The 72089-nt window shown below is 33.2% G+C and overlaps 1 protein-coding gene across 1 annotated transcript; it reads right to left on the bottom strand.

Annotated features, from left to right (window-relative positions):
* Nucleotides 1-1406: 1406 nt before the first annotated feature.
* On the bottom strand, nucleotides 1407-43791 carry LOC129228647 (cytospin-A-like; the record flags this gene model as incomplete). The annotated part of the gene is given in 17 exon segments (XM_054863330.1): nucleotides 1407-2291; nucleotides 5681-5740; nucleotides 5852-5968; nucleotides 16877-16982; nucleotides 17067-17296; nucleotides 19040-19149; nucleotides 20051-20267; nucleotides 23263-23424; nucleotides 24613-24882; nucleotides 27242-27430; nucleotides 28526-28789; nucleotides 31066-31324; nucleotides 34006-34196; nucleotides 37375-37572; nucleotides 39755-40095; nucleotides 43499-43680; nucleotides 43682-43791. Coding segments are annotated over 17 exon segments (3096 nt in total), but the record flags the coding sequence as incomplete, so codon positions are not given.
* Nucleotides 43792-72089: the final 28298 nt, after the last annotated feature.

Here is a 72089-nt window from a genome sequence, read left to right on the forward strand (position 1 = left end):
GGGAATGTCATAAATCTCCCAAAGTTCGAGTAAGTGACCACCAAGGTGCTCAAACCTATAGGCATGAAAGAGGCAACCCCAACAAATTGGATCATTATTGACACCCATTACAGTAATGTGCCGCTTTAAGGTGCAACAACCAGTAAGAAGGCCAATAGCCTCCCTAACACTATTTCTATTCAGATCGAAGAGCTCCTTTGGCCTAATACTAGGGCAACCACTATTTTAAGTTCTTTTGCCTGACCTTGCACATCTGTTTTTCCCCCTATACAATGTATTGAACACAAACCCTTTGCCCACGGAAAATTTTGAAATGATGGGCCTATCCTAAAGTCTGTTGGATTCTTCTTTTGTCTTTACTTAAATTGTATTTACTTAATCTAATGTCTAATTTTTTACCCTTTTACATCTAATTGTGTTTAATATAAAACAAAAATAACAAATTTAAATGCTAGATATACAGTCAACTCTCAATAACTCCAAAGTTCCAAAGGGATCAGCTAAACATTCAAGTTACTGGCAGTTCCTACAGGCTTCTCAAGAGCTTAGGTCCCAATTAAAACTTCAAGACAAAGGAATATTAGAATTAAGAGGCTTCGAGTTACAGCAAGTTGATTGTATATAATTTCTGCAAGCATGGAAATCCAAAAATAATGAAAAAAATTACTACGAGAAAAAGTACTAAAAGAAATCTTTGTTTTCCATAATATTAAGGCAAATCAATTGACCAGTATATTGCAAGTAAAGGACAACTCAGATGACACATAATCAACAGTATTGTCAGCTTTCGCTACTTAAGGTTTGATTTTACTCAGACTAATACATGTATATAAATAAGAGGATACAATAAAATCCAAAAAACTTATCAATCAAAACTCACTCAATTAAAATTACTAAATTTAATATACTTAGGATTTATTTCTACAATGTAACCAGAAGCCTGAACTTGCCCAATAGTACTTAGGAACTTAGAAAATGAAATTTAAGATATTTTTAAAAAAGATTAAGGAAGGTAATCGCACAAATCCTAACAACCTCAAATATCAAAATAAATCTTTCGTTATTGTAAAAACTCATTCTATTTAGCCAGTTAGGATAATATTTAATAATTGGGATAACATATTTGACTGCAGTTACCATTAAGGCTTTGACATTTTGGAAAACCATGTAAAACAATATGTTCTTTTTATTTACAGCTACAAGCTTTCCGTAAGTCAACTTAAAGCATTGTAAAAACTATATCCTTTTAACAAATTTTGAACATTCTTTTATTAATAATTTAAAAAAAAGAAATACACAATAACTGATCAAAATATGTGAACTACAAGGCAAGGAAAATTAATATCACACAAACTTGCCTATTGTATTAAAAATTTGCATAATTGTTTTAAAAAAAAGTCGTGATATAAAAACAATTAAAACAAGAACATGATAATACAATAAAATAATGCTTGGGTAAAAAACTAAATTAACAAGATTTTGCAAGTTTAGTCTACAAAGCCTGTGAATGGGACACAGGAAAATAAAACTCAGAGCAATAATAAAATTTTGCTTGCCTTTTAAAGGAACAATTATCATAAAAGTTATCAAAAATCACTTCATACTTTGATATGTACAAGACAATATAATTTAAAAAACATAACTCTCAAAATCACCATAGAAATTATTTGCATTTTTGTGAATGCCAGAAAAATGACCAATATGATGATTAACCTTTCGACTAATAGACACTGAGATGAACAAAGCTCAATTGTGTAATGTTTAGCTGTTCTGCACCACAATATTTGATGATTTGAAAGAATGTCTCATTCATTTTTACAGTTCAGACAGAAAGCAGCTCTCTAATGATTCGAGTTCAAAAGCAAAATTTTCTTTGAAACATGCCTTTATCACAAGAAAAACGCTGTGAATTTTGTTTAACTTTTCGACACTAAGTCTCAAAAAGTCTCACTTTCACTAAAAGATAAAATTTCATTTTCTCTTTTTCAAACTTTTTCGCTTGAAATATTTGAAAAATCAAATGTCCTTAAAAGCATGTTCAATCATCAATATCCATTTCTTATGATCAAGCAAAATGAAATAATACAATGAATAATGATTCATCAATAGGAAATTTTGTTTGGCTTTTCCTAGCTGTATGTTGACTTTTAGAATGTTTTTTTTTTCTAGTGACTAGATACATTGCATCTTTGTGCAGGCTCCTATGTTTCAAAGTGCTTGTATACGGAAGTCACATATGTCATGATCGACTGCCAGTCGGGCCTTTCCTGGGAAATTAATTCATTGATATTCTAAAGGATGAGAGAAAAAGAATTGATTGCAATGGAGCATTAGGAAACATGAAAAATTGAATGAAAGTAATAATAGATTATAAATAACTTACAAATGTAACTTTACACACAATGTGCAGATGCATTGTATAACAGGGCTCATAGCAAGCGCAAAAAAATGTATAGGAATTTAAAAGGAAAAATATAGGAGTTTGGTAGCTAAATATATAGGAGTTTAAAAGGAAAAATTTAGGAGTTTGGTAAAAAAATATATAGGGCTTTCGAAAAAGGATAGGATCTAGTATGTCTGAAGCACTGCGCAAAAAAAACTGAGTGCCATTATCAATTTCAATTCTATAATGCATGAAGTCATAGCAATGTGAAGAGTAACAGATGTGAAAGCAAATGAATTTTCATACCCACTGCCGCTAATATAAATCATGTTTGTTTAAAACAGTTTCGATTCAATTAAGCAAAATTCTGTGAGCGTGTATTTGTTTCTTTTTTACGTGGAATTTCACATTCAATTTAAGAGAGCTTTATTAAATTTTTAGTCAAACACCATGTCATTAGAAGTATACTACTTACTTAAAATATAAATTCTGATTATTTAAAGAATTTTATCGCAAAATAGTATAAAAAAGCAATTACGAAATTCAGATTTTAACTTATATCTCTTATTGATTGCTAAACTAGGTAATAATTGATTTGGATATTTGTTCTTTAATGTCATAAATCTACCTTTAGTCCTCGGTATTGGTATCTCATTGCTTCAATGTCAACACGAACGATGAGAAAACCGAGAGCACAGAAGTCCCGTCAACTCCATGTCTCTCTCCGTCTCACTAGTTTTGTCGAACTTTTTCTGAGGAAACTGTTACAAAAAGGGTGCAACACTCTGCCCCCCCCCCTCATTTCATTATTTACAGGAAAAAACTAGTTTTACTAAACAAAGCCAAAGAAAAAAAGACTTCGAGAATGCATCACGTTTGCAGGAGAGAGAGAAATGTCTTGTATGCTTGATTCATGTAAGCGGCATGTTTGATTCAAATATTCAGAAATTTTTTAATGTTAAAACTTTTCAATGATATATAATATTAATATGTGCAAGTAGTTTTTCACTCCCATATTCAGGAATTTTTGTGAAATTTGGGCCTAAAATGGAATTAAAAAAAAGAACTATTTATCGGATTTTTTCGAATTACAGCCTATGTCACTCAGAAAGAAAGCACCTTTCATATAGTAAAGGAATTTTCCAAATAGGTGCAGTGGTAAAATATCTAAACGGAAGTTTAGTACATATGCCAACATTAAAGATGTAAGAGCGCACAGAGCAGTGAAGAAAAAAAAAACAAATGGATCAAAGGTTTTTGCATTTTTGGGTAGCATTTATAGGACTATGAGCCCTGTATAACTAATTGATACATTGCATGCACATGTGTTAACGCGTTTTCAGGTTAAATTTACATGGTTAACACGTTTAGGTTAGGACATTGTTAACATGTGTTAACATGTTAAATTACACAGTGATGAATCAAGAGTCAAATGGTTCAGCTACTAAAGATGCTTTGGAGCAAAACAAGAAATGATTGCAAAATGAAGCAGCAAAAGATTAATTTGGGGGCGTAATACAAAAAAAACTAGTATGTTGTGGCCATCACGAAACTTTCTTCTATATTTTTCTTTTTTTTTTTTTTTTTTTTTCTGATCCCTCCCCATGCTTGACGAGGAAGCAATATTCCCAACAAAAACAAAATTACACATGCAAAAACATGACCCAATGTCTGAATTATTGCAAAAGCAAAGCAAAGAGCGAAAATTGAAAGTTATTTTAAAAGCCTTGCTTGAATTAATTACAAATATTTTATTTGTTAACAAACATAAGATGGCAACAGTTAAAAATTTTAAATCATTGAGATAATATTTCCGATCATTTCCATACAATTAAAATCACGAGAAATACGCAGACGACAATCTATTACGATTTATCTTTCTTATTGTTGCATTAATAAAAATATTTTTATTCGCAAAAAAAAAAAAAAAAATCAACACCTCTTGGAGCGATCGGCGTCAAAATTGAACCAAAGCCTGTTTACGTATGGATTCACATATATTCCAAATTTCAACCAGAACGTAGCATTACTTCTTGAGATAGGGCACTCAAAATGGAAAAAAAGAACGGGTGATTGCGCTACCCCCTTTTTAGCTGTTGACACAAAAATAAAATCAGTTCTTATACCCACTAAGGGCTACTTGCCGATAAATTTTTCTTTCATTCCGTTCATTATTTCTTGAGATACAGCAGTCACAATTGACGACAAAAAACGTTCTATAGCTCAACCCCCGTTTGAGTTATTGACACCAAAATTGAATCAGCACCTGTTCCTGTTAATACCAACATATGGACCAAATTTTGTTTGATTCCGCCAGTAACTTCCTGAGGAATAGCAAGCACGCGTAACTCGAAAAACGTCCCATTGCTCCACCCCCCTTGGAGGAATTCGCGCCAAAAACTAATGGGCACAAGTTCACATAGGGGCACATATGTGTACTAAATTTCGTTCGATTTCATGCGGTAGTTTTTGTTGTAGAGCGGCCACAAAAAACTGGTCACACACAGACGTGACACACATACATACACACACACATACATACATACACACACACATACATACACACACACAGACAGACAGACATTTTCCAAAAATGGTCGAAATGGACTCAGCACACCTCAAAACGTTCGAATCCGTCAAAATTCGAAATTCGAAAATTTGCACGAATCCAATACTTTCTTCTATATATTAGATATAGAAGAAAGTAAAAAAGCACAAAACTTTTTGCTTTGTATGAGAAAAATCACTGTTTTGAAGCAGCCATATATACAAATTAACCAAATGTCAATAGGAATGTTTTTCAGATTTATAAGAAAATATAGAAAAATAGGAACACTTCTTTACCAGAATGCTACAAGATCCATTTGCTGACAAATTCTCAGACCCATTGTTAGATATCAACGATGGAAAATTTGCTGTCTATGAAAATACTGAATGCATGAAATTGTCCACTAATTTCTGCACCATTGTTGATTCGAAAAAATGTTCTCATTGAACCCATATTTCAAGATGTATGTACACAACACATGTATCATGCATGGTTGGCAGAAAGAGTCATATTTGGCAGCAAAAAGAGTGGAGGTTGAAGATTTAAACTTTGAGATACGGGAGGCGACTTGGTATCATACAAATCGATCGATACAGCTTGCGATGCTGATGAAGCTGTAAATTATCCAACAGAGTTTTTGAATCCCAGAAATGATTTATGTGGCAGAACAAGGTCTGCTGGGTCAGCTAGTAATTGATATAAATCAACATCAACAAAATACTAATATTTTGAACTACTAAACTACTTACCAAAGTTGTTTGTATTCCAACAGATTCTGCAGCCTGAAATGCTAGAGTAAAATTTCGTCTCTGAAAATTAAGAGTATAAGAATCAGGTATACAAGAGCCTGCTACAAAGGATGTTAAAAATCAGCTTACAAATGATGTTTTGAAGGGGGGAGGGGATCCCAATGTACTTACTTTGTCTTTATTGTCTAACTCATGGTAGGGAATCATGTGAGGCAGATATGAATGCAAGAGTGCACAGAATGCCAAGCCATCATTCCAGCTACTGCTAAAATTGGTGATATCGATTCCCTGCAAAAGACAAACCAGTTACCAATTGGTTTACAAGCCTTAAATGACATTTCATATTTTGTACAAAGGAGACAAAATAGGCAGAAACTTCACTTTTAAATGATTTTTATAACTTGATAATTGTTAGCTTAAGTTACAAAGTTTCATTTCTTGTCTAATATATTAAAAATCTCCTGTCAGGGTGTTAGTGTTTGAACTCTTCTGAAAGGGCTAGACTCATTTTTATGACATTTTTTAGGTGTATTTTGTAGGTATGAGAATAAGTCGTAAAGTATATTTCATACCACTATGTAATCGGGGTGTGACTATGCAGAACTGTTTTTTCAAAACCATTGTAAGAGCCATGCTTAAATTAATTAAACATTTCATTTGTAGACAAACAGAAGATGGCAACAAAAAAATTTTAAATCTCAATACATATATTTCTTCTGTGCATGTGTTTGTCACTACAAGGCTTCTAAACGGCTGGACCGATTTTGACGAATTTTTTCGTGTGTGATTAAGTTGACCGAGAATGGTTTAGAGTCACAATTTAATCAAATAGGAAATGTTTTTGTTAATTAATTTATTTAAACTTTGAACAGTTATATCGCCTTAATGATCAATATTTATTTTAACCTATTGTTGAGCAAGAAATAAAATAAATATTTAAACCTTTTGTCGTGATGCGCGCGATTAATTTTGTCAAATTATTCGAAAACCAAAAAGATAACGATTTTAGGCCGTGGAAGTGGAAGCATCGCTGCCGCGCATAACCTCAGACCAACGACTGCCTTGAATGCCCAAGAACAAAATTTAAAAGAGACTTACCCGGGGGTGGTGTTTGTTGACGATAGAAAACACAAAATTAATTACCACACATTCTTTATTCTACGTTACTTCCAAGCAGACATGAAGACAGGCACTAGGCATGGTGATCACCAGAACATTTCACACATAGTAAAAAACAAATGCGAGGAATCCAGACTTAAGAGTTCAAAAAGAAAAGGGGGAGCTGGGAGGGGTTGCAAAGTTCGTTAACGGTCAAAAAAAAACGTAGAGTTCACGCGGAGGGTGGTGAAGTATTTAATTGTAATGTACGGAGGACGGACAGTTCATTATGGTGGGGTGTAATTCAGGGATGACTTATTGTTGACGATTTCAGTTGAAGGCCAATGTTCGTTGAGACAAAAAAAATGGCGCTGGCTGTAATCTCCATGGTGACAATGTTGAGCTCGTCACACGCTTAAAAAGGAATCAGGATACCTTCAAGGTAATTGCGGATCCATGCCGTCACCTCATGGTATGTAGATCATCGAAAAAGTAGTTACTTAAGGGGACGATTCAGGTGCACTCTGCGTGCCGCCATCGGACGCCATCATTCAGACAGGCGATGGATCACCTACGCTCTCATCATCGGCTGCGACGAAGTAACGGTCTTGATTATTATATTGTAAACATATATGAAAAAATAAAACGTTCACCTCATGTTGAGGTCTTAACAATTTCGCGGCGAGCAACGGCCGTCCCCAGACGCCGTGCACCGATGCATCATTATCGCCATCGTAGAACAAAAACCGGAGCCGCAGAAAATGCGACCGAGCGGACAGAGAGCAGCAAGTAGAGTGAAGTGGGGTGGAAAAATGAATCGGCAAATGAGCGATCAGATCCGGGTACGCGGTGATGCGCGGGAACCAATGAGTGCGTTTGGCGCCCAAACAACGAAGGGAAGGGGACGCTACGCCATTTTAATGGCTGACAAGAAGATGCAAAAAATTGGATCGACGCTTGAAAAATTGACAAAAAGCTAAACGATGGGAAAAGTGAATAAGTCATATTATGATATCGTAAAGTGTGCAAAATTTAACGGGGGAATGCGGGGAAAACGTGGAATGCACAAGAAAATAAAAAAACAACTAAATGGGGGAAGAAAACGATTAAAATGACCGAAAACATGGGAAAAATGTAAATGGGTGAAAAATGTGATATGCATTATCACATACACTGGCAAAGCAAAAGAAAAAAAAGAGAAAAAAAAAGAAAATTTTAAGTCCAGCTCCAATTTACCAAAACTTTACACAACAAATTCATACATCATATATATTCAAATGCATAAAGAGTTGTAACATCCAAAAAAAAAAAAAAACATGGGATACAGTTTTATACTATCGTCAAGGTAGAAAATGGGTAAGTCAAAGAAAATGAACTGTTTGCATTTTCTTTTTGCATGTCATGATTGCACCCTGCTCACAAAACAATCTGCCACACACGACCAACCAAAAGGACAAAAAAGTACACACAGTTGTGATTACGTGAACAACACATAGCATACCAAGAGTTAAAAATATAAACATTCAAAAAAAGTTCACAACTACCCAACACATGTAGAAGGTATGAATACAAAAAATGCAATAACCCTCAAATATGACCATTCTCGATATGCATTAAATTATACAGAAACATATTAATGCACAAAAGACATTAGAATCATTATCTTGACTATCTACGTCAAATGTTACACATTAGGGTAACATGAGTAAAAAATTTCAAGTAGAAATTTTTTTTTTTTTTTTTTGTAAACAGTTCATATTATTAAAGAGTTCAACAGCGTAGTGCACCAAATTACCAGGAGCACACTCAGTACTAAATTTGTATTTGAAAAAAAAAATTTAATATTGAAGACACACTAAGATTGAGACGGACAAATTCATAAGCATGAAGAGTAAGACATAATAAGGAAAACCGGTTGTAGATATTAGGACATAATCGAGAGATTGACATTATCTTGTGGAGGAAAAATTGTTATGCACATGTTGACATACATATGTTGGTACCAACAGCAAAAAATATGACAGCGTCCTGTCATACGTAAAAATTAAAAAAAACACATAAGAATACATTTCCAAAAACAGAAAAAATGAGATCGACTTGCCTTGTATTAACAATAAATTCTCATCACTGTGCCCCTCAATGAAAACAAACATAGGGGAGAAAAAAAAATTTACTTTCATAAAAGACATAGAGAGAGTCACAAGCAAAATGATACGGATTCCGGAATTACAATCACGACCAGCACGACTGCCCGTACATAACAGCAAGTGGCACGCCCTATGACTAAATTACTTACGACTACGGAGAAAGTAACGGGTTTGTTGACTGGCATGCAGAGGTTGGTGGGACACATTGTTATCTGTGTTAACAGACATTAAATTGCTTTTGCGAGGTGGGGCTAAACGTAAACGATTGACATGAATTACAAAAGGTTGCGCAGAGTCATCGCCTAAGAGTTTAATTTTACAATTTACATCCCCTACTTTGCTTACAACAGTATAAGGACCATCAAATCTAGGTTTAAAAGTGTCAGCCGCCTTCATGTATACAATATCATTTTGTTTAAAATTTCGACTGTGAGAAGCAGGCAATTGCCTATTGTTTTGATTGATCTGTTTGAGTTGTAAAGAAGAGTACGCCTCCTCATAGATTAGGCGAAGATCCTGCAGAACATTTTGTATATAATGTGAGGTGTTAAGAAATCAAGGTTGCACGTCATTATCAAAAGTGTCAAAAAACAAGGATAGTTCCCTTCCCAAGTGCAACATGTTAGGGGTGAAACCAGTAGATGAATGAGTTGTCCCATTATATATAGACATGTGAACCATAACAGCAACTTCTAAAGACACATTCTGCTCGAGTAAAGACAGTAAACTAGACTTGATTTGACTATTAATTCTCTCAGAAATCGAATTGGACTGGGGATGAGTACGAGAAGAATGCTGAATTGTAACACCTAAGGCCTTGTTCAGAGAGTGAAATACATCACTGTCAAACTGACGGCCTAAATCTGACAGAAGATACGACATTCTACCATATAGAGAAATGTAATTCAACATGTGCTTAACTATTGTGTTGGCAGTAATATTTTTACAAGGATAAAGGACAACGTGACGAGAAAAATGATCAGTAACCGTCAAAATATATCCATATTGGCGAATTGGACCTACCAGGTCGATTGAACAGAACTCACCAGGTCTCCTCGGAATCCAAATATTTTGCAATGGGGCGGGTTTAATGGAATAGGGCTTCAGTCGAATACAAAAATCACATGATAAAACAAAATTCGACACATCCCGATACATTCCTAACCAAAAATATTTACTAACAACTACCTCATACGTTTTCTTTATTCCGGTGTGAGAAATGTGACAAATTTGCAAAACTTTAGCTTTCAATGTGTCGGGAACAACAATAGTAGGTAAACAAGTTTTGTTGCGAACATGCATTAATAGGTTTGTAGTTGGACAAATGAAAAAATCCTTAAGCTTGTGAGCATGATGCAGATTAGGCTTTTGCAAAAAGGAAACAGCTTCTTTAATGTACGGATCATTAAGTTGCTCACGTAAAAAGGTTTTAATAGATATTTCATTATGTGCATCAGTTTGGGCACACACAAATGAATGAGAGCTTAAATTATGACCTGACTGAGGTTCACGTAGGGAAGTAGGGTGCGGTCTAATATAATTAACCACATTAGTGGATTCAACACAAGGAGTATTAGAGGGTATATCACACTGCATATTGTCAGGGGTGGAAATATCGGTGAAGGGAAGGATCAACTCCTTATCCGCATTGGGTTGAAGAGCTGATTCATGTAAATTGGGGTCAGGGCTCCGAGAACAGAAATCTGCTAAAATATTCTGAGGCCCAGGGATATATGAAAAAGTATAGGAATATTGACCAATTTCTAACAACCAACGAGTAACAACATCGGCTGGCGAGGTTACATTGCTGTAACGCTCTAAGGGCTTACTGTCAGACATGAGAATAAATCTTCTATTAAAGAGGTATGTCTTGAATGCTGTCATTCCCTTATATATAGCATACAACTCGAGTTTAATTGGAGGATAATTACGTTCAGACTTTGACAAAGCTTTACTAAAATAAGACACGGGTTTTAGAATACCATCTCTCTTTTGCATCAATACAGCAGCAATTCCCTGAAGTGAAGCATCTGTATTTAAATAGAAATCATCATTCCAATTTGGAAGAATCACAAAAGGCTGCTTAAAAAAGGTAGACTGGAGATCATCAAAAGCTTTTTGGTGAACATCATTCCATTCAAAAGGTTTATTTTTTGCGGTTAATTGTGTCAAAACATGGGTGCGCTCAGCATACTTGTGAATTAAATGCCTATAAAATCCACATAACCCCAAGAATTTCTTGACCTGTCGCACAGTGCGAGGTGGGGCAAATTTGGTAATTTTGGCAATATTAGAAGTAATAGGTTGAATACAGTTGTGTGATATATGAAATCCCAAATAATCAATTTCGGTCTGGAAAAAAACACATTTAGATGGCGATAAAGTTAGATTATGTTTGGAAAGAACAGAAAAGACAGCCTCGAGCTTAGATACCATCTGGTCAAAGTTTTCGGCACAAACCAAAAAGTCGTCTTGAAATGCATGAATTCCGTGAATTCCTAGCAATTTTAACTCATCAATTAACTGATCCACGGCAGATTGGAAAATGTTGCTACTTACCTTAAGGCCAAAGGGCAAACGGTTATGAGCAAAAGAGCCGAATTCGGTCGAGAAAGTCACAATATCTTGGAGATGATTGGGAAGGAGAATTTGCCAATAGGCCGAATGCAGATCTAAAACGGTATAGTATTTATAGGATGAGACGGCATTGATTAACGTAGAAATTTTGGGAAGTGGGTATGTGGAACTTTCGATGACGGAATTTAATAATCTTAAATCTAATGCCATACGGTACTTAGGTGGTTCATTAGGCCCAGATTTCTTACGTACCATTATCATCGGACTCGCATAGTGGCTCACATTTCTAGAAATAATTCCAGCCTCAATTAATTCATCCAATTCTTCCTGAACCTGTCCTTTTAACGCCTGAGGAATTTCAAAAGGTAAGGCCTTAATTGGATTATTGTTACGCAAAATGACAGAAGGAGTGACAATGTCAGAACATCCTAGAGCTTTGACAGATTTACTAAACACAGAAAAATTTTTCATCAAAATATTTAATAAAGTATCTTGTTGTGAAGTATTTAAGTGATCAAATTTAAAATCTGAAGGACTAAGTTCCTCTTTCCTGATTTTTAATACTTCGTCTGATGCAATAATTTGGTGACAAAATTGGGATTGATTGCTTGAGCATGTAGTTTCATTCAAAGAATCATTCAAAATCTCAAACTGTTCAGTGACATGACCCATTACCATACCTTTATTTAAATGAAGAGGATTATTACCAATATTTCTGATAATAGAGGAGAAATTATGTTTCTCGACTAAGTGTACAACGGGATGAATTTCACAAGTTATGTCATTAATAGTAGGAATAAAATAAATTTCAGATGATTTGACCGGTATGTCAGATAACGAAAAATTAGCAATGGCAGTTTCCCCCGGTTGGATAATTAATTTGTTTTTAAGAGCAACAGAAAAAGCCTTGTCACTATGCAGAGAATTAATTTTGGCCAAATGTTGTGAGATGTCAGTTTGAGGCATTAAAGGAGCTTTAAAATTATCAAAAGTGGCACTGCCGGTCTTAGTGTCAATTAACACATTGAAACGGGTTAAAAAATCATAACCTAATATCCCATAAAAAGAGGAAGGTGCAAAATCAGCAACAAAAAATGGGTGCTTAAAGAAATTTTTACCAATTTTAAATGAAACCTCAGCGCACGCAGAAAATGATAAATTAGAATTTACAGTCCTGATTGTGACTGTGCGTGAGAGAAATCTGCATTTTGTCAAAGATTTTATCTGTTCGAAAACAGCTTTTGAAAATAAGCTGACCGAAGATCCTGAATCCAAAAGCATTGGGAATATCTCATGACCAATTGAAATATTAAGTATAGGTAAGTCGCTAACCTTGTTATCAGAATGAACATTAAAAATGGATTCGGATTGTTTGCATCGAGACTCATCAGGCTTTGAAAATTTCGACAAAAATTCCCCAATAGTATCTTTACCAATGGAGCTATTTAAAAAGGTATGTAAATCTGGATATGTATTATGTTTCTTACATTGAACAGATTCAGTCTCCTGTACACTAATATTTTGAGGGACCAGAGATGAGAAATCATTTACCGAGGCCAAGCCGTCCCTCATGGATGACCCCCTCGCCAGTTTAAATTGTCTCCATTTTGTGTTGGAGTATTAAGTCTTACTTCCGGCGATGAAAATCTGTTTTGCGACAGAAAATGTTGGGGTGGAACAAACTGGTTGGGGAAATTAAAGTTACCTCGTGGCCTAAATGGAATACGAGGGGCAAAAAAATTTTGACTTTGAGGCCTATTTTGACCTTGATTTGAGAAATTGTTAAGGGGTTGACCCCCATTGTAAATCCGGCAATTAATCATTAAGTGGTTTGTTCTGCCACAAAATACACAAAAAGTGTTATTAGAATTTGGAGAGGCTTTTTGCTGGGGTTTGGGCAAAACAGTTTTCTCATTAACGGAAGAGACGCGAATGTACAAAGGACATTCAACAAGTGGGTGTGGACTTTCCCCACAAAGACGACAATTTGACATTAATTTAGTGACACATGTTGTTAAAGATCGTAAATTTTCGGCCAAGGCATCTATTTGCACTTGAGCACTAGTCATAGCATTTGTCAATTTTGGTTGGCCTGTTACATGTAAACAGTGTAACTTATTAGCCTTGTCGACTAAATCGGTAAACTTTGACGTGTCGACATCAAGTAGTTTGTCCTTGATATTCAATGGTAAAGCCGCCAAAAATTGGTAAGATTTTATTTGGGTGAGGGCAGCACTATCCGTAATAAAAGGATATGCTGAGTGAGCCGCACGTTCAACACGATGTGCTAAACTCTGAATACTCTCATGAGTTTCAAATTTGATATTTTGAAATTCTGAAAGGGACACAGAAGAAGGGGTATGCATTTTGAAAAATGCACGCAATTTGTCACAAGCCTGGTTAAAAGTTATAGACTCCAAGCAACTGGGATTGGTCGCAAAAAAATACAAGGCAGAGCCAGAAAGTTTTGACTTCAAAAACATAAGAGTCGTGGGATCATCCCAACCGTTTAAATTCTGCAAGTCCTTAATTTGTGATATAAAAAATTCAACAGTTTCCGGCTCGCCTGAATATAAGGGAATGGGGAAGTTAAAATTCCTACTCGCCACAGCACCTTGAGGTGACTCATTGGCCATATTCACACCTTGGGGTGGGTCGGTTTGAGTACTACCAGTTGACATGGCAACAAATGTGCCGTCTTTTACTTTAGCACAAAAATCAATGAGCATCTAATATAATTTTCACTTAATTCACACGGTGCAATCATGAGAAACAAAAAATTTTAAATGCAAATATTGTTGAAAGCACATGCACACATGAGAATAAATGCAACTAACAAAAAAAAATTTACATCAAATTTTTGAACTAAATTAAAAATATAAAATTCATATATCCCCCCATTAACATCACAGAAACACAAAAAGCCTTATGAAAAAAACAACAAAAGTGCATATGCATTCAACTTCAGAAAAAAAAAGGCATTCAAGACCTGGTCAAAAACGGCGCCATTTTGTCGTGATGCGCGCGATTAATTTTGTCAAATTATACGAAAACCAAAAAGATAACGATTTTAGGCCGTGGAAGTGGAAGCATTGCTGCCGCGCATAACCTCAGACCAACGACTGCCTTGAATGCCCAAGAACAAAAATTTAAAAGAGACTTACCCGGGGGTGGTGTTTGTTGACGATAGAAAACACAAAATTAATTACCACACATTCTTTATTCTACGTTACTTCCAAGCAGACATGAAGACAGGCACTAGGCATGGTGATCACCAGAACATTTCACACATAGTAAAAAACAAATGCGAGGAATCCAGACTTAAGAGTTCAAAAAGAAAAGGGGGAGCTGGGAGGGGTTGCAAAGTTCGTTAACGGTCAAAAAAAAACGTAGAGTTCACGCGGAGGGTGGTGAAGTATTTAATTGTAATGTACGGAGGACGGACAGTTCATTATGGTGGGGTGTAATTCAGGGATGACTTATTGTTGACGATTTCAGTTGAAGGCCAATGTACGTTGAGACAAAAAAAATGGCGCTGGCTGTAATCTCCATGGTGACAATGTTGAGCTCGTCACACGCTTAAAAAGGAATCAGGATACCTTCAAGGTAATTGCGGATCCATGCCGTCACCTCATGGTATGTAGATCATCGAAAAAGTAGTTACTTAAGGGGACGATTCAGGTGCACTCTGCGTGCCGCCATCGGACGCCATCATTCAGACAGGCGATGGATCACCTACGCTCTCATCATCGGCTGCGACGAAGTAACGGTCTTGATTATTATATTGTAAACATATATGAAAAAATAAAACGTTCACCTCATGTTGAGGTCTTAACAATTTCGCGGCAAGCAACGGCCGTCCCCAGACGCCGTGCACCGATGCATCATTATCGCCATCGTAGAACAAAAACCGGAGCCGCAGAAAATGCGACCGAGCGGACAGAGAGCAGCAAGTAGAGTGAAGTGGGGTGGAAAAATGAATCGGCAAATGAGCGATCAGATCCGGGTACGCGGTGATGCGCGGGAACCAATGAGTGCGTTTGGCGCCCAAACAACAAAGGGAAGGGGACGCTACGCCATTTTAATGGCTGACAAGAAGATGCAAAAAATTGGATCGACGCTTGAAAAATTGACAAAAAGCTAAACGATGGGAAAAGTGAATAAGTCATATTATGATATCGTAAAGTGTGCGAAATTTAACGGGGGAATGCGGGGAAAACGTGGAATGCACAAGAGAATAAAAAAACAAATAAATGGGGGAAGAAAACGATTAAAATGACCGAAAACATGGGAAAAATGTAAATGGGTGAAAAATGTGATATGCATTATCACACCATTGCCAAAGGATAATAAGAAAGCCAGCTCTTCTTTTTGTAATGAAAATTTTCTACTGTGATGTGTCAATTGGGAATCGATAAAACGTAAAGAGAGAGAGAGTGTGAAGCCTTCATTTCTCTCTTGAAAGCAAGGATCTTAGGTACTGTGATATATTTTAAAGTGAAATACAGGAAGAAATCGTGTTGCTTTCACTAGGTTCATGTAAAACGTGTCTTTTTCTTCATGTTTTTTATGCCAGTGGAAATTGGAAAACCTACCCCTTTTGTGGAAGGAACTTTTCATGTCACATTTTACAACAAAAATCACATCACCCATTTTTTTGTGGGAAATAAAAGGAATTTCAGGATATTTTTGCAAATTATCTCCATTTTCCAGGACTTACAAGACCTTGAAAAACATTAATGAAATTCAAGTATTTAAAAAGTTTTTCAAGTTGCGTACACACCCTAATTTAAAATCAAAATCAATGATAGAAGCAGAAAGAACAATAAAAATTTCCTACACTTGTTTTGGAGTTATGGCAAACACAATCCACAGTGCAAAAGATGCCAGCTTATGAATGAAAAGACAGAAGAAAAATATCGCATCTTTGCATAACAAATAAGTTCCTTTCAACCCTGAAACACATGTCTGCCGTTTTACTTGCTATTTGTGTTTCTATAATTGATTTTGGTGTTTGATATTTTGTACAAAGTTCTTTTTTTTTTTACTTTTAATTTATGCTTGAGATGAATGTGCAGTTTGATTTTAGTTTCAGAAAACAATTTCATAGACTAAAAGTATTTGATTGACCATGATCATTAAAACATTTCATGGTTTTGACATATAAAATGGTGGAGAGGTTGGTTATCAAATTTTTGCAAAGCATTTTTTTTAAGAATCAAACTAAAACTTGAAATGTCAGGCCTGGCTTGACACTTCACATACACAGTGCATTTTACAGAATACTAAGATAATGCTCCAACATTATGGGTTGCACTATCGTAAATAATTAAATAAGTATTTTCTATATAAAGCTGCAAGTTAAATAACAAACCTTGTAGCCTAAAGTTTTATTCTGGCACCATTTCAAAAGAGCATTGCGTTTAGATCCTCCTCCTTTAACCAGTGATGACAATGGATCTTTTTTCTCATTTATATCTCTAATAAAACAAAAAGGCAATTAAAGACATGAAACTCAAGATGATTTCAACATTTCAAGTCATAGATGATCGAAAAACACTCACCCATAGCTATTCCTTCTAATGGGATCCAACTTTGCAGCAAGAATTGAAACAGGATGAGGAGGTAAAGGTTTCAAACTATCAGTTTCGGTTTTAATAGTTACCGTTGCTTGATCTAAAGGTCCATTGTTCACAGTCGATTGAACCAAATTATCTGAATTCGAATGCTTCACTAAACAATGTCCAACTTTATTATCTTTTTGTACAGATTCAGTAGTACTGCGAAGATTTGGCTAGAAAATAAATTTCAACTAAGAACGTAATTTTACACAGCATTAATTCAATCAAAGATGTTCACTTAAAAAGCATATGATCAAGACATACATATAAAAAATAAGATAATAAGAACAATAAAAAACTTTCATTTGTAGATAATTTCTAAAGTACTCAAACTGCTGACACCAAACAACCAAATTTAACAAGTAGTACTGTATCTCTCAAATATGGTTGAAGTACAACAGTTACTTAAAAAACATTTGACATGTAAGAGCAATTTATTAATGATCTTCTAAAAAAAATTGTACACAAACAACAATTGATTTTTTAAAAAAATTTTGAAAAAAAAAAAAAAATAGAACCGACTTCAAAATTGCTCTAAAAAGTGAAAAATAATTTTATTCTTTAAACACCATCGATAATACTTTTAAAAAAATTTTTTGAAGTTGGCGCAAAAACAAAAAGTGAAATCCAGTGTAATGATGCTTCGTTCATACTTTTTTCAGAAAATCATCCAAAGTTAGGAACGAAACATTTATATCGTTACTCAAATATACTGTTATCAATGCATAATGTATGTGGTAGTGAAGAAACTAGGTATGGTTAAATTTATAGTTGTAGTTGAGTTATGGCTGTGAATGATCTTATCTATCGTTTTTGCGCCAACTTCAAAAATTATGTTTCAAAGTATTATCGATGGTGTTTAAAGAATAAAATTATTTTTCACTTTTTAGAGCAATTTTGAAGTCAGTTCTATTTTTTTTTTCAAAAATTTTTTAGTTCATTCTTTTTAGTGTAAATGTAGATATTTCAGTAAGAGTAAGAAGTTACCTAGTAAGAAGTTCGGCTCTACATCACTGTTTTGCTTCAGAGAAGCCTTCATTCAAAATTATCATTACAATTACTATTAGTGTTACTGTTATGTGGCACAAAACTTTTATAACAATGGGTTTTATATTTAATCATTTAATAGGGAAATTACATGAAATTTACTGTTTTTTGCCCATAACTTCTTTTTTAAAGAACAAATATGGTCAAACAAAGTAATGGGACCTAAGTTGAGCCATCCCCTATCCATTAAAAAAAGAATCATCAAACTCTGTTCATTAGGCGAGATGCTGTGAGTGGACAAACAAAAAAAAAAACATACATACGGTATGAACTGATAACTGCCTCCTTTTTGAAGTCTGTTAAAAATTATGTATATTTTAAATATTTAAATGAAAAAATACAGCACACAAATATGAGTTTTTACATTTTATTTTGAATCTCAGTATGTGTGGCTTGAATTTGATAAATCTCTCTAGTTTTGTAACCCATTTTGTGTTATTGATCGGTTTTTGTCATCAAAAACATTGTGCTTCAAGGTGATCACATCAGCGGAGACTACTTTTGAAAAATAAGGTTCAACACAAAACCTTTTTTAGACTTCAGCTTCTGTGAATTCCCCCCCCCCCCCCAATATTGTCCATAAAAATGCTCGTGGCGACAATCTTCTTTTTTTGTTGAAGATTGTAATCAGAGATGCACACTTCACTTGATACCATTTATGGCATTAGCATATGGTAATCCTAATTAGAAAACCTCACACTGCCACTTGTTTCTAAATGGAGTTACATGACTTTCTAATTGGAATAATGATACACAAATTAGGACATCCAAACACTTTTGCGAGAGAGCAACCATCAAACTTTTGGAAAAATTCTGACAGTTTTGATATTTAAATATTTACTATAACACCACACTGCATTTATATTTACCTTAAAGATGTCATTATTATTTCCAAGAAGAATTGAATTAGCATTGATTCTTGATTCAGAGGCAAGACTGTTGAGACTACTTGATGAAGAACTGCAACTGCTACTCGGTCCTATACACGATGCGAGATAAAAGTTGAGACTTATTACTCAGGGATGAAAGCAGTCAAATAGCAAAAAAAGTGAAAAACTGACAAGTTCAACTAACAAATATGGTGGAATAAAATATAAGTGGAGGAGTTCACAAAAATTAGGTACTACATGCTATGTACCAACGGGCGTTATGATGTCCGGAGACTGCAGTTTTGTCCATGTTATGGACTCATCTGCCTGGAATAATCAACGACCGAGCTGGATGCAGATAGTCTCTCATTGATGCTGAGATTACCAACAAACTGGCAGCCAAAATTAATTTAGCACACCAACAAGAGTTCGCAACTAATGGTGCAATTCAACTCATAAAATGGAAGCCAAGCTTATGTAATAAGCAGTAACTGCCCTTAATCCAGGGATAATGTAGAACTATAGGCAATGTAAGTACGTAGCCTATAGTGCATGCAATTCTGTCTTAGTCCTGGCTTAAGCGTGGTTACTTGGAGCTTATTAGGCCATTCAGTGGCCAATTCTACATTCAGTGGAGTTTTTATAGCTGTTTTATTTAATCATCCAACTATTTAAATGGAACTTCTCATGCTATTTAAAAGCTTTTTTTATTTGGCAGATTATTTTACTTTTTAAAGTCTTAATTTAACTGTTTGGAAGATCTTTTTTCACTTTAATGGGACTTTTATTCTTGTTCAATGGTTTGTTTCGTTCAAATGGTAATTTTAGGGACAAAATAAAGTACAATAGCTCCAAGAAAGAATGTCTACATAACTTTGACCAAATATGGCCGCAATAAATAAAATGAAAAATTACTCCTTAAATCACAAATGCACAAAGCGTAGGTCCTATAGTAAAAAAGCACACATTTTAGCAATTTTACTATGGTACTTATAAGATCAGCAAACTCACCTTGCCCTTTTACATGCTTTGTAGCATTTTCTATTGACTCAATAAGAGAGCGAACTGATTGCTGATTGGCTCCTCCTCTGTCATTTCTTTTGACTGCAGCTAACTGCCTACGGGAGGAACATAAATCTTTTTCTGCTGTGGTAAAAATGCTCACATCACTGCCAGAGATAGTTAAGCTATTCTTAATGAAGTTAGCAGGAGCACTTTCAGTTTTTACCTAGGATGGATTATGCACAAATTAAGTTTACATTATTAATAATCAGGAGCACATTTTTTTGAGTAAGGGGGGGGAGAAGTACAATAAATTACATTAAGATTGTTTTTCAGAGTTAAATTACACAAAATGCATATTGCTGCTGCTAAAAAAATAATGGAAAAAAAAAATGGTGCTTCAAATCCTTCTTTAAGCTGCCATAATTAAAATTTGGCAAAGAATTTTGCTAAATACAGAAGTGATAAAGTGAGCATGATGTCAAACTAGATCATGCAAAATATGGTATATTTCTTGCAAGTCATAAGAATAAGTAATTTTTATCACAAAAAAAAAGAAAAGAAAAAGAAAAAAAGAATTCATTGCAGATTTTAATGAAGAGAAAAAAAAGATAAGCGAAAAGAAAATATGAACAGAGAAAATGGGCAGACAATAAGAGCTTTTTGATCTTTCATTAAAAATTTTGATAAGAAATGTACAACAGTTGTGTTTTATATGCATACTTGGTGTAGCAGGGCGGTAGTAGCAAAAAAGGTAAAAAGCTAAGTAAATAAAGCATTAAAACCATTCTAAAATTAATTTTAGCACAGTTAGAACCTTTTTAGGTAGCAAATACTCTCATATAAAGAATTGCAGTATTTTTATTTGTTTAATAAAAATAACAAGTTTAACATTTTTTTTTAATCATTTTTTTCTTTAATGAGTTAAGACAAATTTTAGCCACACAGACATCCAAATTTACAATATTTATGCATGAAAGTTCATTGAAATATATGAATTGCTATCTTGAACAATCTACAATTTTTCTTCCTTTTTCTCAGAGAGCACAAATGGTTACTGCCAATTTTATCATAGCAGAAATCAGATTTAATAGTCTTTGACAAATATAAATTACAATCATGGTTTAAAAAATTTCATGATGCATACAAATTCAAATATGTACACTAAGAAATGAAAAATTACAACAATTATGGGCATATCTGTCTAAAATTTAATAACTCCTGATAAAGAATGAAATCAAGCTGGAAAAATAAATCCTGATTGAAATAAAAATTAAAATAAATCACTTTAAGGTATAGTGCAGCTCTGGTTAGTTGAGCTATGACCTTGACAATGTTTAGCTCTTTTTTGGGAGAGTTCAAGAAAAAGGAAAAGTGTTATTGGAGTGGATTTGAGATAGTTTGGGTAACAAAAATACGGCGAAAATAACCCAACTCAGCTAAAAATACCCTTTCCTTTTACCCGGAAAAGAGAAACATTGTCCAGGTCATAGCTCAACTAACGAGAGCTTTACTATAGTCCGAGTTGATATAACTCCCAACTTTTGAGACAATTCCAACCCTTACAGGATGTAAAAGGATTGAAATCTCAAATACGGCATGGCAACTTTCAGCGAAGCACGTGTTCTTGGTGCCATGCTGGTGAACTTGGTAATGAAACACATTTTTAAATATATATTGAATAAAATATAAGTCTGAGAGGTAATATTCTACAAAAAGCACATGATACATTCACATAACAAATTGATTTAGTTGCATTGCATAAACAGGGTTCACACTCTATTAGGATGAAAAAAATTCCATGACTATTCCAAGACTTTTTCATGACTTCATTAAAATTTTCATGACCTTGTTACGTGAAGAGAGAGAATAGTACTGTTTATTATCAAATTTGCCAATTTTTGAAAATGAGCATAAACAAATTTGCTTCAAAAGTTGCCTTTTAGTGTCAATAGTGCATTCAATCATCCACATATGACAGTATTTTGGTACTTTGAAGTAAAGTGATTCTTTCTTAAATTCCCGTCTCTAAACCAGATATTTATTAAAAAAAAAAAAAACATTCAGTTGTGAATAAATCTTATGATTCAAATGTACTTGTTTATTTATTTGCACATTTTCAAAGGCATGTAAATTAATAGGTTCAGAAATTCCAGAACATAGTGCCTGATTCCTGACATTAAACATAGCAGTGGGTCACATGAATTAGTTTTGTGGGTTAGGTCGTATGTTGGGCACGACTGTTTTAGAATATTAGAATTCCCCTCTTCCTCTATTCTATCGCCTGACTAAAGATCTTTATTTTCAAAAACCTTCAACAAATTAAGATAAATTCTGATAAATTACTATATTATAATAAGTTTTTACGAGTGATGGAAACAAACTTGGATACAACTGAATTGCATTTTTTTAGTAGGCGTGGCAAAATCAAGAACGTACAAGTTTACATGAAATACACCGCCAGCTCAGTCATTTCAACTGAGGGCTGCAGATTCGTGCTTATTAGCACTCATCAGCCCAGCGCCGGGCTGATGAGTGCTAATAGTAGCTGGAGTGACTGAGCTGGCGGTGTATTTCATGTATGTCTGCCTTAGCCCTGGGTATAGGGCGGTAAATTACTGAAAAAAAGTACAAGTTTGCTACTACAGTGTATAAAATATAAAAAGAGTTGAAAATAATGATAAATTCAAAATGAGTGATGCCCAAGCAGTAAAATCACATTGCAAAAAAAGACTTGCAGCTGCTGTAGAAGCGGATGCAATGAGATTTTGAAATTCAGATTTGTTTTTGGGAGCATTCAATTTTCTAGTTTTAATAGCTTTTATATGCAATACTGTTAAATCACTCAAGATTTCAAATGCTGGTTTAGCCAGTTTGTTGCTTTCTCTTTGCTCAGGACATTTTCCAATGACTTTGAATGAAAATTTCAATTTTCCATGACTTCCCAGGTCTGAAAAAAAATAGCTCTTTTTTTTCCCATGACTTTCCAGGATTTTCACGACTCGTACGAACCCTGATAAAGTATTTTTCCACTATTATTCTATTACAGGAAAGAACTTGATCGTAAAAGACAAATTCGAGAGGAATTCCCCAACATATGAACTTTATTCATAGCTCAAAAAATACATGAAAACTTGGTTGCCCCATTGTTTGAGAGGCTTTGATAAAAAGTGTATACCAAAATGAATTTTATAGATAAGACTACCATGAAATCTACTTACTTTTAAAGCTTCATTTTCAGCTCCTAAACTAGACATTTTTTCAAGCAATTCTTTATTTTCAGCCACAAGTCTTTCGACATCACGTTGAGCTTCTGTTTTAAAATCATTAGCAACTCGAACGGTGGTCAATAAATCAGCTTGAAACTTATTCCACTCATCAATCTATTACGCAGAGCACAAAAAATTATTAATAAGAAATCTTAGCAAGAAAATATCTCAGAAATAAGGTATTTGAGACGTTGACTTAAAAGGAACCTAAATGACAAAAAAAAAAAAAAAACTGCTTTCATACTGAAATACATTTTAAATTCAAGGCCAATAGTGTAGTAAAGGAGTTACGTGCATAGCTTTTGTGATTTAGTTTTGGATTTTTCCTAAATGTAGAGCTTGTGTAAACTCACAACCTGGGCTTTGAAAGGGAGTTAAGTGCTGATGACCTCATCAAGTTTCATCAACTCTCAGGGGACGTTACCAGCTTTAATGATTTTTGAGCACATAAATATTTTAAAATACAATAAATTCATTAAAATACAAGAACTTTAAAGGGACCTCAACATACATGAGACAAAACAAGATCTCCGGGCGATTTTAATTTTTGGAGCCAAAGTATCATAATTTTTATTAAAAAACACATAAATAATGAAAACAGCTTGTTTTGAAAATAAAACATTATCAGTATGGTTTTAACAGTTATTTTTCCTAATAAATTTTTTCTCTCTCTTGTAAAATGTAGTTTTTGTCCCTTAATTCTTTCAATGTCAACTTGTCATCAATAGTTTGTCAGCAATTGTAAGTTTCTTCAAAATAAAAAAACAAAAATATATGGCATGCATGAAAATTTTAAAATAAAAAAATGCCTCCGATGTTCTATGCCGCAGATTCAATAGGGAGTTTGACTTCATGACTAAGAAGTACTTCTTGCAGTTGTATGGTAAACAATCATCTTGGAAAATCATCTGCATTGAAAACTTTTGTTTTATGAAGTTGAGCTCTCATTGGGTAGCAATTTATAATTCAAAACAGGATATTGCATTTCAAGATTAATAAGTTATATCCAGCTTTATTTGCACACTAGCAGTGTCTCCCCATATTGCCTATGGTAAAAAAGTAAAAGGTTATTTGGTTTGCCTGTTTATTTGTAGTTAACTTCTATTATGCATTAAATAAGTAATTTGCTTTTCCAAGATATCTATATGTTTTAGGCAGATTTGAATATTTAGCAATACAACTACCAGTTGATTAGCATTTATTACAACAAGAATTGTATTTTTTTCAAGAAAAATGAAAACAACAAAAACTTACTTAAGAAGAAAAAAAATATATCATGATAGTAAAGAAAATACAACAAACCTCTGCTTTGTGTTTCTTTTTCAGATCTTCAGTTTCTTTCTGGGCCAAATTTAGTTGGGATGTTGTCTCATTAATAACTTTCTGCAATTCCCCTAAACTTGCTTTTAGTTCTCTTTTGTCCTCTAAGTGATGCTGACATTTCAACTTTAGCTGTTGTACGGTATCTTCTAAAGTAGTCCGTTCTCGACTAGCAAGCTCCTTTTCAGAAAGCAGTTGCTGGAGGTGATATTCCAAATCCGAAATTTGCTTGTGAGCATTATTTTTAGCAACCTAAACAAAAGCATGCACAAAATTGAAATAAAATTTGGATATTACATCAACATATGATTCAAGTTTTCCTAACACTTTAGTTTCAGCATTGGTCATTTGACATGGTGGAAACTCTTAGTTTTCAAACCTTAAAAAGTACTGATTTTTAAAAAACCTATTTAAAACATGTTCTTAAGTTTAACCTTCTAGTTTGAATTATGGGGAAAGTATTTTTGAAAATTATATTTTAAGTACAGTTAATAGTTAAAAATCATTTGATATGGCATTTAGCTGAAACAATACTTTTACGAACAAATATTCCAAAACATTAATAAATACAGCAAAAGTACTTTTACTGCTCAAGTAGTATATTTTTATTTGTCGTAGAATAGCAAGAAATAACGAGTTCTCAAGTATATAAAACTGAAAGAAAAAATTGAACATGCAAGAAAATATAACCATTTTTATCATTCACTCACACTAGAGCTGATATTCACAAGTTACAAATTGATTTAATGGGAAGTTTAGATGGATGACTAATTTAAGACAACTAATTTGAGTAAGTTGAAAAGAAATTTAAAATATAAATACAACTGAAACCGAAAGCTTAATCGCTGCAGGCTTCATTCTTTCGTCAAAGTACAAAGCATGAGGGGGGGGGGGGGGGACTAGGAAAGTAAAGAAAAGAAGGACTTAGTATTCTGGCTTAATATGCTTGGTATTGTTTACTGTTTAACAAACAAGAACTATGATAAACCTAAATAAGATGCTAAAAGATTTCTACCTGATAATATGCAATACAATAAAACCAATATGCCAGGTTTCTACATATGAGCAAAGAAATGCACATAAACGTGCTCGTTATATATGTTTGGCAAATAAAAATGTATGAGTAGGATTCCAAACATTTAAACAGGAAAAATATTGAAACTTTGGCTTCTCAAAAAATTGAGTATCAAACTTTTGCAAAATAGTGCTGGTTAACTACTTTGATATAATTATTCTTTTTTATTTTGACGTAAAATTATATTTTCACTCTAAAACTTAAAGGAATTAGGAAGGAATTAATCTTTCTTTGGACTTGGGTAATTCTTAATTTACCCGAATTTCTTGCTTTGCATGCTGCACATCTGAAGGGAGCAGGCCATAAGTTATGCACATTTATTTGAATGAGACAGAACGAAATATTCAAACATCCTTTTGTAAAAATGCAGATTGTGTGAATTTAAAATAGAAGTCTTTTACTGTTGCCGTCATCATGATTTTTACATAAATGGTTTTGTAGAAACATACTAGTGTTTCGCTTAGATCTAAAAAGGGGCAGGGTACTTCCTGATAAAAGGGTACCTTCTAAAAAGAGTTTTGTAGTAAAAAAGGACAAAGTTATGTAGTATAATCTTCCCATACCCATTCAAGTGGACAAGGGGGAAAAGAGAGTTACATTTCAAAGACTAGCAAGAAAATTTGCTTTTGTGATCAAATATTGATTAATTTTAAGGGGCAAGGTGGGAATATTGAGAAATGTAAAAAAGAGAGAAGGACACATCAAAGGTTGCCTAAAAGGAGGCAGGGCGCAGCGGCCTCCTAAAAATGTCTAGGAGAAACACTAGATACAATAAATGAAAATAAGAATTTGAAAGAAATAATAATAATAAATAAATATAAGTTTCAAACTTCAACCTTATTCAGAGTTGCCACTCAATTTTGGAAAAAAAAAAAAAAATTCCCTGTGTTTTCCCTGTATGCAACATTAAAAAGTGTACAATGGTATTTATAAAAGAACATTAATATCCTGATAGTTTCATCACAGGGGGAAAAAAATAAGATGTAAAAATAAGGGGAATTAAAGAAGAATTTCTTAACTGAAATAATAAAATGGTGATTTTAACTTTTAATACAAGAAAAAAAAGCCTTCTCACAACCTTTCATTACTTAGACCGAAAAAGATATAAGTACAGAAGTTAAGCACAACAATAAATATTGATGACTAATTTCATGCTCTCTAAATTAAATTAGTGTAAAATTCAAGATGCATGTCAAATAAAACAATAAATAATCTTTGCTTTCCTGATAGACATTTTAATATTTACCAAAAAAAAAGTAAAATCACAATTTTTTTATTTTATTTTATTTATAACCTTTATTAAGATTATTGTTATTATTATATTTATTTTGGAAGTTAATACATTTGCTCATTGATTTTGCAAAAGATTCCCTGCATTTTCCCTGTTTCTTCAGGTTTCCCTGTGGCGTGGCAACCCTGTTATTTCCAAATTAGTGGAGAGGCTTGATTTTCAGACACCTGCTATTAAACCTGAAATGTTGCTCAGATTGAATCTAAGTGAAAACAAAAAATATCAAAATTGAAAATTTAAAGTACCATATTTTCATCCTGCAATTGAGTCAGCTGGTCTTTTAAACGAGCAACTTCTCTTTGACTAAGAGCTAACTGCTCTTGAAGTCTCACGGCACGCTCTTCAACTTTTTCTTTGTCTTTACGAGTTTCCTGCAGCAGTGCATTTAACTCTGATGTGGCACCCGCTTCTCGTTCCCTTTGGAGCTCAGAAACCTTTTTAAAAAATTCAAGCAAAACTTTAAACTATTTAAAGTAGAAAATATTTTTTTCCTAATTAATACTCTATTTTTACAGAATTTACAATGTTGAAACATGAGAAAAGTGGGAACAAACTCTCATTAAACACAGACAAGAAAAACAGAAACTAGTTAAACCACAAAATAAACTAATTGAAATTGCATTGTGATAATAATGCAAAGCTGCAACTTGACAATAAATGTATTCGCTAATGAGAATATAGAAATTCACATCATATAAACACAGCTTCAATAATTGAAGCTTGGCTCGGGCCAGAAATGTGACAAGTCACAAGGACGTGAATTTTCAATCAAAATTTCTGTTTCTCATAAATAAGATTGAAACAAACATGACGATGGATTATGTCATTTGGAGAAAAACATATCTTGTTTTAGTATTGCAGAATATAGAATGTATAATGCCTTTGAAAAATTCTACTAATATTTATTTATAAGTTGAAATTGCCCTACTGAAAAAGTCACTTCATGTAGCATATCACATTCTTGCCAAAAGCCCTTCAATTTTAATCCCATGAACACCGATTAGATACATTTACATTTATACCTTCTATCAAAGATTTTTTTTTTTTTTTAACGTTAGGTTAGGGTTAAGAAATAGTGTAATCAAGTTTAATTATAAGTTTTAAATAAAAATGAAATAAAACATTGAAATCTTGTTGGTATATACATACTTTTTTTGCTAAAGAGACATGTACTTAAAAAGATAAGACAATTCCCAAAATGAGGAGAACAATAGTATGTGTAATATCTTTAAAAATATATGATAGTAATGTCTTTATAAAATCTATATATGTAAGCCCTATTACTATATTGCTTTGCATTTGTTTGGTAGGATAACTGCTCAGAAAAATATGCAAGTGTAATAGTAAATAGATTTTGTTTAAAAATAGTATTAACGTTGTTCTGAGATTTATTTTTTTCTCAACAGTACAATTTACAATTATAACAGTTTGATTTTTTCTCATTTCTATTTAAGTCAGTTCCTGTTTTTTCTCCAAAAATTTTTTGATTATATTTCAAAGACTGCAAACAGATTTTGCAAAAACTTTACCTTTTGTTGTTCATTTTCCAACTGTAGTTTCAGCTGCGAGATCTCTATCTGATTTGCAGACAACTGTTCTCGACTTTCGTTCAACTGACTTTCCAGAACACGCTTATCTGCATTCATACTCTCGATGGTCGCCTCCAGCAATCTCGCTCTGTCTCGTACCAGCATCAAATCGGATTGAGGTCCTGAATTATTCTTTGCAGCATGAAGAGCAGAAGACAGTTCTTCCTGCTTCATCAAAAGAACATCATGGGCTTCTTGAGCTTTCTAAGAAAAGAAGAAAACAAAAGGGTTTAATATATATACTAGAAGACTCGACAGACGTTGTTCTGTTCAAACTTTGTAAATTGAAAAGTTAAAAATTTCAATAAACTATCAAGTATTTGAACCGTTTTGTTGAAAAAAAATAAGTAAAAAGAAAATGTTTTAAGCTGCTAGTCAGAATGCGCAAATTTATTACAACTTGATTTCTCTAATTCCCACTGAGCAGTTGTTTTATTAACTATTTTTTTCTCCCGTACTCGATCGGTTTGTTCCTTCAGCCATACTCAAAGGATAAAAAGCGTCCTTAGCTATGAAGTGTAAAAAACTAACTACCCATCTAGAACAAACTGGAAATCCCGCTGCAACATCCTCCATATGAAAAAGAGGTATAACTTGGATATACCCTTCAAAAATTACGCGCCAAATCTGGCACTCCCTACGGACTTTTTAGGGTTGCTCTTTCTTACTTTTGTGTTGCCAATTTAGGTGTTTTCAGTTTTTAGGTTTTTGCTGTTGCCAAATTTAGTATTTTCTCGTACTTTGTACCATAAGTGAGAAAAAAAAGTCGCCAAATTTCTGTTTTGGGGGGCATATCAAAGTAGTTCCGAAAAAGAAAAAAAACAATCGAAATTATATCGCAATGATAAAGGCAAAAACAGCTCTCTGAATTAGCAAAAATCACTCATCCCCCCCAACCCGATGTAAAATAAACATTCTTCGACTAAAATGAATAAAAACTCTTTAAAAATGAAAAACAATTCTTTGCAATTTGAAATATTTCGCCAAATAAACAAAAAATACAATACATTACATTAACAGTAGCTTTAAAATGTAAACAAATGATCACGCAACTCTATTTTTTATAGCCAAAGACTCCAAGTCACCACGTTTCTGTAATCTGGTCGATTAGTGAGCGATGCCAACTCTGATCGATTCGCTGTCCGATCTTTTGAACGAAAACTTAAAACTTCATTACAAAATTTGTTCTTTCCACCAAAGATCTTTCACTGCACTGATCTTTTGTGTACAGAACTATCCAGTTGTAATTTATCTGGACGAAAATAAAATTTGTTTCGTCTTTAAATTCCATCATCTTTTCCTTTAATAATGTACTGATTAGTTAGATAATCCTTAAAGTATTCTTCACATTGGTGCCAAAACTCAGATGGATTTTAGCCGAGAAACAAATGTTGCTAGGTCGGTACTTTCTGATCATTTGGTTAGGAAAACCTAAAGCACCGATCCGGTCAAATAGTGTTGAACCATGCGACCGAAATACGACGACAAAACACACGTTTTGCGTGAACCATCCAGTACTTTACTTTAAAATATTATATCACTGGATCTAAAATCGTTGCTTTCAAGAAATGAAGGCTTCACTCTCTCTCTCTACGTTTTACCTATTCTCAATTGTCACAGTAATAAATTTCATTACAAAAAGCAGAGCTGGCTTTCTTATTGTCCTTTGGTAACGGGTCAAATATTTATTTCAGTTCTTGCTCAACAATAAGTTAAAATAAATATTAATCATTTGGGAGCTATAACCATCCAATGTTTAAATTAATTAACAAAAGCGTTTCCGATTCGATCCATTGCGCTTCGAAACCATGCTTGCCAAAACTTAATGCCAGAACTTAATTACACACAAAAAATTTGATCAAAATCGGTCCAGCCATTAAAAAGCCTTATGGTGACGAACGTCCGCACAGAAGATTTTTATATATTAAGATTATATATATATATATATATATAATCAGACAATAAAAGTTTTTTTTTTTTTTTTTTTTTGGTGGATAAGCAACTTAGCATTTAACTGAACTTGTTGCTTTTTTTTTTCTACATTACAGGAGTTACAAACAAAATTCAGAAGCTATTAAAATGGATTTTGTAGCAGTGAACAAAGGTAGCAATAGTTTTTCAAAATATTAGGAGACCTTGGGAAGTCCCCCAAAATTTTAGAGAGGTATTTGAGATTTATTTAGGTTACAAACTGGTTGCAGGATAGTTTATTGTACAAAAAATAACAAGCCAAACTGAAAATACACATTACTGCATTTTGTAATGTATAGAGCCCTCCCTCTTAAAAACACTTTCACAAAAGCTCTGAAACATACTTTATTTGTTTTACTTTTAAGTTATTTAATAACTGTAAACAGGGTTGTAGGGTATAAGTCATACTGGTTTAAATCATGGGGGGAGAGGGTAACTACAATCCATGAATGTGAAAAGTTAAACTAGTAAGAAACAAAACATTAAAAAAATAATAATATCAAAACTACCTTTAATAAATCCATTAAATTGTTCTCTCTTTCAGATGCTGACAGGGCTTGACCTTCCTGATTGTGTTGTTGGAATAGTAGTTGTTTCAGCTGCACTATTTGAGTTCGACATTCTTCTAATTTTTCAGTCTGCGTGCAGAGGGAATCTAAAAGCACAGACTTTTCATCGGACATTCTTTCATTTTCGATTTGTAAATCAGTTAACTGGTCTTGCAAATCTGTCAGCTCCTGTAGAGTAGCTTGTAGTTCTTCATTGGTACTGAAAATACAAAATAGATACTTTATTTTCATTTGATTATTTTCATTTTTATGTATATTTTTGGTTCAGTAATAAAACATCATCATTGAAAACAAAACAAACATTAATACTTAAAATAAAATAAAAAAACCGTAAAACATTATTGGTGAAAACTTTATTTTTCATTTTAGATTTTTTTTTTCCTTAAGTTAAGGAAAAACAAAATCTGGATTTCAGGTCTTCCAGATTTTGCTCTTCCATAATTTGGGTCCCGTAACCCAGATTTTAGAGGGGGCCCGAGAGGCCCATGCCCCCCCAAAGGATGAATTTATTTCAGCGCTGTTCGATTTTAGCCGGGCCAAAAAAAGCAGGCCGGCTTTTTTTGGTTTAAACCACTTAAAAAAGCCGGCTTTTTAAAGAAAAATAATTTTCGGGGTATTTTTATTCCAATTTAATCAAAATAAAAATTATCTTTCTATCCTTAATGCAATTACTACTATATAAAATCAAATTCCATGAAACAAGAATAAAAAGTTAGAAGTTATTAAATAAGGTTGTTCAGTACAAAAAAAAAAAAAAAAAAAAACCTTGCTCTATATTAAGAACTTAGTCTAGATCAATGGAATTTAAAAGATTATAAATAAATTTTAGTTAAATTCAAAAGATCACATGACACTCCTGCTGTCATACCAGTCATTTGGTTCAGACTTGAAATAACAATGCACTTATACCTTTTCTTTTTAGCACCAAAACTGTTTATTGTTTTCTAAAGAAAAGTGAAAAATATTTTTAGAAAAAATAGTTTTTTTTTAATGTAAGAACATATAAGAAAACCAACAAGTCTTTAAAAAAAAATATTTCAGGCAGTATAGTAGCAGGAACTGGTAGTTTAATATTTTGAGTTTAGGAAGTACTTGTTTATGAGAAGAAGGAAGTACTTGAAACAGGTCTATCTGATTTTATCCTGGAAAAAAATCAAACAAGACGGATCTTTTTGGTGTAAACCACTTATTATTTCATTTAGTATTTGTTTTCACATATATTAAAGCGCTAATCTATAGCAGCAGAAATCTAAAAATATGTTTAATGAATGCAGAATTTAGTTCTGTTTTACAAATACACATCAAGACTGATTTAAAAAAAACTATTAATAAGGCATGAAAAGTGGGAACTTATTGCATAGAAGTGTTTTAAGGTTACAAGGAAGCTGTTTTCAGTGATAAAGACATCAGCTTAGGTGGAGAATCATCCAACGAAACAAGCGTAACGGTTTTGTCAGAAATGATTTGCGGATTTTGTGTTAATATTCATTTTATCATTTTACTTTCAACAAACGTATTGATTCATTACTTAAATTGACATTTGTTAGCATTTTAAAATGTATAGAGATCATTACTATGAAGAATATAGTATATGAATTTATGAAAGCCAAAAAAGACCGGCTTTTTTCAAAAAAGGCCAAAAAAGACCGGCTTTTCTGCAGCTCCCCCCCTGAAACTATTTTATTCATTATTTTTTAATTGAATTCCCTGTAGCATTTTTCAATATAAATAATTAAAAACACAAAACACACATGGAGCATTCCACGGTATTTTTGACATTATGTAGAGTCCGTAACGTGACCTTTTTTTTTTGCCATAACTTTTTAATTTACGGTTTGATTTGCAAATTATTTTAAATTGAGCTGGTGTGTTGGTAGGAAAAGATCAAAATAAAATAATATGCTAATCAAACAGTAAATTAAAAAGTCATGGCAAAAAAAGTCACGTTACGGACTCTACATAAATGTCAAAAATACCGTGGAATGCCCCACATAGCCTATTTTAAATAAAAACATTTTTGTTTGCTAAAGAAATAATACTTGAGTCAGAGGCCCAGAGTAGCAGAATAGATTTAACTTGCTGGTTTAAAATTCAAGGGAACGCAATATTGCAAATCGTTCATTAATTCTTCTTTGATGGAATCAATAATTAACATTCTTCAAAAAAAATGTGTAGACGTGCCTAAAAGTTATTTTGATGCAGGAAGTTATCTGCAAAATAATAGATTTATTTGTCAGCACATAAAAAAATGCAAAATGAAAGAAATCATATAGTAGTTTCTTGAGAAAACTATGATACTAATGGAAACAACATGTAAGATCACTATGTTATTTCAACTGTATCATGGCTTCAAGAACAAATCAGCAACTGCTTTGAAATTCACACAGAAATAGTATTGAACTCTTCAATAAAACTTATACAATTAATAGCTATGATTTTCTTAAATAATATTTTATGGTTAAAATATAAAATAATTTATAAAAACTCAAATGAGGTGTGGGTATATGGGATTATTGAATATCCTTGCCTTCGTGTTGTTATCAGTATGACAATGTTCCCAATTAAACCCACTCACTGTATACCATCTCAGTGACATTATATTGGGTTTAGTATTTAATTGGCTTGAAACGTTAAAGATATTTTACGTCCACATTCAAAGTATATAAGTGCATAATATTTATGTACTTAGAAGTAAATCATTAGACTGAAGAAATCCTGAAAAAAAAAAAAACATTTAAAAATAAAGTTATAAAAACTTTGTTGTTAAACACCAAATGTGGCGGGGGGGGGGGGGGCTATTCAATTTCCCGGGCCCCCTCCAAAAGATTTTTCTGTATCCGCCCCTGCCCATATCGATAACGTTTTGTGTTAATAGCCTACCTGTGATGTGTCTCTTCCATCTGCATGATCCTGTCCTGAAGACAAGCAACAGACATTTCACTGAGACTAGAGCTGCTGCCCCTCTCCCACTCTGGCAGGCTTGATCTCTCCACGTGGGAAAGAATTCCGGAGGCTTCTCCCACTTCCGTTTCCAGTGATTTAGCCCCTCCATCCAGCGATGGGGGATTGCCCTGTAGACAAGAACAAAAGATTATTTAATAACATAAAGCAACATGAACATTAAATCAAAGAAATTATTTTAAAAAATCAACCCAAGGAAGCACTTTTAGGGGTCGAAGTGAAAATTTTTAATAAAATAGGGGACACAATTAAGACCAGATTTTAGAACATTTTTAAGACAATAAATATTAAGATTCATCAATTACAAACAGTTAGTTTGAGCAGATGCTTTGTTTTCGTCCTCTTTGTTAACTTTACTCTAACATTGGTGGGGGAGGGGGGGGGAGATACTTTTAAAACTGTTCACCAATGAAAAAGTTCCCTATTTACACTCAAATTGTAAGATATGATTGTATAAAAATCAGAGAGCGCATATACAAACAGTGAAAACTAAAAAGCATTTCGTTCAATTCAGAATCTTCTGTCAAAAGTTATTTGAGGGGGGGGGGAGGGGGAGTATCAGATACATTTCTCCATTTCTTAGCCATTTGCTTGAAAAAAATATTTTTTTGAATTTTTATTGAAATTACTTGTTTTATTTATTTAATTTTTCTTCAATTTATTTTTAAAAGACATTAAATACATTTTTTTCCCTTCTTTTAAACAGGAAAGTGGAATTGCAACTTAAATTATGAGAATGATGGAGAATACTTTCTCTCAAAAATAATAGAGAAGTAATAAGAATCTGATTAACATTGTGAAACTATGTTCCTTTCTAATAACTAAGGAATTATAGAATTTTTGAGGGGAGCATACACACAAAGTTGTCTATATGTATATACTTCTAGATTTTAATTTATTTATTTTTAAAATTTATCTAACAATGAATCATTCAGCATTTTTTCTAATTAAATTTGTTATTACTCAAAGTACTAACTACTGTAGTTACACAAAGCAAGGTATTCTGAAATTTTGCATCATGATTTTCGGAAACTCAAAAACATAACATTTATGCATTTAAAAAATATATATTTTAGTTCACCTTCACACCAGTGTTCATACTATTTTTTTTTCATGGAAACAACATTGAAAAGTACAGTGAAACCTGTATAAGTTGACCACTTGCGGTGCAGTACTTTAGTAGTCAACTAGCAGTACCTGCACAGCGTTGCTCGTGCGTAGAATTTAAAGGAGGTACTTTGAATAAAAAAATACATGCCCTCCCCCCTTTGAAGTGAAATGATAATCTTCAAATAAAATGAGTACACACCTTTCAAAAAAAAACATATTAAAGTCTCCTTGGAATTTAAAACTATTCGCCAAAACACATAAAAAGATCGCCGCCTGCGGTGACCAGCTGGATCGTCTTTCTATGCAAGCAGCCCCAAAGGAGAGGGGGGGGGGTGCACTCTCAATGCTCATTTTGTCGGAAAATGATGGAAAGCATGTTCACTTTTATGTTAATGCTTTATTTTTTCAAATGGGGGGGGGGGGCATTGATCACCCACTGAAGTTTTGTAAATATGGGCCTATCTATCTCTTACTGACCATCTATCTACCTATATTGGCAACTATTTATTTATTGATCTATCTATACGATCTATGCATATCTACCTCTGACGGTAATTAACAATATTTTGTATATAAAACAAAATTTCATGCAAATAAACAGTGCGCTTTATTTAATTAAAATAGCACCCAAAAAAAAATTCTGTTCCCCGTAGTGTGTAAAAGATTAAAAAACACTGCTTTTAATTGAATCAAATTTTTAAATATGTGACATTAAATAACAAAGGTAAAACTTCGGGGGAGCGATAAATAAAAGTTCGAAATGGAAATAAAAAAGAAACAAAAGCGAGTGATGCTGTCTGATCACATGGACATATGTCACTTCTATGACGTAATCTCCATCCTAAATTGAAGATTGACAAAACTTCGGCTATGCTGGAAGTCGTTCCGTGCTCCGCATTAAAAAAATAACTACTGTATATTTTTGAAAACATTTTCTTTTCTGGTGAAGGTGAAATGGCTTTACCATTAAATTGTTAAATTTCAGAAAAGAGACTTTTATACTTTTTGCGAGATGAGTTTAAAAGAAATTTAGTAGAAAACCCAGGAAAAAAATGCGAAATCAAGTTTTCTTCAAAAATTCATAAAAAATACAAAAATAGAGCTCTATCTGCAAAAACTTTTTTTTCATCTGCAGTTACAAATAAATTTCCTACATTTTAGTACAAAACATATTTTTCTGGCGCAATTGATTGGTGGTCTCTTGGGTAAAAAGTACTAAAAACTGCTAAAAATCACATAAAAAACATTGAATAACTTTTTCCTAATTAAAATATCAATGTTAATTATAGCCTATAACCTTCCTCAATAAATGGACTATTCAACACAAAAATAATTTTTCAATTTGACCAGTATATCCAGAGAGATTAGCTCGTTCAAACAAACAAAATCTTCAGCTTTATATTATTAGTATAGATTTTTTTTTACAAATCATTTTTCAGCATTGTTAAGGATTCTCTTTGAAAAGTACCCTCAAGATGTGCCTCATGGCTGACTTGAGCCGACACCTACCGGATCACGAAGCTCGCCCTTTCAGTTCGAGCCACAATGGCTACTCATATTCTGTGTTCCAAGCATTTTATATTATAATATAAATATTCCCGTTTTCATAGCATTTTTTATCGCTGCTCCACTCCTATTAGTCATAGCGTGATGTTGTATAGCCTGTAGCCTTTCTCAATGAATGGACTATTCAACACGAAAAGAATTTTTCAATTCAAACTAGTAGTTCCTGAGATTAGAGCGTTCAAACAAACGAACTCTGCAGCTTTATATTATTAGTATAGATTTAGACAGGTGGTCAACTTGTAGAGGTTGATAAGACTAATTCTGTACCTGCCAAAAGTGGTAAATTGAGACAGGTGGTCAACTTTACAAGTTTTACTGTAGCATTTTTATTGCTCTTATCAAATGTTTACATCGTTTGAGAAAAATGAAGGATCATTTTTTAAAATTCATTCGATAGAAATTACAGAACACTTAAATTTCGAGCAAAAAATCCATGTTTTTATATAATTAATATAATATAAATTATATATAATTAATATATTATGACATAATTTTTTCTCATACAAATACTTGCACCAAAGAAGATTTTAGATGATATACTTACTCACTGCAACAAACACTACATTCAAACCTTTATCAAACAGTAGCAAAAGTACACATAAATGAAGTTACCTGTCCTTTGTCCATAGTAAGAAACGATCCTGATAGTGATCTCTGAATCAGGATTTGCTCCTTTTGATTATCAGAAAGGGTAGTCATTTCCAAAGGAATACCCAGCTGAACAAGTCGCTCTTTCAGAGTCTGATTCTCCAATTGGGCATTTTCAAGTTCTTGCTTTAATTGATCAACAGCATCATCGCTTTTTAAGTTCTGAAAGATATTTAAACTGTTTAGGGAAAAGAAAGAAAGACCTTGCAGTTCCTAATTCAATGTCATTAGAATTTTTTTTTTTTAATGCTTGCGTTACAAGAACTACAATACAATGATTGTTTTAAAAGTCTTTTGCTCCACATTTTCCAAATTTTGCTGCTATCTCATTCAACTTTAATGTACATAAGATTTCAAGAGACATTAGATGGAACTATTAGGTGCTTCTCAGATTTTATTTAAACACAAATATCAATCAAGAAGTTGGAGGTGAGGGGGGGCACAATCCTACAGAAAAGCCGAATCTTTTTGGGAGAACTAAATGTAATTATACAGTAGAATATTAATATTGTAGCAGATTATGAAACTGAAAGAAGATCGACATAATCTCAAATTGGCCACTTCATACTTTCGGTGCTGATTTCTAATAGATTTCAACATATCTCAAAAACAACTAGAAAGTTTTTAAAACCCGATATTCAGGAAAATACAGAAAATTTTCAAAGCTAAATGTTGTTGTTGTCATGTGCCAGCCAGGCTGGCAATATGGGGTTAGCTTAGGGTTAAAGCCGGTTTCAAAAGTTCATTAGTATAAAAGCTAAAATCGAGGGAAAATTTTAAGCAAAATGCTAAACATTCTCATATATTTACATATGACTCAGTGTGTTTCGTCTCCAGTTGAAAATAAAACTCATATTTTATCTGTGACTTCTTTAAAGAATTAAGTACAGCAGCTTTTTTTTTAAATGCAAAATAAAAAAAGAAAACATGATTGGTCTTTAAAACGTTGCAGTCCCTCCTCTTAATAAAGCAGTTACTGGGTGACATAATGCCAGATAAGACAAAGTCTTATTGAACGTAATAGTTGTTTAATCATTTTAGCTAAGATTTAAAAAGATTAAGTTGATTATGGCCATGCATGCTTCCTCTCTCTTGGATCATACATTTTCTTTTTTTTTTAATGAATTTTTTATTTCAGCAAAAAAGCGAAAATGCATTGCTTTGTTTTTTCAATTGAGGTAGTGTTTTTGCATTCTACGAAAAATGCGACCGTAGCGGAAACCCTGGGTTCACTGCTTCACTTTTCCAACTGTACCATAATTTGGTGTGTATTCCGACTTCTACAGTACACACATGCTATAAAGACCCTTTTATAGGGTGGGCAACCATACACAGCATAACAACACATTCACACAAAGAAAGGAAAAGGACAGGAGAGAGAAAGTACATCCACGACCAAGCTGGGTTTTGAACCCGGGACCACCCCATCGCAGTCAGACTGCTCTAACCACTAGACAAGGTGGCTGGCTCATGGCTAAATAATAAAAAGAATAGATAAAATTTAAAGAAAATAAAGCCCGTTTTATGTAGTTTGCTTTAAGGATCTGACACTAATACTAAAAAAATTAAGAAATATTACAGACATAACACAAAAACACATTTTAATACGAGGCGTATCCGGAAAGTAAGTACCGTTTTGAAAAAAAAGCTATAATTTTTTTTTTTAAGATTATTTAATGTTTACATGAAAGATCATACCTTAAATTATTTTTCAACACAGTTTCCACCATTGTTGAGGCACTTGTCGTAGCGGCTCACCAGCTTATTTATACCTGCCTCAAAGAAACTTGCCGCCAATGAAGAGAGCCATAAATTTACAGCGTTTTTTGCGTCGTCATCACAAGCAAAGCGCCTACCTCCAAGTTCTCGTTTCATGTGCAGGAACAAGTGGAAATCAGACGGTGCCAAGTCTGGGCTGTACGGCAGGTGATTAAACTGCTCCCAACCAAACTGTTCAATTAGTCTTTGAGTGTCACGAGCAGTATGGGGCCGAGCATTGCCATGCAGCAACACAATTCCTTCACTGAGCATTCCTCTACGTTTGCATTCAAAAACCGGATCACAGAACGAATTTCACAGTCGGCGGGATCATCGATTTTTTTAAACATTATATACGGCCACAGTAAACGCAAAACACAAGACTAATCAACCGTAGTGGCGCGAGTTTGTAGCCGATGAACAGAGGAAACAAGTACGCATGCACTGAGCGCCGACAGCAGCACTGCAGCGGCATTAGAACGAAACGGCACTTACTTTCCGGATACGCCTCGTATTTCCCCAAACAGTAACATTTATGAAAGTTACTTCTATTGTAAAAACTAAATACCATAAAATTGCAAAATACCTTTAATTTATTAATTTCCATCTTCAGGGTTGCTATTTCTGCCTTTTTACTTTCAGCATTTTTCACCAACTCCGAGATCTGCTGTTGCATTTGCACTTTTTCCTTCTCCATCTGCAGTATCGTGATGCAGTTATTGCTGTTCTTGTTACGGGCGGTTCCCACTTTCACATTCTCCTTTTCCCGTTCTCTCGACACTATGTCCACGCTGTCTTTGCTGACGGCACGTCTCATGTTGGTCTGGTTGTTTTTCTTCAATGTACCTTTTTTCGCTGCAGAGATAGGAGTGACTGTCTGAATGTTACTGATCATTCGAATGGGCGTGTTGTCATTCCTATTGGAACCTGGGGAAGAGGAAACAATTACAGTCAACCCTCCTTTATTGCGGTTAATTCATTACAGGCTAGAGACGTACCGAGTACTCGGTAACTACTCGGTACTCGGCCAAATTCTGATCAGATACTCAGCCAATACCGAGTAGTTGCAAAAAATTGAATATTGTCCAAGGCAGATACTAAAATTTATAGAAAAAAGAGCAAGCATTATATTCTGCAAACATTTACAATTAAAATTTATAAGTCAAATTTTAAATTTTGAGAATAATGAAGTTTGTTAATGCTTCAATGGAATAAATCTTTATTTTAATGTCCCCAAAGTTGATAAAAATTATTTATGTAAAATTATGCAAAAAAAAAAGTATAGAAAATATGGAATTTTTATGTTGAAAATGGATTTTTGTTACAAACAAAAATTAATTATAAAAAATTATGAAAATACCCTTTGCTTAAAAAATAAAAGGAAATAAAACAATGTTAAAAGCACAGTGCAGGAACACTGCAGACATGTGTTTTGGCATTGCAGGGAATTCCTTTTTCAATGCACAACATGGGAGCTCGTGGATTTAAAGGCATCTGACAAAAGTCGGATTTTTTTGTCGAATGTCTTAACATTCTTTAGCTCACATGTTATGCACTGAAAAAGACGTTCCTTGTAACAGGGGGGGGGGGGGGGCAGAAACACATGTCAGTGTTCCTGCAGTGTTCCTGCACATTTGTTGTATTAAAATTATTTATGTTTTGCGGACTAAAACTATAATTGATTGGTATAAATTTGTTTTAATTCCAACTTGATTAATCATACCTTTTATTTATTTATTTTTAATTTTAAAAATAATTTTTTTGTAAAATTTTTGACACAAACAAAATTGTTTATATAATGCGTAAATTGAATTTCAGCAGGTATTTAGTGTTAAAAACTATTATATGGACAAGGAGGTCTATACTACTATTCCAATAAGTTCAAAATTCATCACATGTGTGTCGGTGGTTCTTCATAAAACATAATTGCTACTTGGTAACTCGGCCGAGTAGTGAAAGGCTAAGTACTCGGTAACTCGGTACTCGGCGAAAGTGCTACTCGGTACGTCTCTATTACATGCTTTACCGTGGTAACAGAATTCCCGCGAAGTAGGATTCTGTATTTATAAACCGAATATTTTCCTAACTAGAGCACATAAACTTACTTAGGACAATTTAAATAGGTTTTTAACATAGTTTGAGCCCTCTAGACATGAAACAGCACCCTTAGCTACCATTACATTTGCATTACTTAACACATTACACAAAATATGAGAAAAGGAGATGTATTAGATATCACATAGTTATTATTGGGAAATAAAACTACATACACACATGCATTTCTTACACACTACTATTAATCTAATGAAAATAGCTTAACTTGTTCAATGAAGATTTAATTGCCATTTAGTGAAAGTATGTGCCCCTGTTCTTCTACATTTATCCTCATTAAAGGTATTGCGCGTACAACTTAAAAAGCTTGTACACTGTTGAACACTATTTACAATTTTATTTATCCTCTAGTGATTTATACTTTTCAGTTATAGTGTTTAACGGTTAAAATGAAATTGTGATTTGCTACACTTTCTTTGGTGATTTTATACCTCCATTCCCTCAACCAGTACAACTACAACCCCTCAGAAGAGCTTACCTTACTTGAAAGACATACTTTGTTATTCTTTTGTAGGAAAAAGTTTATGGGGCATTCCACGGTATTTTGGACATTATGTAGAGTCCGTAACGTGACCTTTTTTTTTGCCATAACTTTTTAATTTACCGTTTGAATTGCAAATTATTTTAATTTGAGCTAGTGTGTTGGTAGGAAAAGATCAAAATAAAATAACATGCTAATCAAACAGTAAATTAAAAAGTTATGCCAAAAAAGGTCACGTTACGGACTCTACATAAATGTCAAAAATACCTTGGAATGCCCCTTATACAAGTGCATAAAAAAGGCTAATTACTATATCTGAAAAAAAAAAAACGAAAAAAATGTGATGTAGTGAAGCCACGAAAGTCGAAGCGCGAAGTAGTGAGGGACGACTGTACTTTATAAAAAGCACTAGAAATAAACTATGTAGAGAGAATTAAAAAAACATTGATAAAACCTTGTGAGAGTTGTGCCGAGAAATGTAGTATTTGTCAATGTATAGGACAAATGTGACAGTGAGATGCAAAGGGATGTAAGTGGGCAGTTCTCAAAAGGTGGGAGAAAACACAGACCTAAACTTAGAAGCTACACCAACTAAATTTTATTTTAATTCACTCAAATATTTTTAAGTAAAATTATAATACTGTATAGAGTCAAGAATTGACATAAATTATGGAAAAAACGCTTTTCAAATACCCTTAAAAAATGCTTTCTTTGCTAAAAGGCACAATTTTTTTGGACATTCAAAACGTTAACTGTGCAAAAGTATCGTGCATTTTTAAAAAAATTATTTCCATATGTTTCAAAAAAATTTTAAGCGTATAAATCTTAAACTGAATAATGTTTTTAATATATTATCTACAAATGACAAAAGTAAAGACATATTATTTATTTTGTGAATGATTTTAGAAAAAAGTAAGATGGAAATTTGATGTATGTCCAAAAGTTACGATCTGGACAATGCTATTATTTGAGAACTAAGTATATGGTAGCAAGTATTGTAAAAAAACAGTCGAAATTTTTGTACTGTAGAATAAGTAAAATGACACAATGTGTAAAAAGTACAAATAAAAGCATTTAAAGCATAAACAAAAATACAAATTATAAATACAAATAAAAGCATATTTTAACTGATTTTTTAAATGCTTTTATTCGTACTTTTTAAACGTTGAGTCATTTTACTTATTTGATGTATATGTTTTAAAGGTAATTTTTGATCCTCCAAATCAATTTTTAATGGTTTTAAAGTGTTTTTATATGCTTTTACGCAGTATCTTTGAAGCAAAATCATCTTAAACATGCATGTGAGATGTCCAAACTGCGTTATGATCTAGACATCGATAATTCTGTCCATTTATTCATTATTATAAATGATCTACTGTCTTATACCCTTAATAAAAAAGGTTATCATAATGTTAATTTCTTTAATCCATTGGTATTTTGTACATATAATAAGCTATGAAATGAACATTATATAAATAACAGTAGAAAAACTTTAAGTGTGATCATAACAAACGCATTAAGCAGGGGTGCAAGTGGACTCAAGTAAAATTTTCTGAAGACAGTGAAATTTTCGGAAGCTCGACACCGACCCTTCTCTCTCGGACTGATTTTGAGGTAAAGGAGTCAGAGTCAAAGTCTCTAAAATTATGGGAGTGAAAGCGTGTCATTTTTCCTTTGACAGTGCAGCCCTGCTTAAGATTAACTTTAGTAATACCACACTACGCTATAAAGTCTTACCAAGATTTACAGCAGCTGGTGTTTTGGCTGGAACCTTCCTTCGAACACTTGTGATCCCTCCAGAGAGACTCTCTTGGCTACTAGAGCATGGATACGCACGAGACTTTGCGATGGGTGCCCTCCGGATATTGCCCGACACTGCAGCAGTTTTTTTCCGTCTTATTCGCAGTACTCGAGAGGGTGTGTAGGTGGCTTTTTGAGGCTACAACGTTTCCACTTTGTTTGCCACTTACAGGTTTGATGTTCTTCATGTTTTGTTGGGGGTACACCAGAACTTCTACCACCTTCAGTATTCACAAATAGGTGTTGGCCTGGAAAATATTTCAAGTTGATGTCATAATTTAAATAAACTAGCTTCTTTTCAAAATACTTCAAGATAAAATAGCAAAATAATTCTGAAAGTACATGAACACATTTTAAGCAATAAATAAAAATATTTACATAACTTTAAATTAAAACTAAGAGTACTTGAAATCACTGCATACCTATATTGTTGGCCTAAACACAAAAGTTGTATCTGAACCTTTTATCAAAATTGAGCTATTGTGAGTGTGGCAAGGTGGTACTTTATAGCATATTTTGTATACAATGTTTTATGGTGATATATATATTTCTGATTCGGAATTATTTCTTTAAAAGCTCTGAAAAATGGCATCTGAAATCGGGCTAAGTTGCAGTTATGACAATTCAAACCTACATAAAATTTAAGTCTCAGAACTAAAAATTTTTTTTAAAAAAATGTGGTACTCTTTGCGAGTCTAATATTGGGGGCAATAGCAAAAGTGAAAAGTTCAAAATGAGTAGATTACCATTACGCAACCAACAAGTTTTTTTAATCAATATTTGTGGCTTGCCAAAAAAATGTGACACAGTGCCAGCCGCTTATTAAGATCCTATTTGTCCGGAGGACAATCCATTTTATAAAACGGCTGATTTTTTAAACCAGCATAAATTGAAATTTAATAAAAAAGAGGTTTTAAAGTTTAAAAACTCTAAAAATATGAAGTACTTCATTTATATTGTTTTAAGTGCTTCAAAAACAATTGATATTTTAACAAAAACATGAGGCATTTTTAAATTTTCACAATGGTTTTAAAATATTGGTGCATTTATGTTTGATTAACAGAATTTGAAAGTCAAGATTCGGTATGGCTTTAAAGTTTATAAAAGATGCTGTAACATTCAACCTTATCTCCTCTTTGCTCTTAAGTGCATCATATGACATCAAACACTTTCCTGACATTTATTGAAGAGGGCAAATTTGGCACTAGCATTTTCTTATCTTCTGAGATTGATTCCTCCAATTCCTGGTATGACATAACTTTAGAATTTATAATGTTTGTTGCAATGATTAAAACATTAGAATATTTTAATGCTGACATTTAACTGTCATTAAATAAGTTAAAGTTTAATGCTAAATTTAACGATTAACTGTCTTTTTCAATTTTCAACATATACTATATACATGCTTTAAAAGCTTGATTTCATAAAACAGCGGTAATGATTTTATTAAAGGATCGTTTTAATATGTTTTGACATTCTAATGAGTCCAGCACATGAGTAAATAATTTTCCAGCTTTTTTTTATCCCAAGACAATTTTTGTGCTTTGTCCATGTACTTACCCTAACAATAAACTACAAGTACCCCACATTTTCTCTAAAAAAAGACAAAAAAAACACATTTCTTTCAAAAAAACCCAGCTTTAGTAGGGTTTTTTGGGGTTTTATTTTTTTAAATCCAAAAAACCCTGGGTCCATGGGGTTTTTTAAAAAAAAAACCCAGGTTTTTGCCAACCCTGCCTTGACTCGAGTTCATTGAATTTTTAAGTTAGATAACACTTTAAGCGCCTTTTTTTCTTATTAAGGAATTAATTTTAAATGTAACCAAGATTTGTTTCAGAACATGAATAAACAGACCCTAAATAATTAAGTAATCATCTTTAAACAATTAACCAGATCAGTTTGAAAAAAATATCACTTAAATAGGGAAGTTCAAATTTCTTGGCATAAATAAAAGGTATAGGTATCTATGGGTCTGTATTCTTATGAATGAGACATTGTTCAATTACCTGAAAAAGGTTGTGCAGTATAAAAATTGTGCAATGTGCAATTTATTTAACAATAAACTTAATCTGAAACTTTGTAATTGATCATGATGTTACACAAAGTAATATTTATGAAAACAATGGAAAACCAATTTGGCACCCCACATTATAATTTTCATTTTGGTAAAAAATTGACTCATTATTCAAAAAGATACAAAAAAGCTTTCATGATTATTATACCGGTTTAAAAGAAAAGCAAGTAGATTAATCTTTCAGACAATATGTAATTTGAATACTAACCATAAGTAGTTTGTATTTATACAGAAAGATACAGTACAAAATTTCAAACAAATCTTCCAGGGTGAGAAAAAACGGGAATCAAACGAATTCGATGTTGATAAAGGCACTGTCATTATTCACTTTCGTCTTTGGAAATAATATCACGCGTCTGAAATTATTTCAGTTAAATAAAATGATAAGCAATTTTAGTAAAGCACATTTGCATAAAGCAGAATACGATTTTAGTTTTAGTACGGGCATGAGCGACAAGCAATATAGCGAAAAAAACACAAATTTAAACAATTCGTACAACTAAGCAAGGATTACAATTATATTAATCGTTATCAATCATTAATGAGATATATTCACATTTATCAAAGTTTTTAAAAAAAACGTACACACACAACAACACAACACCTTTTTCATACATTGCGATCAAAAAATACCTTTTCTATTAAACTTAGCTTTAAAAATAATACTATTTTATATGAAACTAAACAAAACATTGAAAGCATTTTCCCGCAGTCACGTGTAATGTTACTTGACTCACTTTAACTTGCAGTTCAAGGATCATATTTGCGCATCCTAAACAATATAAAACTACAGTCGATTTTTTATGAAAGCGTACGTTTTCCTTTTCATATTGGAACGCAATATAAAACCATCCACAGCTGATTGATAAAACCTCACCCTCACCTCGCTTCCAAAAAACTGAAGTTATTTACTGATTCCTGCGTGTGCGTTAGATGGCGCCACTATTTCACATTTTATTTATTTTATCTCATTATTTTTGTGTGATTTAATAATCATGGATTCTTTTCTTCCGATATCACAGTAGCGATAACAATGTATGCAAGGCCGTAGCCAGCGACGGGGAAGGGGGGGCAGGGTATCGAATCACCCCTCCCCACCCACAAAATTTTCAGAGTTTTACATGCTATTGATTGTTAAAAATTTCGGTTTTCGGTATTCAGAAGTTCAAAATGCCCTTTTCCCCCCATTTTTCCCAAAAATCGTCTCAACTTTCGCTCTTAAGACGTAAATTTCGAAGAAAATTCCAATTTAAAAAGAAATTTCAATTTAAAAACAATCCCGGGGATTCGCCCCGAATCTCTCTTTTCCCTAACAGGCCGTAGCCAGTTGGGGACTTTCGGGGCCGTAGCCCCCAAAGATTGTCTAAAACTGCGTTTTTGAAACTTTCGGGGGAGAGCCCCCAATTCCACTCCCTCCTCCATAGCATAATAGGTAATAATCGACCATTGCATTTTAAAAGATTCAGTTTCCAAAAAGGACCGGAGGAGAGCCCCTGAATCTCAGTGGCGTATATATGTTTTTATTTTGGAAGGGGCTCAAACAACCAAGATTAGCTACCCCTATCCCCTCTCACTTTTCTTTTCTTTTTGTAGGTTCTTTCTTTTTTTTTTTTTTTTTTTTTTTGAGTGCCTTGATCATCTCATTTTTTCGAAGGGGGGTGGGAAGGACTTCATACTGTTATACAGTGGCACATCCAAAAAATAGTTTTAGGAGGGCACTCTTAAAAAATTCTCGCTTTCGGTAGGGGAATAGGTCAGGGGTCCTCCCAACGCAGTTTTAGACGGTCTCTGGTGTTGCTACACAAAGGAAAAATTCGGGGGGGGGGGGCTTCTGTGCAGACTTTTTTTTGAGACGGGTGGACACTATACGTTAATAGTCACAGAATATTTTTTTTTTATGCAACCTGTAACGTACCTAGGAATTGGCGGGAGTGCCTTCTGCCAGGGAGACGACAGCAAGAGAGGCGGAATTGCCGAAACTATTTCAATTTTTTTTTTAAAGTAAAATACTTAATGACTTTCTTATAGAGAAATTGGTAAGAATAGAGCTAGGAGGAAAAAAGAAACAGCTCCCCAAAAATGAAGAATGTTTCATATCTATCGTATTTCTTGGGTCAGCTTAATGCTTCTGCACTGCATTCGCGTATCTGGGAGAGGTGAGGAACGACTTTCTGCCCCGGTTTTTCTGATGGGAAGGGCAGAGGGGCGGGGGGGGGGCATGTTTGCTCTCGATGGGAAAAGAAATAATTTGAAGCATTTTTCAAATGAGATAAATATAAACAATGTACTACGCATTATAATTTAAAAGGTGAGAAACTTCACCCACAAGCATCACCAAAGATTCTCTAAAACTATTTTTAAAGCGACAATTTCAAAATTTTCTGGGGGAGCGTCATTCCCTCTCTCGCCAGCAGCGTTAAAGATCGTTTCAAATTTTGATTTCATTTTGAAAATTTTATGAAGGAGAGGCACTGAAAACTCATTTCCCTAACATCACCGAACGTAGGTTAAATTACGCCTTTCGAGCTTCAATTTCAAAACGTTTTCGCAAAGGGACTCGAATCTCTCCTCCCTCTAACATCACCTAAAACGAGACTGTAACTGTGCTTTTCGAACTTTAATTTCGAGAAAAAAAAAGTGGGGGGGGGGGAGAGTCATCCGTAGCCACCTATCTTTAAAATCGTCGAAGATAATCTATAATTACGTGTTTAGAGTTTCTGTTAAGAAACATTGCCGGCGTTTGGGGTTCCCCTCTTTCATTTCTGATTGAATATTTACTTACGTTTAGATTCATATTGTTAAGATGAAATAAAGACTCCCTTCCCTCTTATAAAATAAAAGCTGAAACCACTCTATTTCTCTGTACTTAGGGTGCGTCGCAATTGACTCAGGGTTTGGAACGTTTATTAAAACAAACATATTACCAATACTATGGCAAAAACATCGACCTTACTGGAGAGACTTTCTGGTACAAGTTTTGTTTCCCAAATGTTCAATATAATGTACCTTTCGTACTGCAGCAGATATCAAATCTAAAGCAGTCCAAGTCTTGTTTCACTCGTTGGACTGTAACATGTCAAGATCATTTTTCAACAAGATGGGGTCCCCCTTTTCCCACTAGCCTGCGAATTCAAATTTGTTTTTTGTCTAAAGATATTTAAAGTGCTTTTTCATAATGTCGATGTGCTGAGTTCGAATTGTCGATCAGTTTACTTCTATCACATCAAACTTTCACTATCAGACTTCCTTGCAAAATCAGTTTATATGTATTACATAATTACAAGAATTTTATCACAAACCAATTCAGAAACCTTTTTTTAATGAAAAAAGCAATACTTAAATGTGCTGAACCTAGATTAATTTAGTTATGTAATTAGTCTTTGGACAAATGGAAATTATACTGTGTAGAAAATAAATAAATTTAAAGGGGAGTAAAGTTAATTCGTAAGAAAAGAAAAAACATATTTTCGATAGTTTGTTTTGACGATAGATTAAATACATATATATTTCCATAGTAACTGAAGAATAAAGTTTTATTTGAAGAATAATGTATGAAAATTTGATTAATTTTTATGAAGAATTGAACTTTTGGTAGCGACTCTCCGCTGACATCTAAAGACAGGGAAAAAGTTTTTTTTTTGTAGTGCTTTCCAAAACTAATCACTGGATCAAAACCAAAATAAAGTCTGGAAATCAAAAACCAAAATTATTTTAATAATACGTTTCTGCAGGTAACAGCGTCAATTCTTTTTTTTTTCCGAGTTTTTAACGTGAATTTAAAATGGCAAAATCTTTAAATTTGGGATGAAAACCGGTATTTTGACTTCAAAGTCGACCTTTATAAATAAGGTTGAATTCTGACAGCATAAAATTTCATAAATTTGAAGACTGGAAAACATCTGCAATTTAGAAGTAAGCAAGAAAAATTCATTTTAGCCACCAGTTTGTAAGCACTGTCAAGTTTAATGAAATTACATCTGCCTCCAGCTCGGTTATTGTCCATTCCAGACTTATGAGAGCCCACAACAGGGACAAACCTACAATCACTGAATGTCATAACTGGGCTGTCGGCGTATTGCAAGCAATTCCATTTGTCTTATTATTATTTTTTTTATTAGAAATGCAATTTTTTTTTTTGGAGGGGTGGGGTTTAGTGAGCCAACAAAATAAAGCAATGAAAAGATTTTTTTGATTTGAATACAGATAAATTCACAGTTAGTATTTTCATACATTTAGAGTCGATTTTTTCTAACATGGACTTTAAATAGAGTACTCTTATTCATTTGACGCAATATAGCCTATTAAGTAAGTCTTTTGCGCCATTAAATCTAATAGAACCAACTCTAATTCATTTTGTTGGAAAAATTATTCCGTACCCTTGGCAATAAAGGTAACATTTTGCTTGATGTGTTTCCTCATTTTAACTTCCTTTTTTAAATTGAGTATGAACAACCACTAAATCAATACGTCTGTAAGGCTAATGGTCCAAATCTCTCCCCACAAATTTCTCTTTGAAGATAGCATATTTCTCCCTCGCTTCGTCAACCTAATCTGCTTCTGTAATCGTTTTAAAATCATTACGCAAGAGGATGAATCGGTCGTGAAAGCGAGATTGGTTGCTGAAAGGATAAAATGAGCAGTTGCGTCTAATAAGAAAAAATTGTATCGTCTTGGTACTTCAAATTGCTTCAATTTAGATGTTTTAATAGTAAAATGAAATGAATAAAATAATAATTAAAAAAACTAAAAAAAAAAAAAAAAAAAACACGCTTTCTTAGCAAAATGAACTAAAAAGTGAAAAATAATCTTTGGATGATACTAGTTGACCAATCAGTTAATTTTAATGTAATACAAAAAAGCGTGGGGTGCTGTCTATTTACATTTTTGCTTGGACAACAAATGGGAGAAATTCAAGACAACTGATAAGAAGCCCCCCACGGTTTTTTGCATTACATTAAAATTAAGTGATTGGTCAACTACTATCATCCAAAGATTATTTTTCACTTTTTAGTTCATTTTGCTACGAAAGCGTGTTTTTTTAGTCTTTTAAACTATTATTTTATTTTTCTATTTTTTAGTCTTAAGTTGGAGAATTATCAGGCAAAATTGCAATTACTTCTTTTCGTAAAAGTTGAATTGACGAAATTATTTATAAAACGAGTGCGAGGTAATATCTTAAAATTAAGGCAAGGGCACCCCGATGGGAAGCCTAGTCTGAGTCATCGATGTATGTTTGCGGAAATCATATTAATATTACTTTGAAAATTTGAGATGCATTTGAATAAAAGTTTTGTTCAACAATGGTCTGATCAGCAATGAATTTCCAAATGAAGGCTCACCTAAATTTTGGCATGAAATTAGTTAAAAACAATTATGTTTCATGTTCTAATTACCTTGGAACGTTGGAACAAATTTTGTCTGATGCAGAAAAATTAAATGTTTTTGTAGATATTTTTAAATAGTTTTAGCGTTCATTTTTTAATGTATTGTTTTTAATTTTTCATTTTTCACATTGTTGGATTTATGCCAAAATATTGATTAAAATTGGAGGAAACCAACAATTAAAAGAGTTAATTAATTAATTTGATTATAGAATATTGCATTGTCATCGGGTCTGAGGTCGCGTGCCAAATTTCAAAAGAATCCGATCGCAGGAAGTAGGCGAAATTTGAGCCGCAAGATTCCGTTACAAGATACATACATACATACATACGGTAAAGCTAATAAAAGCGTGTTAAAAATCAATTTGTTTCAGAAATATTTAAATTTTTGCAATTAGGGAAATCACGCAGATTTTGAAATAGCGGTTTTTGTTGTTGAAACTTGTTTTTTTTCTTTTTTTCTTTCTTTCTTTCTTTCTTTTCTTTTTTTTCTAGTTTTGAGTTTCTTGGATCTATAGTTGTTGACACTGTGTATCTAAAAGTAGAAATTTGCATAAACTTTAATCTCTCTTTTCATATATTTTGTTCACACCTAAAGAAGCACTCTTGAATCGTAATATTTTATAGGTTATACGTTATGCCATGGTACATAAAGCAGTCATCAAAATTAATTTATCTATGCAGTGATAAATGTATAAAATTGTAATGTTAAGTAAAAGAAACCGTTAAAAACATTTCAATACTAAAAGGAAAAACCTATTTTCTTCAAAGCAGAGAAAGTGAAAATGTGAACCAAATTTTAAGTAAATTAAATCAACTACCTCTGGTATAAAATAGGAGGTTAGTCTGTTGTAGTTTACATGTTCATTCTTAATTACCGAAACTAAGCATCTTCAGTTATGTTCTAAAAATATTTTTAAAAAAGTAAAAAGTACAAAAAATGTTCATTTTAAAAAAAATCGTAAATTATAATTGAAACAATAATAATAATAGAAAAAAAATAATATGTTATTATCATTAATATTATATAACTAGAAAGTCGCCCGTTAAGGTATGACGGGTGAAAATTGCTTCTCTTCTTCTACATTTTAACGAAGTAATTGCCTGTAAGGTTGAAATAATAGTTGAAATTTAACCCTAACTCCAGTGGATTAACAACCCTAAATAGTCCAGGATCTGAAGGGGTTGAGCATGCATGGAAAGGCTGACGCAATATTATTTCTGATTATTGTTACAGGCACGATGGTGGTTATGAAACCACATGTCGTCGCCCCCCTGGGTGGTCGACAACCCCGGGGGAGGGGGGAAAGCAGTGGGGGGAGCAGTTTGCTAAAACACTCATAACTCGCGAACTATTTGAGATAAAACACTGAAAAAAGTGGCAATCGACACAACAAAACAAGGGCTTCATAAAAGCTAAATATGATTATGGACCTATCTTTGTCGGTTTCTGAGTACAATTCCATTTTTTGCAAACAAGCAAATTTTTGAATAAAATGCGCAAAACAAACTTTTTTTGACCAAAATAAATTCCAAATCAAAATTGTTTGATTTTTTTTTCAAATAAAGTCCTAAATATCATTATTCAGTTTGTTAAATCTATTTTAGTACTGTTAACGCGTTGAAAAACAAAATGACAGTAGCAAGCTCGAACACGATTCATAGTATAGTTCAGGATCTGAAGAGGGGTTTTGAGCATGAATGGAAAACCTGACGCAAAATTATTTCTGATTATTGTTACAGGTACTCTAGTGATTATAAAAACACATGTCTCCCCCCCCCCCCTCGGCGGTCGACATCCCCGGGGAGGGGGAAGCAGTAGGGGGACGCCGTTTACTAAAACACTCATAACTCGCGAACCGTAGGAGGTAAAGCACTAAAAATGTGGCAAAAGATGCAACAGAACAAGGGCTTGAAAAACCTAAACATGTTTCTATAGTCCTATCTTTGTTGGTTTATAAGTAAAATTCCCTTTTTAGCAGCCATGCAAAAATTTTGAATAAAATGCGAAAAGCTTCTTTTTTTTTCAAAGATAAGTTCTTTTTCAAATTATTTAACCGTTTAGGGATTCAATAAAATCTGAAACTTCATCATTCAGTTTGTTCAAAACTATTTAATTATTACCAACGTGAGCGTTAAAAAGCGAAATACAAAATGCAAGCACTGCCTAAGTTAGCGCATTGAATAAAACGGTAGTATGCTAAGGAGAAAAAAAATAGCCTTTTTATCCTTATGACGAACTATTCATCCTTCAGTTTACAAACTTATTCTAATTGCAAAGTATTTAATTATGGCTTTAATTTTGTTATATACTGCTTTAAATTTGAGAGGAACTGGGGAACCAGGCCCAGTTTCAATTCAAATATAATTTTAATTTATTTCTATTAATTTATATTTTCAATTTTTGCACAAAAGAATATTTCGGGTATTGTTTTGCGGATATTGCTTTTTATAATTTACCCAACAAAGAACAATGATACAAGAAATAATATGTACTAAATAAATATAAAAAATGAGAAGCATCTTTGAGCTTTTATGAAAACGAATATAGATATAAAATTATACACTAGAGTTCTAAAAAAACTAATTAAATAAAATTAGTAAAATAATGCGTATTAAAAAAATAATTGTAGAACATCAATATGACATAAAGCATTAATATATCAGAAATTCTGAATGCTGGATCATACTCTTTTTTGTTGACATGTAACTGTTCTATTGAATCGTTCTCTTCCGAGTATTTTGTAGTTTAGGGGGTTTTGCTTTAGTCTTAAAAGCACAGTATTTGCAGCAAGATGAATAATTAATAAAACATTTACAAGATTATTTATAGTTCTTGCCTGCACAGGATGGAATTTAAATCTCTGGTAACACTGGCTGCATCATAAGGTGTGGGGCTTTATTGTTTTATTTTCATTCAAGTGAAACATGAACTTGGTTACATCTTAAGGCACTGATAAGGTACAGGGGAATTGATTCAATAGTACAGTTGATCAATACTTCTTAACACATGTTGGAAAGAATTGCAAGAGCATGGTAGAGAGCTGATATTTATATTTATTTCTGATGGAAATGACAAGAAGTTATTTTGTGTGTAATGGTTGCATTCGCAAGAAATACCTATTTTCTTGAATTTTTTTTTATATAATACAGCTTCTAACAGTTGAAATTCTGAAGCCCTCCGATATTGTTTTAATGATAACTCTAGCGTACAAAAAACAGTTTCCGACTTTTTTGGTAAAATGAAAGTATAATTTTTTTGTTCCTGTTTTACTTGTTGAATCGCAGGCGGAAAATGCGTCAAAAGCTTGTAAAATTTTAGATGTTTTTTCCGTAAGTGCTCCTGAAGATAGATGCCATCCTAAAGCTGTTTTCCTTTCCACAACACCAGCACATGAAATGGCAACCTCTGTCCTTTAACAAAGATTGCCAGTAAGAATTCATTAGTTTCTGATCTATAAACTATTAGTTACTTTTAACCCTATTTTGCACTGAATCATATACAGGAAGATAGATTCTGTTGCGTGCTTCGTCCTGGTTGGACTCTGGTATTTCAGAGAAATTTATTACTTGACTCTCAGGTTTTAAGTAATATTCGTTTTTAGAGTTACCAGACACCAGAAGCTGATTGGATGCAAGAACGGATATGTTACATATTACATACTTTGAAATGTATTTTTAAAGGTTCTTCTTATTTTCAGGAATGGCTATGACACGAAACCACTGGTTTGATACCTAGTGATTTATTTTATAAGTGAAGGAGACTTTCCTGAACTTCTGGTTTTCAAGTTATGAAAACGACAAAGAGATGTACCGATCGTGTTTAAAGTCCACTCGTGTATAGTTTGACTATTGGAGAGAAAATTTTATTTTTTATTTGGAGACCTGCAAAATCTTTGCTACATTTGAAAGTAGTGTTTGAGACATTATGGACCAGAGTCATTCCATCGATAACTTGAGCTTTGTTCTTAAAATAGGGTGATTCTTCCAGAGTTTTGCTGCAAGAAGTATCATTTTCAATTACATTCACGAAATCGGACCTCGCGCTTTGCTTCAGTGAACCATTCTAATGAACCTAACCTAGCATTGGGCTTATCGTATGGGAATGATTTTTAGATGTACTAACATCACTTTTGAGTTAACGTTTCCCAGCTTAAATGTTTTTTTGGTTTTCTTTTGCTGTTTTGCAGTGGCCATTGAAGACATTGCCATTGCAGGACTTCTCTGGATAAGATACTGTTTACATTTTCTTTAATGTTCTACTGAAATTTTTACGCTGCTTATGTGGCAATACCCTCGTTCACTATGTTTCATAACTCAGGTGTAAAATCTGCAAAAGGTTATAAAGTTATTTTAAGCAAACTGGACAATGATATTTTAGATTTTATTGATTTCCTAAGCAGTTAAATAATTTTGATTATTTGAAAAAAAAAATGCGTATTTTATTCAAATTTTTTGCTTGTTTGTTAGTTTCCGAGTAAAATTCTATTTTTCACAAATATTTGGTCATAGTCATATATAGCTTCTATGAAACCCTTGTTTTGTTGTGTCGATTGCCACTTTTTTCAGTGTTTTATTTCAAATAGTTCGCGAGTTATGAGTATTTTAGCAAACGGCTCCCCCCCCACACCGCTTTCCCCCCTCCCCCGGGGTTGTCGACCACCCAGGGGGCGACGACATGTGGTTTCATAATAACTATAGTGCCTATGACATTAATCAGAAATAATATTGCGTCAGCCTTTCCATGCATGCTCAACCGCCTTCAGATCCCGGTCTAAAACTCCAGTACGTAGCATTCATTGTTGACAATTTTTTCGTTTCTTCATTCCCCTGAAATGACAGTCTTAACAGTAAAACAGTTAAGTTACCGGATCGAGTTCAGCCTTGTCACAATAAAGCCTTTCCCTGCATGTTAAACAGTACCGAAACATATTATCAAATGATCATACCGTGGTCCGAGTTTCATTGTTGAAACACGCGCGTTACTCGATCATTGGTTAATATATATGAGAGGATGAGAAAAGCGTTTTAGTTTTACACAAAATAATTATTTATTTGTTTGAGTTACATGTCAGCTCACTACTATATGGTGCCAGTATAAATAAGTAAATAAATAATAAATAAATAGATGAAAAGAAATATAAAGGCTTTCTTTAAAAAATATTATTAACTTGTGTTCGTGAAATTTTTCATTTCGCGATTTTTTTCCAAAAAAACTATTTAACGAATGAGATTAGAGATATTGTATATGGAATTAAATTTTCTATTAGCTGCAGACGGGCGACTTTCTAGTATATACATAAGAGCCAAAATCACTGATCGAGTAACGATGATGTCACCAACAATGAAACTCGAGCCATAGCATGAGTGACGACATTATTTCATTGTTGAATCACCAAAAATTCAGCAAGTTATTTTTAGTTTGGTAATATTTTATGGTAATGTTTGATTTGAAGAGAAATGCTTTCTTTTGACGAAGCGGAACTGGATCCGGTAGCTTAACTGTTTTACCGGTAAAACTGGAATTTTAGGAGAATGAAGAAACGAAAAAGGAGTCAACAATGAATGTTATCTACTGGAGTTTAGGGTTAATCCACTGGCGTCAGGGTTGAAATTTCAACAATCAAAATATTACCAAACAGGCAATGACTTCGTTCAAATGTAGAAACAATTTTCACCCGTCATACCATGATGGGTGATTTTCTAGTTCATTAAAAAGGACTAATAATTAAATTAAAATTTAAAAAAATCCAATAAACAAATGAGTTAAACACATAAACCTTGGATGCGTCAGGTCTATGCAACTGTTGGATCTATTTAAGCCTTGATGAATTTTTGATTATTTCTTTTCTGTTGTATTTTCATTTTAAATTCATTTCCAAAGAGTACTTTTGAAGAACTGATAGACTGATCCTAATGGACTTGAAATGCAACCTTGCAATTTCAGTGCGACATTCACAAGCCCACAAGCTGAGAGTAAATGCATAAGAATTATGGGATAAAAAACACTACATTTTTTGCGCGAAAAAAGTAGACGATGAAATTTAATACTAGAAACTTTTTTTCTCTGTAATTTAGCTTTTATTTGAGTAATATGAATTTTTGCATCTATACGTTATTCATAATTAAAGATATTTTCATCCCAAAACAGAAAAATAAATCCAATTTATTTTCCAAATTAAAATAAGCTAATCTTCCTGTTCTTGTTTCCTTGCTATTACAGAGAGGGCAAGTTGTTTTCTTCACATTAGCACTGTGGTGGCAAGGAACCAACTTTTACGGAATTCACGATTTCTATGTTCAGAAAAAGTAGATTCCGCCAAGGGTGGATACGAGGGGAGGGTCATCAGTGGGGATCATGATCCCCACGAAACTGTCAACAATATTATCTATTCTTCCATCAAGTATGCCTTAATAATTTATTAGTTGTATTCTAAAGAAAATCGACGTGGAACATCATGCAAGTAATCAAATATTTTATGAATAAAATGTAAGTGATTGTAGTACTCATTTTAATTTATTGTTTATTTTTTAAAATAAATATTTGAAATAATATTTCTTATCATTGCTTACTAAATAAATAAAAAACAAGAAGTTCCGTCTAAAACTAAACAAGCTTACTTTCCCGTATACCAACTTCGACTTTCTAGTATCTAATCAATGTTCTATAAATTAGCTTGGTGAAGACTAAAAAAAATTTTTTTTTTTTTTTTTTTGAAATCGGATAATATCGGATCGCGTAACGAGCCTGAAAATTCGGGAAAATGGAAAATTTGATTTTTTCACGGATTTTTTTTTTTTTTAAATCTTGTGCCAATGATTTTTTTTTTTTTAATGCTCTAAGACGGGAATGTTGCTATTGGTGAAGCCTTCAGAAATTAAAAAGAAATTTTGAAATTGAATAATACCTTTTAGTTCAGAAACAAGCCTGAAAAATTGAAAAATTTGATAATTTTAGCTTTTCTTTGATATTTAAAAAAAAAGAAAGGTTTAATTTTTTTTTTTTTTTTTTTTTTTGAGCAATCACGATTGCTTATTGTTCTCACTTGACTGTTTTGATGTGCTATCATTTTATTTTCCCGCCAGCGCCCTGTGCAGCATCACCGTCGTCCGGCTCCTCACGATGCTGCTCCTATAGCGAAAACCGTCTCCAGGTTGCATCCATATGCTACACACACGCGCATACATAGACAACTACACACACGAGCGCACACACAAATACATGCACCTACACACACATACACAAACACATACACACACACAAACACATACTCAAACTAATACATACACACACACGCATACATACAGACACCTACACATACACACACACACCTACACACAACTACCCACACATTCATCACACTCATGCTTACACACAACTACCCACACACTCATCACACACATGCCAGCACACAGACACAAACACATATGCCTACACACACATACACATTCCCCACCACACACAAACACTCATACACACAAATACCCACACACTCATACCTGCACACAGACACAAAAACACATGTCTACACACACATACACATACCCCTACACACAAACACACATACCCCCCACACACACATATACACGCATGCCTACATACACACACACACACACGTGATTGCGAAAAACATGATTTGAATTCAAGAAGTCAAAATTCAAATTAATTTTTCTTTCTTTATTTTTTTCCCAGTAATATAAGGAAAACTCTTTTATAAAGCAATATATTACACAAAAACATTAATTTATTTCTTGATTTTGAAGGCATCATCTAACCATACAGAAGTCCCATTCTTTACAGTAATTAGCCATTTTTAAATAATAGAAGGGTATAAAATGTTTAGCAAAACTTCTCCATCATCCATCAAACCATCCAGTACATATACCAGCAAACCATCCAGTACATATTTTTTTTTTTACTTGTTGAACCTCGTTTATAATTAGAGTTTTTAGAAACTTGGGCATAAGTTGATCTGGCTTTCAATGTTTCTCTTATGTAGCCATCTCTTGATTTTAATTCGCAAACATTAGGCGAAGACCTCCGTCATTAGCTTCACGCATCTTTCGACGGCTTGCGTAATGGCAGGGGAATAATTTTACATTCAAGTCTGTTGTAGTACCTGTTTTGATAAAATATTAACTGTCTTTGTTAGTAACTTTTCGAAAAAAAAAAAAAAAATGACGGAATAACTTTGTCGTGCTTCAAGTAAGAACCACTGTGTAATCATTGGCTTCGAAATTTTGGAATGGAATAACAAAGTTTCTGATGTTTTTGCCTTTGAAAACAGACTCTCTAGCTTTTAAGAACTTTTAAAAACTCTGGCTCTCATATGTGCCTCTTTTCATCATAAACCATGCCCATCAGTAAGTTTTCGGGGTGCGCAAAGAAGGAGTGTTTTCAATGAGAGGATAAAACAACTTGTTTCAGCTTCTCAGGCAAGTATTCATAGGTTTAAATTGGTTGGTAAACATGAATAGAACCGTTCGTGAAGTTTTTGCAGTTCTTTATTTCAAACCAGACTGGCATGTAACGTTTCAAGATAAAAGTAACTATCTTTTAACGCATCTGATGGGATAGTTACAGTTACATTCAAGTCTGAGAACTTTATTTGCACAAGTGGGCCATCTGGAATGTGAGAGCGGGCCATGGTTTAACGTTTGACCAATCATTTGGACAATTGTAACTCTGTATTGCTTGAGATATATCCAAAAGATACGTTTGATCCTTACTCAAGCATTTTCTGTTCTCTTTTATAGTTGTACAGTTAATTACTTGAAAATCTATAACCGGTAGTTTTTCACAACTTCTGAGACGTTCCCTTATTGGTCCAAAAAATGAACTTGAAGCGGTTGTTTCGCCATTCAAATGCCGAAAAAGTGAAGAAAAGGCAGTTTGATGAAATGGAATAAACAAATAGCCCATTGCAATGGTCGTCCGACATAAATTTTGAATTGACGAATCGTGTCACTTTTCCACCTCGTTTAAATTTTAGTACCATCATAACCTATGATGTCTAATAAATCGTCAAGTGAAATTTGTTGTTCATTTAGATATGAAACAATGCTATTGACTATGTCTGTCTTTGGATCGAGAATTTAGAGAAGACACGTAGTTTCGCTTAAAGTCTGCGGATTTAAATCAATAGATGGCTTCATAAGAGCAACATTGAAATCCAAATAAATTATGTCCAAGTTTCCCAAAAAATCTGATTAATTAGAATCAGCAAATCACACTTAAACAATAAGACTTGTGTACTGAATGGTAGAAAATTTTCTAAATGTGTTTGAAAATGGCTAATTACTGTAAAGTGTGGGACTTCTGCATGGTTAGAAGATACCTTCAAAATCAAAAAATAAATTAACGTTTTTGTGTAATATAATGCTTTTTAAAAGAGTTTTCCCTATATTACTGAAAAAAAAAAAAAAACCTTGATTATTTTTTTTAACTTTAAAGAAAAGCTGAAATTCTCAATTTTTTCGATTTTTTAGGCTTGTTCCTGAATTAGAAGGTATTATTCGATTTAAATATTTCTTTTTAATTTCTCAAGGTTTCACCAACCGTAACATTTCCGTCTTGGAGCATTAAAAAAATATTGGCACAAAATCCCTGAGGACCGGTAAAAACTTTCTGTGGATCGCTACCAGTCTACCGGACCACGGGTTAAAAATCGCTGTTATAGAAGACAAGAGGGTCGCCAAAAAAAGACAAAAGGCTTTTTTTTTTTTTTTTTTGAAATAATTTTGGTGACAGAAAGCATGAGAAGAATTTTAACAGGTGCGTGGGACAAGAAATGCAATGTCAAAACATTTTGTTAGTAGCCCAAACAAGTTACACAAAACATTATTTATGTATACATTGGAAAATAGCAAATGAACTGCAATGATTAAAGAAAAATGATGAATAAAGATTGAGAATAAATTGATTGAGAGTTAAAAATTTGAAGATGAACGTAATTAAAAAAAATGCGTTTTTACCACAAATGCATCAATACAAGGTTCCAAAATGGTCACCTTTCAAAAGAACGGTCGTTCATTTTTTACGTGAACGAACGGATCCGTTAATTTTAAGGATTCGTTCTTTTTGACCCGTTCGTTCATGAACGACACATCCCTACTCTAAAGTAAGCTGAGTCACATTCAAATGAACGGAACACGCGCATACTTTTCCCCCTCATTCAGAAAGACGCGTCTTAACTGGACGTTTTCCTTTATTCCATACAATCCGTGGGCAGACTGTAGTACTGTGTGATGATGCTTACAATTTAACAGCTTTTAACCTTATTATGGAACTAGTGGTACCCGCACAGCTTTGCCCGTAATAGAAAAATTAAAAGGTCTTTTAGTTCGTCTGTATATTTACAAATAATGTATAGTGAATTTTCTCGCCAATTGGCTTGTGCCCATGCTACGGTTCCACGTTATGATAATTTCATAATTTACTCGTCCATCTTATGATAATTTTGTTCATAAAATTGGAATAGAAAAAGAACCACATCAAATTTTTCGAAAAGTCGCTTCGTGGTGTACACTCCCACGCTACAAATTAACTTTGTGCCAAATTTCATGAAAATCGGTAAAACGGTCTAGGCGCTATGCGCGTCACAGAAATTCTGACAGATAGACAGAGATCCTGACAGACAGAGAGAGAGAGATCCAGACAGAGAGACTTTCAGCTTTATTATTAGTAAAGATTCAATCTGCGCAACACAAACCGGACTCGAGAGCAGTGCAGCAAGGACATGTTGTTTTCTTTGCATTAATACTGTGCTGACAAGGAAACCTCTTTTAATAATTAATAAATTTTTTAAAATGTCGATTTTGAAAACAAGGCGTGGTCTTTAATGACGTCACAAATGATGCAATTTGGCGCATCTTTCTACCACGGTTCCACGTTATGATAATCAAGAAGCGAATTAAATATTGCGCTCTACGCTTGCTATCAACAATATCGTTGCCAATACACGTTAGTAAAGATGCGAATTAAATATTTTGCTCTGTGAATGGCAACACAGAATGGCATTTCATCATTTGTGATGTCATCGGCAAGAAATGTAAACAATAAAAGCACACCGATTTAAGTAATTTTTTAAAAAATATTAAACTTAAACAAATTATTTTAAAAATAGTTAGATCCTGCGTTTTTAAGTATGTTCTTTCAGAAAAAAATACTTTTAAAATTTTGGATACGACCCCATTGTCGAAGAATGAAGATGTATGAAGGCGAAAAAAAATGTCATTTCTGTTAAATTTAGTATTTCCGCAAGCAGAGTGCCTGCTATTACGAGAAACCGGAAAGCCGTAATAAAAGTACTAAAACTTATAGAAAACTTTCACTCAAAAACATGAAACATTACAGTTGGTTTTTTAGAAACAATGCAGTGCTCAGTATGTGTTTCACATTTAATTTTTTAAACATTAACTTTCATTTAAACTGGTGCTTGTAAAAATTAGAAATTGGGTTTCATACACGAAAATTAGCTTTCATTTTAATTGTTTTTGGAATTTTTTTTGATAAACTAAGATAGTTTCGATGTATCGAAATTTCTATGGATCGAATTTTTTTTCCGGCAACTTACTACTTCGATATATGTAAGTCCGATAATAATAAGAATAAATAGAGAGAAAAAAAATCTGCTCTTGAAGCGTCGCCACCCCTTCCTGTATCTTCTTTGACACCCCACTTTTTTGATGCACCGGTGACATTTTATTTCTTCGAAAATAAAGTGTGAATACAGTAAAACCTCGCTACAACGCTATCCGATACAACGATAATCCCTCAACTGCGATAATATTTCGTGTAGCCGGTGAACTCGCATAGAAATTAATGTTATCTTCCTCTCAATATTGCGATATTCTCTACAGCAATAAACCCCTGTAAAGCAATATTTTTAAAATTTTTCAACCCCCCTTTATTACGATAATTTGTTTTTCAAATAATGAAAAATATCCTATTTTATCAACTTTTGCACTTTTCTTCCGTTTTTTCTGACAAGAGAAGATTTACTGCTAATTGCGTACTTATTCCTTTTCACCGCTGTAAAATGTATTGAAAATGTTACATACCCATTTTTAAACTTCAAAGTTTTAGTAAAAACAGCTGACTAATCATATTAACAAAATGCTGAAGAATTCAACAAAGTGGTGATAATAAACAGGGTTGTAGTACAACAAATTAAAAATTCCTTGTTTAAATCTATAATAGTGGAACTCATTCCTAGGACAGGAGAACGACATGAAACCAGGTGACAAACTTTAAAATGGCGTACCTTGGTTATTTAAATAACGTTATTTTACACCTTTAAGTATGCTTAATTTAGTACAACAAATTAAGTTTGTAAAATGTTGATATAACGTTTTAAAATAATTTATTACAGAAATGAATGGGGACACACCTAAAGAATGACTTTCTGGTTTTTCAAAAAATTTTTGTAGTTACTATTAAAAAAAAAAAAAGAAAAAAAAAATCCAGGCCAAACAGTCCTTGTGTTAAGGCTCCGGGGACATAATATTGTTAGGATTGCATATACTATAACATTAAAATAAAAAAAAAATCCTATTGTATTCCCAAAATATGTAGGCCCTCGATATAACAATGTATCCCTATACAACAATATATATCTCTGGTCCCCAAAATATCGTTGTAGCGAGATTTTACTGTATATAAGTAAAAACATCACATCCGTGCAAATAGATTGAGCAAACAGCCCTTTGCCGAGATAACTTTCTGTCTGGTGCAGAAACATGTTATCAAAATAAACTGTTCGAGACAGAATGTCTGAAATTGCGCCCCGCAATGGGGCTGAGCCAGAGACACGCCCCGGTATTGATCGAACTGTGGCGTCGCTCCGCCAGTCATTGGAAATTCCTTCGACCAGACGACCACTATTTTTATTTCATTAACGATTTCTAAGTAGTGCGTAGAAAAGCAAAGTCACATAATACATTGGACGTTGATTCCCCCCCCCCCCCCCCCAAAAAAAAAAAAAATCATGGAAAAATGATATTTTGTTCGCCTATGTGTTTCAAAACATGTATCTCAACTTTCACTAAATTTTATTTTTTAACAATTAGATTTATTTATTTTAAAGTTAAAATTAAAAATTAAAAACAATTTAAAAAAAAAGAAGGAAAGAAAGAAAAATGAAATAATGAAAGAAAGGAAAATCAACTACATCCAGCATCCAGCCCATGTCATTCATTTGAATTTTGACGTCCTGAATTTTCCCTATCACGAATTGCGATAGGACCCTACTCGTTGGGTTTCTTGTTTCAACAAATAGAATAGAATGGAAATGGAGAAACAATTCGCACCCATCATATTATGACTGGTAATTTTCTAGATTAGGTAATATGAGGTATATCCATAAAAATGAAATGGCAATTGGTATACGGTGATATAAATATGGTTATCATAAAGGTTATAGTTAGAGCGTTAGGATATTTTTATTCTTTTTTGATCTGAAATGATAGAAATTAATATTAATCTAGAAAGTTTATATTTAGATGAAGTTTTGCTATTTAAGTTCATCTATAAAAGTGTTTTTACTGAAAAGAATGGGATTTTGCATGAAAAACCCCCATTTTTTTTAAAATGCCAAGCCTGTTTCAGATTTGCCTTGGAAAAAAAAGGTTAACGCAAACCGCAACGATTTGCAACCATGACCACGAAAATTAGTCGATCTAAATACATATTAAAAACAACGAGCTGGACTTATTCCCATCGACATAATAATCTGAAAAACCAAAGGAACATTAACTACGCTTCAGTGAGGTTAATAAACAGTAAATGATTGTTCAAAAAAAGAAAAAGAAAGAAACGAAAAGAATTCTACACTCGCTTTAATTTCATAACGTTTTTCTTACTTTTAGTCTTTTTCATTTAACAAATGTGTATGAGGAAATATTTTGAATTAATAAATTCTTAAAAACTGAATTTGTTAAGATACAGTTACAGTAGACCCTCGATTCACAGAAGTGAGACGGGAAATATTTCTATAAATCGAAAATTCCGTATAAAGAGAGTACACAAAAAATGGTTCTCAGAAGTCCTCAGAGAATTTAAATTCTGGGTTTGATATACACATTTATCAAGTGTCTACTGCTTGTGATATTTTTATGATATTGCTATTATAATGACAAACAAATTTATTCTGTAAATGTCACACAAATCAGAAAATACGAAGTAAATTTAATAACACATACTATAGCAAACTCTAATCTTTATTGTGTTAAACCATGAAATTAACTGTATCTTTCGCTCTCCAATTTCAATCACGTACGTTCAGAACATAGACTAATAATAAGAGTAGACCGAGCTTTCTCATTCTTGCTGATGAAGAAAATTGGTTCATAGATGTATCATGTGACTAGTGGAAGGGCTTGGCGAAGACTTTGGCAGCATGGTTGCTAGATGGCAGCATTATCTACAGTTTGGCACTCGACATGTATTTTACGACAATGTGTTTTCATTAAAAAAAACTTCCATGTGCAGAGATTGAACTGTTTTTCTTTTAGTTATGCATTATTTTGACATTAGTAATAGTTTTTGATCAGTTTTCGGTAACTTTTATTTCATTTGGAGCTGTCAGCGTTGGCGTGAACGAAATGGCGTAAACGTTTTGCGTTAATGCAAAAATGTACTAATCGGTATCTTAAATTGAAACTGTAGGTAAAAATCTTACCCTTTGCTGATTCTTCTTGGTCGCTTGCATCTTTTATTGCTTAGAAAGTTATTGAAATTGACTAAAGAAAATGCACAATGCTATCTAAACGAAAAACTCACTATATTAACAAAATATTTACAACTTAGAATAACAAATTTACAAATCGGACTCCATAAAAGATCACTCTTCCGTGTTCCATAAATTCTATTCATTTTATTTCTCGCGAACGTTGATCGTCTGCTACGATCAACGCCCGCTGTTGCTAGGATATCCACCAGTCACATGGTTTGGTTTATGAGCAGCAAAAGGGTTGCCATAGCTCGGTCTACTCTTATTATTAGTCTATGGTTCAGAAATAATTGAAAGAGCTCGATCACTTTCACATTTAGTTGCATTTTAAAAATGAAAACTATTTAGTTTTCCAAAAATTTACTAGTGCGTTTGAAAAAAAAAAGAAGTTATAGAAAGCTAATTCAAGAAATCCGACAACAGTTAAATGAGATAAAGGCTTCTTATGATGTAGAATCGTTTTTACAAAAATGAAAACGTCACATGTCAATTCGGAACTCCAGCGCTCGAATACGCTACCTTGCGGTGATTTACAAAACTGCCGATGGAACTAAAACATTGCCACGTTTTAGTTCCATGTGTGTCTGTTGACGTAAACACAGGCAATTTGTTCTGAGTATTTATTAACACAATCGATGTGTCTTAGTTTGCTTTCAGCTACAGAAATTAATTCGTCCCCTAAGAGTATTCTCGAGCTTCTCAAAATAATGTTAGTTTTCCTTATTTCTTTCAAAAAAGTATTAAATGGTGGACGCGTAAGCAAGAAAACTCTGGATTAACAAAATTGGATAACGTTATACCAGGTAAAATTTTTTATTGTTTTGTATGAATTTGTAAGAATATGAGTTTTTTTTAATCTTAAATTAATTTAACTAATCATATTTTACAGCAGCATTTAGTTGGAATGGACAGTATGCAAAATATTTTTTTGGATTTATTATCGTAGAACAAAATGAAAAATGTTTAACCTAGAAAGAATTTACTTTATTCCTTTTATTCTCAGCTGAAAGGTTTCGCCAAATTTGTTTAGGGTTATAATTTTGGTATTGTGCTAGCAAAGTAGCCTTGGCGAGATTTCGCGTTTTTAGTTAAACCATTTTTAATTTTTATCATGAGTGGAATAAAATGGTAGTAAGATTACAGAATTCGATAAGTGAAAAGAAATAATGGTCAATCAACTGAAAAGAAATAATAGTCAATCAACTGAAAAGAAAACTACCACCATATATCCGTGAGAATTTTGTTGATGATTTGCATAACATGACACAATTAAATCGTAACTCAGAAATTAGAAAAATCGAAACAGAAAATTTTTAAATGAACCGATTCGGGAATTCGAGAGAAATAACTCAGCTACAAATGGAAAAAAAAATAAGCGCTAGCCAAGCAAGGCAAAGAAGTATCATCTTCTTTCGATAATAATTTGTAATGTCATATTGAATTTTCTAGCATTAATTGTTGTTCTTGTCAGGCCACAATTATTATTTAGTTTTATCAAGAATTGATAAATATCGAATTCAACATCATGGAAATAGCTGCTTAGAACTACGAACTACGTAGTTTGCATTAATATTTGACGTTTAGTAATGCTTCTTGAATTCTCATTTCTTTCTACGTGGGCCAGAATATCCACAAGACTTTGAAAATTAATTTAAAAAGAATAAAGCGAAAAAATCATACGTACGAACAAAAATCACAACACTTTTAGCATTTTCTTCGTTACCATGTGCGTTTGTTTTAGTTTTCAATTCCGCCATTAGACAGTGACTTCAGTGCCCCCTACAGTTCGTTGGAGTTGCGAATAAACTATAAGTAGTAACCCTACTTATAACGTTACCTTTAATACTTTTAAAAACTTTTTATGTGTTTCTTTTTAGCAAATAACAAGCATCTATCCATTATTAAAAAATTAGAAGTATTAATGTCCAGGGAGAGACTGCAGTCCAGTACCTCCCTCTATTGTATTCTCGATGAAAATCAAGCTCAATCAAATGTAGCTCATTATTAGCTACTTGATGGCATCAGCCTGAAACTCGCAATTCATTCCTTTCTATCGATATCAGTAGATCGGTAGTATTACTATCGTATACTCGATGAAAACGGATAAAAATATGCATCCCTCTGCTACCTTAGCCTTAAAGAATTCAATTGGAGCTTTAATATTTCTGCACTTTGAGCTCTTTGAGCTTTGAACTCTTGGAAGAAAATAGAGAAAAAAGAAGTGGTTACAACCAAGGTGCAAAATATTATGACTTTTTTTTTTTTGAAAAAAAAATCGTTTTTTTAAACAAATTTAAATCAATTTTGTTCCAATTTCAATCAGATTAAAAAGTAATTTTAAAAATATTGACCCAACTTTCTTACTACGTACTTCTGTAAGATCCAATTAATTCTGTGAAGTGATATTTCTGATTAAACAGACTAGCCACATACCATCACACTCCAGGGTCTCCCGTACCTACCACTGTTTGTGGTTCAACCGATTGGATAGGGCCCTGAACACAACTCTGTTTTTCGATCTAGACCAGAAATCGAGGAATTCCAGGTTCAGCACTCCCCAGAGGTATTGATCCACTTGGAGGATTTTTTGATCACGACTATTTAGCATGTCCCAGTCACCATTAACGAACAGTTTCCATCAGTTTCCTGCGAAAAACAAGAATATTGGCGAAAAGTTTTCTGAATCGCTACAGATTTCGTGAATGTAGACTTCTCACTGTTGTGAAAAACATTTTTAGCTACCAGTGTGAAGGACTTTATTAGATGTTTCTCCTTCAGCTCAGTCACGTAATTCCATACTGACCGAGCCCCAAACAAGGCGAAATACAGTCTCTAGGTATTGCAGCTTTACAGGAACTGCGGGGATTTAAGTAGCTCGGTTTTTGCTTGCAATCTGGCAATGCAGACTTAGCTTCAGTCACATTTGCATCAGGAAGTTTGCAGGTAAATACGAAAGTATGAAGCTAATTACCATAGTTTTTCTAAGTTTTCTTGAAATATTTATGATGTAGTACAGAAACACTTGCTTACCAATGATAAAGTTGTAAAACGCAGTAAAGTGAAACCCGGATTTTACGTTTCTTCATGGACTGTCTTAAAAAACGTAAAATACGGGAAGCACATAGAAAGAAAAAATCAAATAGAAAAAAAAAAAAGAAAGGTAGTAACGATGACTCTTTTAAAAAGTAGGATATCCATATTTTACGGGAAAAACATTATTACACATACCAGTTTAGATAGTTTTCAGATTTAATTGCGAATCCGGGCGTTTTTTCAGTCATTAAGTTCAAAGTAAATGCAGCATATTCCAAGATTGAAATACTTTGCAAGTTTTTTTTTCCGGGTCCTTTGAGAAAGAAAATAGTCTTTCCCAATTTGTGAGCTCTTTAATGCAATGTTGAAAGAAAGGGCGGGAAAGAGCTTCCGCCTCTTCTTGTTCATCTTCATTGGCGGACGAAAAGTCCATAAGGTCGGCTACGGAAGGAGCAGTAGCGTTTCTGTTTTCATAGATAAACTTTCAACAACGTGGATTAGCTTTTAAGAAAGCACAAAAGGAACCACATTGCCTATTTTAGATTTTTTTTTTCTTTTCTTCATTTTTCTTCGCAACGAAAACGTAAAATGCGGAAAATTCATAAATAACCAAACTTTCCATCCGGGTTAAATTAACTTAATTTGTATACGGAAAAACTTGGACTTGAGGGGAAAACGTAGATTCGAGGGACGTAAAATCGGAGTTTCACTGTAGTTGATTTCTGCAAATGCTCGACAAATGAGAAAAAAACAATTTCCAAACATATACAGTGGCTCCCAAAAGTGTTCGTACACCTACGACTTTCAATGAAATAGGCCCCTATCCATTGGTTAAAATTAATATTTCGGAATAGGTATTTAATTATAAGATCTATGATCAATTTTCAACAAAACTACATGGTTTTTTAAAAAAAATATTAAAACTTAATTTTTTAAAAATCAAAAACCAAAAAGTACGGAAATTTTATCTCACAAAAGTCTTCGTACACTTTAAAAAATGTCTATATATTATTGAATAATCTAACTTTTTATTAAGTTATTATTTAGTAGAATATCATGCAGTATCAACAACACCTTTTAAACGTCTGGGAATAGATCTCCTTCTTCTTTCTTTCTTTCTTTCTTTTTTTTTTTTTTTTTTTGCGTAATTTCTGAGTAAGTGTTCAACCACACTTCGAGTTTTACTGTTTCTAGCTCTATTTTCGTTTCAAAGCCGTATTTTCGTAATCTAGGCTCCAGATATCTCTAAATATGTTACATTAAGTTCAAATGTGGAGATTGAAGGGGTATTTTCTAAACTTTAGGTCAATTTTTGAGGCACTAGACGCAAACGTTGAAAACCGTGTGCTTTTTATCGTTATTTTGATAAAAAACAAAGTTGTTTCCGATAACCAAATTTTTGGCCAAGAGTTTAAAATTGATTTTTAAAATATTTAAATAAACAGCATGATTCATTACTTCATCAAAAATTTCCAAACTACCAACTCCTGATAGTGATATGCACCCTCACAGAAGAACACCTTGACCGTCCTGATTAACTGGTCCAACTAAGTTCTTAAGATTAAGTTCCTAATTTTCTCTTCTATTTACAATTATACAACAATTTAACCAAAAATGTTGAATTCATTTTTATCTACAAGTAAGACGTAATATCAATACGTTTTGAGCTTATTTATCATTGGTTTTGTGATGAAAAGCGTAAGCTTTCTGTTTTTCGCACGGCCAAGAATAATTAAACAAAAAATTAAAACCAAATGACTTTTAAGGGTCAACACAATTCAAAAATAATAAAAACACGACACATGATAAATTTTAATCATGAATTTATTCGGAAATTTTTGAGTGTACGAAGACTTTTGTGGCGTATTATTTCTCTGTCTCTTCGTTTTTTGACCCGTTTCAGAAAGAAGATCCGTCAATATTTTGAAAAAACTACAGGGTTTTATTTAGAATGAAGATGTGAAAAAATATTGGACTTCATATTCGATTTCAGTTTTACGTTATTTTGATTTTACTAAAAAATTTCAAAGTGTACGAACACTTTTGGGAGTCACTGCATATGAGACAGAAGTGAACAGTGAGTCTTCGTCGAGCGCGCGTTTACGCTCAATAGCAACACAGATGGATCTTGAGACCACGGGTTTCGCTGGACGCATATATGCGCTTTTAGACCAAATTGGTTCCAAATGCGTCCAAAATATAGACCCAATGGGTTTCGCTGTACGCACATATGCGCCCATAACAATGCCCTATCTAGGGGGAACAAGCCGGGACCTTCACCCGAACAGCAAATTCTGAGATGCAGCAAATTCACTCTATTTCTGTGGGGATTTTCGTTGAACCTCGATATAAAAGCTTGAACACTGTAAAAAAATTCAGAAACGTTACTGAGTATTTCTGTGTAACGTTTCGGGATTTCAATAGGTTTTTATCCACTTCCTAGATTTATCAAGTATTATTGTCAAAAAGTTTCCTGAATGGCTACGAGTTGCAGGAATGCAGACTTCTCTCTGTTGTAAAAATTTTTTATAGCTCCCAGTTTAAAGATTAACTGAGATTATTTATAAGGTGTATCGACTTTAATTCAATTACGACTCGTCCTGACTGATAAAACTCCCAAGGGGAGCGAATAAGTCTGTGGACTACTTAGTTTTGCAAGAATTGCAATTATTACTTGCATTACTTGCAATTCTGCCTTAGCTTTGGCCATGATTGTAATAGTGCTTATGGAGTTGTTATATTATCCCTATCTAAGATAACTTTGAAGTTCTAGGTATGCGACTGACTTTAAACGGGAAGATTTCTGGATTTTTTAGGATAACTTCAGGAAGGTTACGGTGTTTTAGCGGAAAACATTCCTGGTTTTTGCGATATATGTTACTGGCAGAAATTGGGCACATCAGCTGCGTATTATTTTCCAGGAACGTTTCTGAATCGTTTTTACAGTGAAGGAAGATGGGCAAGGGCAGCAGTTTTAAGATTTTTCGCAGCTGGAAAAAAACCGAAGACCCAGCACTGTTCCAAAGGTCACATTGATGGTTTTTGCTGCTCACACAATGCGCCCACAGCAGTTAAAGGATTAATGCACTCTCAGAAAAGCATTTCAAGTCTCAAGATATTGTTCGTCGTGTTTTACGAAATAGCTTCGTGTAAACTTCTCCAAGATAAGTTTTCGTCGAATTGATATGACATTCGAGCATGACTTTTCCCAACCAAGAATCGTCGTAAATAATGATGACAACAGTGCTTACAGAGCATTGAGCAGAGATAAAATGGAGGGAGTGAATGCTTTCATTAGTGAAGCTAAG

This window comes from Uloborus diversus, chromosome 8 (assembly GCF_026930045.1).
Source record: "Uloborus diversus isolate 005 chromosome 8, Udiv.v.3.1, whole genome shotgun sequence".
Classification (NCBI taxonomy): domain Eukaryota; kingdom Metazoa; phylum Arthropoda; class Arachnida; order Araneae; family Uloboridae; genus Uloborus; species Uloborus diversus.